General features: G+C 36.8%; 5 protein-coding genes across 5 annotated transcripts; all 5 read left to right on the top strand.

Moving 5' to 3' along the window:
- The first annotated feature begins 2,752 nt into the window (after positions 1-2,752).
- LOC129903811 (acylsugar acyltransferase 3-like) lies at positions 2,753-3,274 on the top strand. The gene has a single exon (XM_055979328.1). It carries the CDS (start codon positions 2,753-2,755, stop codon positions 3,272-3,274), a length of 522 nt encoding a protein of 173 aa, XP_055835303.1.
- Positions 3,275-8,421: 5,147 nt separating this feature from the next.
- On the top strand, positions 8,422-9,885 carry LOC129903810 (zeatin O-xylosyltransferase-like). The gene has a single exon (XM_055979327.1). The coding sequence runs from the start codon at positions 8,422-8,424 to the stop codon at positions 9,883-9,885; it is 1,464 nt and encodes a 487-aa protein (XP_055835302.1).
- A 14,390-nt stretch (positions 9,886-24,275) lies between these two features.
- On the top strand, positions 24,276-25,370 carry LOC129903809 (acylsugar acyltransferase 3-like). Its single transcript, XM_055979326.1, has one exon. It carries the CDS (start codon positions 24,276-24,278, stop codon positions 25,368-25,370), a length of 1,095 nt encoding a protein of 364 aa, XP_055835301.1.
- A 5,142-nt stretch (positions 25,371-30,512) lies between these two features.
- LOC129903808 (zeatin O-xylosyltransferase-like) lies at positions 30,513-31,865 on the top strand. The gene has a single exon (XM_055979325.1). The coding sequence runs from the start codon at positions 30,513-30,515 to the stop codon at positions 31,863-31,865; it is 1,353 nt and encodes a 450-aa protein (XP_055835300.1).
- A 2,326-nt stretch (positions 31,866-34,191) lies between these two features.
- LOC129903807 (acylsugar acyltransferase 3-like) lies at positions 34,192-36,619 on the top strand. Its single transcript, XM_055979324.1, has 4 exons — positions 34,192-35,184; positions 36,168-36,256; positions 36,340-36,401; positions 36,489-36,619. The coding sequence occupies exons 1-4, from the start codon at positions 34,192-34,194 to the stop codon at positions 36,617-36,619; spliced, it is 1,275 nt and encodes a 424-aa protein (XP_055835299.1).
- The last annotated feature ends 25,237 nt before the right edge of the window (positions 36,620-61,856 follow it).

Genomic DNA, 61,856 nt, shown 5'->3' with positions numbered 1-61,856 from the left:
CACACAAGATTGCTAATTGATACAGTGTCGGTCAATTCTTTAAAGATTGGGCTTTCACAGCTCGAGATGATTAGTTAGATTTCAAACCATCTCCTTGGTTTGGTGCAAATTCTCTATTCCCACCAAAATTAGATGACCCTCTAATTGTAAAGGAAATATCACGCCCCGGGAGGGTACCCTAGACGTGGCCGGCACTTAAAAATCATTAATGGCTTCCAAGCGAACCACTTGGTCTGATCACACATCAGTTCATTCATTCAATCTGCGGAAGACTTAAAATAAAGAGATAATTAGGTGGGCAATTCCAATCAACAATCTAGCTCAAGGAAGAAAGGTCATGGGCTAACAAATCAAACTTCAATCTATGTCATTAAATAGTTTGACAAAAACAATTCTAGAAAATAAAATTCTCAATCGACCCATCACTATCTAGTCTATGAAGCCTTTATCACTATTATCTAATTGGTGCCAATAACAGGTTCATGGCTACCTCAAATCAGAATGAAAAGACTAAACTCAACGCAAGAATAACATAAGTGGTATCCTCCGAATATAGGGGAGGACTCACCAACAAGCTGAGTGTGAACAGATCCTCAACGGTATGCCTATTGATGATCTCTTAACATATCTCTACATCATAAAATGATGCAGGTCTAAATGGATGTTAGTACGTAAAATGTACCAGTATGTAATATGCAAATCATATCATATAATCACATTAGATTCCAATTCATTACATTTCAAAACATCATCAACAACATTACCTCTTCATCAACTATTTTATTTTTTAAAAATGAACATCATTTACATCATCATCAAACATCTTGCTCCAAAATCCTTATTTAATTCTATGATCAATTTCATCAAACTCATTAAAATATACATCATCTTATTTTGAGAGCAATACCTTATTTATACATGGAAACCATCAATCTCAACCTCAAGATAAATTATAACAAAAATGAAATCTCATCTTGGGTTCATGCGAATGAATACATGAATCTATACCTGAAATACTCAACTCAAAAACATCATCAATACATATGAATTTATATACAAAACCTCAATAGAGATTTTAAAAAATCGTTTATGACAATATTCATAAATATCCATTTGTCAATACTATCATTACTGTCATCACACTCACTTTCCAATCGCAATCGTACATCCACAATTCAAGGCTCTAGACTCAATCTTAAGATGTGTGCAACTCAATATCAATCAACGTACTTCGAAGGTTTAAGTAAAACAAGTAGTTCAATTCATGTATTGAGGAGTTAATTTGTAGAAATACAATATTCCATAAATAATCAATACAACATGTATAATTTAAGACAAGAACTTCTCAAGGAGTACAATCATGGAGACTCAATCAGTACACCTTCAATCTAACACAATCATGGGCACATGGAGGAACAAAATCCATGTTTTAGTTTGCCTTACATACCTGACTTGAAGAACAAATCAAGGATTTGGAAGATGGGAGTGAACCTTGAACCCTAGCTTCTTTCTCTTCTCTAATCCTTGCCCTCAAATAATCTAAGTATTAAATGAGGGTACATTCATATATGGTACTGATAAAAGACTCAAAATGGTCCCAAAACGTCGAGGTTTTAATCTGAAAAGGATAAAAAAAGACCAAACTATCCTTCATAAAAATATGACCGGAAGTCCCTATGAATCACTCTTCCGGGTCTTCAAAATGTATACGGGTCGTAGACCCCTTTCGTCCTGTCAAAACCATGAAAAAAAGTTGAAGAAGGAGCCACTGATCTTTGTTTACGACCAATGTTTATGACCCGTAAACATTTCTACGGTTCATAACTTGTTCCTACGGGTTGTAAGTCCATGTTGTAATATTTCCTACGGGTCGTTTCTCCAGGTCCTAATATTTCCTACAGGTCATTTCTGATGGTTTCACAGCCTCTAGTAAAATGGTCATAATTTTCTACTTCGAACTCAGAATGAGTCATACTTGGTGGTGTTGGAAAGAAGACTCAAAAAACTTTAATTTGATAGATCGTGAACCACCTAAATCATTAAATTCTAGGAGATATGGTCGTTGAAGTTGACCCAAGTAAAATCTTTCACCAAAACTCAATCGGTAAGGAAGATTTCAACTCGACTTTGTGCTAGGAGATTCTTGTGACCTTAAAACATCTTCAAATTTATTCCCACACTTAGTAATTGGTCTTAACATCTATACACAATTAAGAACCACCCTTCACGACACTACAGATGGCTTCTACGACTCGTCATTTGGTCTACGCGTCGTCGATATGAGTCACAAAATAGTGCTCCAAAATCATAGGCTATTGGAATAAAATTTGGTCCCTACGACTCATCCTTACGACTCGTCGACTCTCCTACGAGTCGTACAAATGACTCATAAATTTCACAAAATTAAAAATCAACTCTACGGCTCACTCTATGAGTCGTCACCATTCCTACGAGTCGTCTACTTGATCGTAAACTCAGTTCCAAACTTAGTCGATAGAAATTTTTTGGCCTTGGCTTGGTGTTAGAGATCCCTTATGACCCTAAACCACATATAATATACTTTAAATACTTAGGAATTGATCCTAACTCATGTATATAATTAGAATTTATTGATTTCGAGTCTATACGCATATGAAGAATGGTTCGAGTCTTGGCGAAAAATCTTGGGGTGTTAAAGGAAATGACTCGTAAACCTTAATGATTATCAAAAGCGTACCATTTCTCATCCTCTAATTTGGGTAGGCTCAAACATATGGTTGTTGCAACAAATTCAGGAGTAGTACATAATCCAACTAGCATTGAAGTTGCCATAACACTTGTTCATAAATGCGGAGTAGTATCATCATCAACATTATTATCAATTGATGAAAATCATCCTCCTCCTACTACTAGCATGTTTAAGCCATCTCTATTGTGGCAAGTAATGAACTTACGTCCACCATTGCCCCTAAACGCCATTGGAAATGTTACTTATTACTTTACCGTAATAGCAACAAGTGAAGATGAGATACAATTGCCAAACTTTGTTGATCAACTAGGAAAGGCTAAACAACATGTTAAGGACAAGTTGAAGGAAATAAATGTAAATGAGTTAGGCTCGCACGCACTTGAAGAATTCAAAGTGGCTAAAAACATAATGGCGGATGATGATAATTATTTGTGCTCAAGCTTGCGCAATTTCAGGTTATACACGATTGATTTTGGATGGGGTAGGCCCATAAAGAGTGGCTCCAGCATCACATCCAAGGAAGAAGACACTTCATTTCTTGGATGACCCAAATGGAGATGGGATAAATGTACACATCACTTTAACTCAACATCATATGTTACTATTTCAGAATAACAAAGACGTCTTGGAATTTGCTTCTCCAATTGGAATAAGTCAAAATATTATATAATGTGTGATTTCTTTTTGCTACATCAAATGTTCTATTTTTTTGTACTTTGCTTTACATGTTGTTTGTTGTTTTTACTTATTATATTGTATTGTGTTTTTTTAAATATAATATTATTTTGAATTATTAAAATTTATTGTATTATTAAATTTCTCATTCCGTAATGATTAGAATGCATGTTTTAGTAGTATTTCTAACCTATTTTATGCTTTTATGCTTTTACTGTGCTGAGAGTGTTTTGAAAACAGTCGTCCTACTTGGTAGGGGTCAAGTCTGCGAACACTTTATCCTCTCCAGACCCACGTTGTGGATTTTGCTGGATTGTTGTTGTTGTAATTATATTAGTATTACTTATTATTTTCTCTATTTTTAAAAAATTAAATAAATAAAGAGGTTACTTTTCATAATTAGCAACTTCTTATTTCCAAGTTAAAAAAAGTCTCCTCTTTTTTTTTGTAATTTCATATACAGTTAAACTAAGACATGTAAAATAAACAGACAGAGTACTTAATAATCCTATTTTATGTGAAGAGAATAATGAGCTAACTCTCATCCTCCTATCTTCTCTACTCAAGGAGATTGTATAATGTAGCTGAAGATTTGTGCGATATCTTCTTAATACGTTCAATATCAGTAACTTTATGAGTTGAGATATTTTCTTATACTTTTGCTTATGTCACATTTATGAGTTGATGAATGGGATTTCAAACAAAAACAAAAAATTAATTTGCGTGGCTTGATTTTTAGGTTCTTATTACTAAATTTATTAATTAAACTATTAAAATTATATATTCAATTTTTTTATCTATTCAAATAGTAATATATATATATATATTGTTTGATATTGCAATTGGTTGAGCCATTGACTGTATTTTTTTTATCAAGGGAATTTATATATATTAATATTAAAATATTAAATTAATTAAGCATAGTATTGCTGCATCCATCTCAATGGAGTGCTCAGTGGTAATAGTAATTGTCTGGGTCACATTCCAACCCTGAAAAGTATTAACATATAATATAATTGTTTGTTATCCTATCATAACTAGTTTTTAGGGTGTCTACTTCTATTTCCTTTTGAACAAACACTATAGGAACTATCAAAATGATGCATTCATTAAAAACTACCTTCTTTATCCCTTCTAATTTGGCCAATGCATCCGCTACTTCATTCTGTTCTCTATATACATATAGGACAACTTTGTGGTTTTCAGCTTCATCATTAAGTATCTGCACTTAACAATCAAATTATCATAGAGCAAATTGTTATTATTTATTATACGAATAACTTTAGTGAAGTCAGTATTAATCTTAAGAGTGTGAGCTTATGCTCTACTGCGAGTAGTAGGCCTCTTCGTAGTGCTTGTAGTTCTACCTTGACTGGGTTAATGAGCGAGGTATATTCAGTGAAACATAGTACCCAATGCCCCCATGTGATTTCTAAAAACTCCTCCTAAGCTATCTAGCCCAGAGTTTTCTTTAACAGATCCATCTAAATTAAGCTTGAAAGTGTCAGTATCTGATGGTTCCCATCTGACATGGTTGATTGTTTTAGGAGTTTTGGTCCCATTCTCATTGACAATGAACAATTGGTACTTATTTGCTTGTTTCAGAGTGTGACGGATGTTGATTGGGTCTTTTTAATTGGCGAAGACGTTGTTGCTTCACGTGAGCCATATGTTCCAGAGATAAGAAGGATTGAGGGTGCCCCAATTCAACCAAGTATTGTAATGATTGTTTTTAATTTTACTCCACATGTTGGCCCAATTCCCCTCGTTTATGGTATTTGTATCTATAGTTTTAGGGTCGGGGTTTCTATTAAGTACAAAATTCCAAAAAGTCGATGAATTTGCACATTAGAAGAAGTGGTGGTCTATTATCTTCCTTAGGTGAGTCACATAAATGACATTTAGGGTTGACATTTAGGTCTTTATTATGAGGGGAATGATTTATTGGTAGCCTACAGTGGTAGAGGACCCAAATGAATGTTTTGATCTTATTAGGTGCATTGGTCGAACTGATCCATTTGAACCTTTCATTGGGTTCCAATTTTTTCTTTTGGATGTTGTTGTTGATGTGGCTGTAGGCCATACTTAGTTGAGAAGAGCCCATTATTAGTTAACCCCTAAATCATGGTACCTCTTTTGTTTTGCCGAGAGGAAAGGAGTAACTTTTGATGATGTTCTTGAGATCATCAAGAAGGGGAAAATAAAGCTTCTCAAAGTCCCACTCTCCATTTTGGTGAACGGCTAATGGTGATGACGATTAATTTTGGTGATTTGGCGGTAGTATTGGTTGTGGTTGGATTGGGGATGATGGTTGTGGATGGTAGGTGGTGGTGTGGTGCTGATTGACGGTGATGGTAGTTGTAATTTTGATGGTTGTGGATGGTGGATGAAAGTAGATAGAGTAGCGGTGAACTGTCATGATTTTTATACAAATTCTTTAATAGACATCTTAATGATATTAAGACGTTGTCATAAGTTTTAATCATTCAGACACATTATGAGGTTGTATATAAGAAAAACAAATATACTTAATTATTAAGATTCAAACAATGAAAACAAACAGACTTAATGGCTGAAATTTGAATGATTTAGATTAATACCTTCATTAAGTGCAAATAAATAAAGTACACTCAATCATCATCGTATATACAACACTACAATATATAATCTCAAAAGAAAAATATGAATTCACATAAATCTGAAAACCGCTGTAGATAAGCACCCCCTTTCCCCGTGTGTAATTGAGCATTGTTGCTATTATTTGCAAAAGTAGTCATCCGCATGATCCCTTTTTTCTTTCTTTCTTTTTTTCCTGTGAATGACAGCAAATCGAAGGACGTGGGAGCACAGCTCTACTCTTCTTGCACATGGATCATAATTGCTACTCCTTTCCATTAATTTTGTGACATTTTGTTTTCGCTTTCTTGAGATTTAAATTATGTGAATTTTAAATATTATTTTAAATGTATTATTTTAATAAATTAACATGAGAAGAATTATAACTTGTAATATTTTATTTTAGTGTCTTTGAATATTTAATTTTTAATATTGAAATATCAAATTAATCTAATTCAATTTAAATTTAAAGATGACTTTCAAGAAGCAAAACACGTCACATAAATTAATACGAAAGAAGTAAAAAAATCCAATGCACGTAATGATACTATCGTGCAACTAAGATTGTCAATCAACCTGTCTCGTCTAATCAAAGGGATAACATATATGTCCATGTTTTCTTGTTGCTTCTCACGAGATATTCAAAGTCCGCATTAAAACTTCGATTAAATTTGGATTGCGGACTATAGGGTCTATTCAGGGGTGACACTCCTAATAGTATTTCTCCATATCGAAGGCTTGAACTCGAGATTTTTGGTTAAGGGTGAAGCAATATCATCACTGCACGATAACTCATATTGATAGTTATGTCCATGTTATAGTGTTATATCAGTATATATTGTATTTATATACTTCTTTCGTTTCAATTTGTTTATCTTATTTATTTTATAATCCATTTTAAAAAAGTAATTATTGACAACTTTTATTTATAATTTTTCACGTGAGATGTTAGAAAACACGTGATTCAACTTTTTTTTGGTAGCTTCTTAAAATTCCTCCATATTATTACCTATTGCAATGAGTGACTAATAAAATTATATTTTAATATTAAAATAAAATCCAACTGTATTATTAAAGACATGCAACGAGATTTTAGGATCCTATTTAAGATTTTAATTTTATGATCCAATTAAATTAAAATCCAACAACGTGGAGAAGATGACCTGCCTGTTCCAACCCAACTTTTCTATATTTTAGTATTTAATTATTAAAAACAAATAAGTTATGAAAACTTAGCACAAGATTATGAAAGTTATGAAAGGGCTCATTAATAATGATCCATGTGTAAGATGATCAAAAAAGGGAGATAAAAGAAAAATAAGGCTTTAGAGACATGCTAACCAAGTAAATATGATATATTGTATTTATGTAATTGTAATTATTAGGGGAGAAAAATTCGTATGAGGAAAGCACTTCTTATGAACTAGTAATTAATTAAGGGCAAATTACATTCAGCGGCCATTCGGCCAAAATACAACAACAACAACCCAGTGAAATCCCACAACGTGGGGTCTGGGGAGGGTAGAGTGTACGCAGACCTTACTCCTACCAAGGTAGAACGGCTGTTTCCGAGAGACCCTCGGCTCAAAATAATTATTAAAAAAATAGTCATTCATTATATAGACATATGTAGTCAGTGTATATTTTATATATAGTCAAGTTATATTCAGTTTTTGAGTATATCATAATGTATATTTAATGTATAGCTCATGTATAAGTAATATATATTATATAGTCAGTGTATATATAGTCACTGTATATTTTTTATGATTTTGATTATTTTTAAAATAAATAAAACATGGCTATATTTATTCTAAACTAATTAGTTTATTATAAATATTTGAAACTGTCTCATTAATTCATTATTCAACAAGCACACATCTAATCATGATTTTCTTTTGTGTTTCTCATTCGATATTCAAATTTGAGGGTTTTGAAGTAAGCTTACGTGTAATATTCTTTGAGCGACTTAATAGTGTACTAAAAAATCTTATATTAACAGTAAACTCGGGTTTAGTTTATCATTTAAATGATAGCTATAACTAATCTTTTTATTTTATTACAACCTATCAAAAATATATTCATTGACTATTGAAAATGCAAACTAAACAGGTTGGCCAATCCCGGAAATATTGTTACATATAATCTGATATTATTCCATCACAACATACAATTGTTTATTTTGTATATAATATTAGAATCCCAAAATTGTGCCATATATACTATTAACATTTTGAAGTATACCTTAAAATTTATATTCACTTAATTGTTTACATGAACTCTTGTTAATCAACTAGTACTATTTATAGGGGCTGAATTCCGTATGTTTTCTCCACAAATTAAAACAGGCAGCCAGCCACATCAAGAATTAATACTCTATATTACCAAAGTTTGTTGAAGAAATGACTTCTTCTTTAAACCCTAGCCAAAATAATGGAATTAAAGAAGATGTTGTTGTGGTGATGGTACCTTTTTTATTACAAGGACATCTCAATCCACTCCTACATATCTCTCGACTCATCTCTTCCTACAATTTACCAATTCATTATATTTGCTACACTGACAAAATTAAACAAGTGAAAAATCGCGTTCATGGTTGGGACCCTCTTACTACTTCTAACATCCATTTCCATGAATTCCCAAATCCACCATCTCGCGGTCAATATTCTTCAGATAAATCTGAATTCGAGTCACAAAAAATCGTGATACCCCTCCTTGAAGAGTCCCTTATGTTGCGCGAGCCTGTGGGTGCATTCTTACTAGAGGTTTCAAAAAACACTCGTAGGGTAGTAGTCATTTATGACTCTCTCATGGCTAGTGTTGTTCAAGACGTTGTTTCTCTACCAAATGCAGAGGCTTATTGTTTCAATGTCGTCCCTGCTTTTATGATAAGTTCCATGTATTTGGAAGATGAACTGATACGACTCCACCTCCCCTCCTTTATTGGCAAATTTGTCGTGAGATTTCTACTCCCTCGTGGATTTGAATTTCCCAATAATCTCCCGTCCTATAAAAGTAGTTTCATACCCGAATTCATGGACTTCATTATAATGCAACACGTGCAAAACAATTTTTGCTCTGGAAACCTCTACAACACATGCAAGGAGATTGAGGGACCTTATCTCGATGTTCTTGCAAGGTTCGATAGGTTACTAGGAAGAGGCACCAAGCAATGGGCTATTGATCCATTACTTCCAATCGTGACCATTAATAATGATGATGATCAAAACAACATGATCCATCGTCACGAGTGTTTGAAATGGCTAGACAAACAAGAACCAAACTCGGTATTATTAGTGTCATTTGGCACAACAACATCCTTATCCACAGAGCAAATCAAAGAGCTTGCTATCGGGTTGGAAAAGAGTCAACAGAAGTTCATTTGGATAGTGAGTGATGTGCTGTTAAAAGAAGGTGAACAAGTCCAAATTCCCAAGGGTTACGAAGAGAGAGTACAAGGAAGAGGATTTGTGGTGAAGGATTGGGCACCCCAATTGGAAATCTTAGGGCACTCAGCAACAGGAGGATTCTTGACTCATTGTGGGTGGAATTCTATTTTGGAGTCTGTTACCATGGGAATTCCATTAGCCACATGGCCTATGGTTTTTGACCAACCAAGGAATGCAGTGCTCATCACAAATGTGCTCAAAATTGGCATCGAGGTGAAGGATTGGGAACGACGTGATGAGTTAATTACATCCACAACTATTGAGACCACGATAAGAAAATTGATGGCTTCACCGGAAGGAAATGAGGTGAGGAAGAATATGGTAGAATTGGGTAAAAAAGTTAGACAATCCAACAGTGTTGGTGGCAATTCTAAGAAAGCAATGGATTCTTTCATTGCTCACATTACTAGATCCTAGTTTTTTGATTTGTTTTTGCTTCACCAAATGTTCTATTTTTTGTACTTTACTTTACATGTTGTTTGTTGTTTTACCTATTATATTGTATTGTATGTTTTTTGTTTTTAAATATAATATTATTTTTAATGTTATTAAAATTTATTGTGTTGTTAAATTTCTCATTTTGTACTGATTAGAATGCATGTTTTATGTGATAATTGATTTGATAGGACATCCTTCTTTCTTCTCCACTCAAGGAGATTGTACAAAATATCTTCTTACTACGTTCAATATCAATAACTTTATGAGTTGAGATATCTTCTTATACTTTTTCTTATGTCACATTTATGAGTTGATGGATTGGATTTCAAACAAAAACAGAAGATTAATTTGCTTGGATTAATCTTAATGTTCTTATTACTAAAATTATTACTTCGTGCGGTATTGCAGTCGGTTGAACCATTGACTGTATTTTTTTTTAATCAAAGGGATTTATATATATTAATATCGAAACATTTAGTTAATTAAGCATAGTACCAATGGATACTCATCAATAATTGTCTGGGTCACAGTCTGACCCTGAAAAATATCAACATATAACATGATTGTTTGTAATCCTAACATAACTAGTTCTCTGCTTCCATTTCCTTCTGTACAAACACCGGAGGAACTATCAAAATGACGGATTCATCAAAAACTACCTTCTTCATCCCTTCTTTGGCGAATGTTACCACCACTTTATTTTGTTCTCTGTTTACATGGGACAACTTTGTATCTTTCAACTTCATCATTAAGCATCTGCACTCAACAATCAAATTATCATATGGCAAATTGTTATTATTTATTATATGAATAACTTCGGTCGAGTCAGTATTAATCTTAAGGGGTTTGAGCTTATGCTCTACTATGAATAGTAGGTCTCTCCGCAATGTTTGTAGTTCTTCCCTGACTGGGTTAGTGAGGGAGGTATATTCAGTAAAATCTAGTACCCAATCTCTCATGTGAATCTAAAAACTCCTCCTAAGCCACTGCTCCAAGGTTTTCTTTAATAGAGTGTCAGTATTTGGTGGTTCCCATTTGACATGGTTGCTTGTTTTAGGAGTTTTGGCCCTTTTTCATTGGCAATTAACAATTGGTACCCAGATGCTTGTGCCAAAGTGTGACGGATGCTAATTGGGTCTTTTTTATTGGCGAAGGTATTGTTGTTTTTTGTGAGCCAAATGTTCGAGATACAAAAATAAATGAGGGTTCCCCAATTCAGCCAAGCATTATAATTATTATCTTTAATTTTATTCCATAGGTTGGCCCAATTCTCCTTATTTTTTATGTTTGTATCTACGGTTCTAGGGTCGAGGCTTCTATTAAGTAAAATATTTCAGAAAGTTGATGAATTTGCACATTGAAAGAAGAAGTGGTCTATATCTTCCTTGGGTGAGTCGTAGAAATGGTATTTAGGCTTGACATTTAGGCTCTTGTTATGGAGGGAATGATTTGTCGGTAGCCTATAGTGGTAGAGGAGTCAAAATAATGTTTTGATCTTGCTAGGAGCATTGGTTGACCATATCCTCTTTTGTTTTGCATGGAGGAAATGAGTAACTTTTGGTGATGTTCTTGAGATCATCAGGAGGGGATAGAAAAGTTTCTCAAAGTCCCGCTCTCCATTTTGGTTAATGTATTTGATCTTAAGGTGATCTTCCTCCCTCAAGATAGGCCCATGGATGCTATTGTGAACTATATATCCATCAAGTTGCATTTGCACAATTTGCCTAGCCATTTTGGATGTTGTGCCAGGTTCTGGACACAGTTCTTTTAGGTCCATAGTTCATGTTGGACTTGTGATATTTGCTAATTAAGATCTTACTCCAGAGTTTATTGGGGTTTTGGGAAGCTCTCCATGCTAGATTTGCTAGGATTTCCCTATTCTTGACTTCACCTTTTTGGAGGCCAATCCTCCAATAGTTTTCTTGCTGGTGAGAATCATTGATGGTATGTTATATCATTTGATACTACTAGTTCTATTATACACATTTGATTTAGTTATATAAAAAAATTATAGTGGTAAATTCTTTTAGAAAATTCCAATGTGACACACTTGAAATTTTATTAAATAAAATATTAATGAAAATGTCAAAAGAGCTAACAATAATCATTCACTTAGAAATGTGTTACCTCACTTGTTTTCATTAAGATCATGACGAGATTATGTAGGATTATACACAAAAGATTCTTTTTGGCTCTCTCTTTAGCCCTATGTCTCTTATCCCTAGGAGGTGCATTAAGATTTAAATGTCTGAATCTAAATACACATCTGAATATTAAGATGTTGCATTAAGAATTGAATATTAAATAGTTAAGACGGTTTTTTTCCAAACTTCTGAATGTATAGAATTTGTCTTTGTTTAAAATATAATAAATATAAAATTCAAATAAAATACTAAATTGATAAAATATTATATCAATAAAATATTTTAAAAATTTTATATGACAATTGGTGATGGTGATTGTGTGTGTCGATTTTGAATGATGTTGACTGATGATGGTTGTAACACCCCTCAAAAAAAATTCCTAAGATTCGGGCCTTCTTTGTACACGTGTGGGGGCCATCGTATTTATTTCGAAGTATGAGCTTGAGTTAAGATGAGTCCTTGAGAAATTTAAGAGCGTTGGAGTTGATATGGGGTCATTGAGGACCCTTAAGACCGAGCTAAGTCCAATAGATCCGTCGTGGCTAAGTTTAGGACGAGTTCATGTAAGGGTCGACTTTTAACGACCCTATCTTTTGAAAGACGTCAATCTGGGTGGACCACGACCTATCAAATTAAAGGTCGTCGAGTCTCCTTTACAACGCCACCGAGAACGTGAATTTTGGAGTTCGGAGTCAAAAAATATGACGATCCGAAGATGAACTAGCACGATAGGAATTTCATTTTTTGGCCTAAATTGCAACTGTTGGGGAAATGGCCTTGGCGCTGTAAGGGCGCGAGGCGCCACTATCGCGCCAGAAACATGCCTCAGTAGTTTGGTCCCTGGCGTGATGCGCCACTAAAAGTTGTGCAGGGTTTTTCAGTTCAAATTCCCAGAATTCAGAACAATGGGCTTGGCGCTGTAAGGGCGCGACGCGCCACTATCGCGCCATAAATATGCCTCAGTAGTTTGGTCCCTGGCGCGACGCGCCACTAAAAGTTATGCAGGTTTTAGGCGTAATTGGCCTTGGCGCTGTAAGGGCGCGATGCGCCACTATCGCGCCAAGGGCGTTTTAGCCTATTTTCGGAACTTTTGAGGAAGGGCAATTTGGGAACTTACCCAAATTATATATATGTAACCCTTGGTCTTTTGGGAACCCATTTGGCAGCCCTCACTCTCTCTCTAAAAAGCCCTAGAAGCTTCTCTCTCTCTCTCTCTTCTTCATCTTCTCCATTTCCAACAAAAAGAGTCCAGGAGCTTCAAGATTTGAGTCCCCCCATTGAAGACCCAACATCAAGGTTTCTTCAAAGTCTTTAAACAAGGTATGTAAGGCTATCCAAAACATGGGCTAAGTTCACCCATGTGCCCTATTCTTGCTTGAGGTTAGATATTCATGAAAAATAGAGTTCTTGGTATGGTGTATGTCTATATGAACTTTGTCTCCTATTTATATAATGCTATATGTGTTGATGTTGTTGAGCCAAGAAGTCCTTAAATTCCTTCATGATTAGTATGAAGTGATAGAGATGAATTGTTGTTATGTTTTGTTGACCTCTTTAGCCATGTGAATATGTTGTTTAAGTCAATTTCCTTAAATGCGCTATTCTATTTGAATGGTTGAGTTGAAGTCATAGAGTTGTGTTAAATCTTGAGGAGATGTCATAAATATTCATATAGAAGAGGCTTGATTGAGTTGATATGAGGAAGGAATTGGCAAGTGAACAAGGTCCTAAAGGAGACTTGTCATTGTGCCTCAATTGAATTGCAAATAAGAACCTAGTTGATGAGGTGGCATTGTACCATATAAAACTAGTCGTGAGGGCTTGTTTGAGATGATTCGAGGAGTCTTATGAGCATAGAGTCATGGGAGGAGTATCGAGCACCGAAGTGGGTGAGAGTATAGTCCATATTCGAACCCCAGAAACTACGCCGCCAACGTAGGTAGGGATGGAACCATTAAAGTCGGATGCTTCCTGAGGGATTGGAACCGTTAAAGTCAGATGCTTCCCGTGGAATTGAACCGTTAAAGTCGGATGTTTCCCATTTGTATTGTCCTGAAATGATAGGACTTGACTATTCGATGGTGCTCATGATTAGAGAGGCGTTCATACCCTGGCAAGGTATGGACGGATGTGGCAACAACGTTGGATTTTTGTACTATCACCGGCTCATAGGTGATGGTTGTCGGTTAAGAGAAACTCCCATTTAGGCCTTGTTAGTGCTCCGAGTCAGTTGAGTTAAGTGGCTTATGAGTTAGTCCTGTTTAAACTATTCTTGTTGGACTTAGGACATTGAGTGAGTTGTGATGTATACATGTATGAGTTGAGGTCCTGAGTTGATATTGATGTTTTCTTAATGTGGTTTCATCCGGCCATTTTACATACTCGTACATTCAATGTGCTGATGCCATTTGGCCTACATCATTTCATGATGCAGAGACAGGTACTAGAGATCATCAACCGGCGCTCCGTTGAAGATCCACATACACTTCCAGCCAGTCGGTGAGTCCTCCTAGCTTTCGGAGGATATTTGGGCCTTCTTGTACAGTTTTGTTGTCCTTCCTTTTATTTAGATTGTTGGTAGCCATGGTCTTGTCATTGGCACCTTTTAGATTTGAATAGAGGCTTCATAGACTAGAGTGTGGGGAGGTCAGATTGATATCTTGAGGAGTCCTATTTTATTGTCTTCTCTTGGGATTGTGAATGTTTGGCCTTCGGCCTTTATATTATGAAACGTATTTCTTTAATTGAGTTTTTCCGCTAAGAGAATGTGCTTGCATGAATGACTCACTGGACCAGGTGGTTCGCTCGGAGGTCAGAAATGGCCTTCGGATACCGGTCACGTCTAGGGTACCCTTCCGGGGCATGACAAACATGGTATCAGAGCCCAGAGTTCAAGTGTCCTAGGGAGTCTATGAAGCCGTGTCTAGTAGATTCTTGCTTATAGGTATGTTGTGCACCACACTTATGAGCAGGAGGCTATAGGACATTAGGAATTGTTTCACTTTTTTCATACTCTGAATTCGTGCGATAGAGTTAAACTCAATGAAAACTTCCTTTCTAATTCGTGCGTTTATACGTTACAGATAATGCCTCTTAAACGTATCACTAGCTAGAGGAATGTTGATAATGCGGGTATGCCATAGTCAGAGGCACGCCCAGCAAGGGCTAGAGGCCAACCCGCGAGGTTTGCGGAGGCACCTCAAGTGCCATCTACCCCACATGAACCCACATCAGAAGCTGAATTTTGAGAGGCAATTGCAATGCTCACTCAACTAATGGATGCCAGAAATGGTAATAAGAGTTCGCCGACTCTCAGCTCTAGTTCCCAGGAGCCATCTGCTGCCATTAGAATTAGAGACTTTCTGAGGATGAATCCACCGGCATTTACGGGTTTTAAGGTTGATGAAGATCCCCAGAACTTTATTGATGAAATGTGGAAGATTCTAAAAGCTATGTATGCTACAGAATTGAGGGAGTCGAGTTGGTGTCTTATCAACTCAAAGATGTGGCAAACATTTGGTATAATCAATGGAAACAAAGTAGGGGTGAGAATGATGAACCTGCTAGGTGGGATGAATTTAAGGGAGCTTTTCTTGACCACTTCTTTCCCTGAGAATTGAGAGAAGCGAAGGTGGAGGAATTTGTTAATCTGAAACATGAAGGTATGTCGGTTAAGGAGTATGGCCTAAAGTTCATCCATCTATCCAGGTATGCTCCAGAAATGATTCCTGATGTGAGAACAAAGATGAGAAAGTTTGTCTCCGGATTATGGAGGCATGTGAAAAAGGAGTGCAAGGCAGCATTGTTGATCTCAGATATGGATCTTTCCAGATTAATGGTGCATGCTCAACAGGTAGAGAAGGAGAAAAGAAAGGACATAGAAGAGCACCTGAGCAAAAAGGCAAGGTCATCTGGGCATGAGAATGAGCAGAGGCAAAGCAAAGGTAGCAGGTCCTTCTTCCAGAAGAGGCCTTCCAACTATGCCTCATCTATCGCCAGTGCACCGATGCCGCAGAACAGGTATGATAGGCAGGGACAGAGTCATCAGAATTTCAGACCCCAGGGTTCTCAATCCCAGGTCAGTGCAAGTCAAGATACGAGGGAGAAGCCATCATGCAGTAAGTGTGGTAGGCTCCACTTTGGAGAATGCCGAGCGGGAAGGGTTGGTTGTTATAAATATGGCTAAATGGGCCATTTTCAGAGGGAGTGTCCAACAGGGGGAACTAGAGTCCATTATTCTGCCACCGCACCACCGGCTAGAGGTAATCATAGGGGAACTACTTCAGGCACCAGCGGAGGTACCAACCGCCTATATGCCATGGGTAGTCGCCAAGATCAGGAGAACTCTCCAAACGTCATGACGGGTATGATTCGAGTCTCTTCTTTTGATTGTTATGTATTGGTGGATCCAGGTACCACCCTATCCTTTGTGACTCCTTATGTGGCTAGTAAATTCAATAAAATCCTTGAATGTCTTCTTGAGACTTTTAGTGTGGCCACTCCTGTCGGTGATTCTGTCTTAGCTGAGAGAGTCTATAGAGATTGCACTGTGTCAATTCATCACAGGGATACCTTGGCTGACTTGGTTGAGTTAGACATGGTTGATTTCGACGTGATCCTTGGCATGGACTGGCTTTATGTCTGTTATGCCTCTATTGATTATAGGACTCAAATTGTCACATTCAAATTTCCGAATGAGGCTGTCATAGAGTGGATGGGTAGTCCTATTGCGCCTAAGGGTAAGTTTATTTCATACCTTAGGGCCAAGAAGCTAATCTCAAAAGAGTGTATTTATTACATTGTCCGAGTGAGAGATGACAGCATTGAGTCTCCATCCCTTGAGTCGGTGCCGATTGTCAACGAGTTTCCAGATGTCTTTCCTGAAGATCTGCCTGGAGTCCCTCCTGACAGGGAGATCAACTTTGGGATTGATGTCCTTCCTGATATCCAACCTATCTCAATTCCTCCATATAGAATGGCTCCGGCGGAGTTGAAGGAGTTGAAGGGGCAGATGAAAGACTTGTTAGATAAGGGATTCATTAGGCCGAGTGTCTCACCATGGGGTGCTCTGGTCCTATTTAAGCGGAAGAAGGATGGGTCCCTTAGAATGTGCATCGACTACAGGCAGTTGAATAGAGTCACTGTAAAGAACAAATACCCTCTTCCCAGAATAGATGACTTATTCGATCAACTTCAAGGTGCCACTTGTTTCTCAAAGATAGACTTGAGATCCGGCTACCACCAGTTGAAGGTGAGAGAATGCGATGTTCCGAAGACTGCTTTCCGGACTCGTTATGGCCACTTTGAATTTTTGGTCATGTCTTTTGGGTTGACTAATACCCCCGCCGCTTTTATGGATCTCATGAACCGAGTATTCAAACTGTATCTTGATATGTTCGTGATTGTATTCATAGATGATATTCTGGTTTACTCTAAGAACGAGGAGGAGCATGTCCATCATCTTAGAGTAGTCTTGCAAACTTTGAGGGACCAGGTATTGTATGCAAAGTTCTCTAAATGTGAGTTTTGGCTTGCATCAGTGGCCTTCTTAGGCCACATTATATCTGGAGATGGTATTCAGGTTGATGCTCAGAAAATTGAGGCTGTGAAGAATTGGCCTAGACCCACATCCCCAACAGAGATAAGGAGCTTCTTGGGTTTGGCTGGCTATTATCGAAGGTTTGTAGAGGGATTCTCATCCATATCATCACCACTGACTAAGCTGACTCAAAAGAAGGCTAAGTTCCAATGGTCTGATGCTTGTGAGGAGAGTTTTCAGAAATTGAAGACTAAGCTAACTATTGCTCCTATTCTAACCTTGCCCGATGGTACAGAGGGTTTTGTGATTTATTGTGATGCCTCCAGAATTGGTTTGGGTTATGTGTTGATGCAAAGGGGGAAGGTGATAGCCTATGCTTCAAGACAGCTTAAGCTTCATGAGAGGAATTACCCAACTCATGACCTTGAGCTGGCTGTTGTGGTGTTTGCACTTAAAATCTGGCGCCACTACCTGTATGGAGTGCACATCGATGTATTCACCGATCACAAGAGCTTGCAATACATCTTTAGCCAGAAGGAACTCAACCTGAGGCAAAGGAGATAGCTTGAGCTACTTAAGGACTATGATATGAACATCCTCTACCATCTAGGTAAAGCTAATATTGTTGTTGATGCTCTTAGCAGGTTGTCTATGGGTAGCACTATCCACGTGGAGGAAGGAAGGAGAGAATTGGCGAAAGAGGTACACAGATTAGCCCGATTAGGAGTTCATCTGGAAGAGAACAATGAAGGTGGAGTAAATGTTCGAGATGGGGCTACGTCCTCACTTGTAGCAGAGGTAAAGGAGAAACAAGATCAGGACCCCGTCCTCCTTCGGTTGAAGGAAGTGGTTCACAAACAAGGGGTGATGGTTTTTACCAAAAGGGGAGATGATGTATTACGGTACCAAAATAGATTATGTGTGCCGGATGTCAATGATGTTCGAGAGAGGATTATGGCCGAAGCGCATAGTTCTAGATACTCCATTCATCCGGGTTCCACAAAAATATACCATGACTTGAGGGAGATCTATTGGTGGAGTGGGATGAAGAGAGATATTGCGGAATTCATTTCCAAATGCCCGAATTGTCAACAAGTGAAGGTTGAGTATCAAAGACCATGTGGTCTAGCCCAAAATATAGAAATTCCAGAATGGAAGTGGGAGATGATCAACATGGACTTTATTACAGGCTTGCCGAAGTCCCGAAAGCAACATAATTCCATTTGGGTGATTGTGGATAGAATGACGAAGTTAGTTCACTTCTTGGCGGTTAAGACTACTGACACCGCAGAATATTATGCAAAGTTGTACATACAGGAGATCGTCAGATTGCATGGGGTCCTCTTGTCTATTATCTCAGACAGAGGAGCTCAATTCACTTCCTAATTTTGGAAATCCTTTCAGAAGGGATTAGGCTCGAGGGTGAACTTGAGTACAGCCTTCCATCCCCAGACAGATGGCCAAGTAGAGCGTACAATTCAGACATTGGAAGATATGTTGAGGGCGTGTGTGCTTGACTTCAAGGGAAATTGGGATGATCACTTGCCTCTCATATAGTTTGCATATAATAATAGCTATCATGCAAGCATCCAAATGGCTCCTTATGAAGACCTGTATGGGAGGAGGTGTAGATCGCCCATTGGATGGTTTGAAGCTGGTGAAGCCGAGTTAATTGGGCCTGACCTTGTTCACCAAGCCATGGAGAAGGTATGAGTTATCTGAGAGAGGCTAAAGACAGCCCAAAGTCGCCAAATATCTTACACCGATGTGAGAAGGAGAGACTTAGAGTTTGAGGTGGATGATTGGGTGTATTTAAAAGTGTCGCCCATGAAGGGGGTCATGAGGTTTGGAAAGAAGGGGAAACTTAGTCCGCGATATATTGGTCCGTACCAAATTTTGAGGCGGATCGGGAGTGTTGCTTATGAGTTGGACTTACCCTCAGAGCTAGCTTCTATTCATCCGGTGTTCCACGTTTCAATGTTGAAAAAGTGTTTGGGCGATCCCTCGTTGGTAGTCCCCATTGATAGCGTTGGAACTAAGGATAGCTTGTCTTATGAAGAGGTCCCAGTCCAAATTCTTGATCGCCAGATTCGCAAATTGAGGAACAAAGAAGTCGCCTCAGTCAAGGTCCTGTGGAGGAATCAACTTGTTGAAGAATCCACATGGGAAGCGGAGGAAGCCATGAAATCTAAATATCCACATCTATTTGTGCCTACCGAGGAGAATGTCGAAGGTAATGTCCCTTTTCTTGACATCGAATTCATTTGTGCATTTTGAGTCTTGATTAATAATTGATTGAGGATTTGATTGATTGGATGACTGAGTTTCGATTATGATTTGTACCCCGAGTCCATTCTTGGTTGCCCATCATTTGAGGAAGAATGATCCCAAAGAGGAGATAATGTAACACCCCTCAAAAAAAATTCCTAAGATTCGGGCCTCCTTTGTACATGTGTGGGGGCCATCGTATTTATTTCGAAGTATGAACTTGAGTTAAGATGAGTCCCTGAGAAATTTAAGAGCGTTGGAGGTGCTATGGGGTCATTGAGGACCCCTAAGACCGAGCTAAGTCCAATAGATCCATCGTGGCTAAGTTTAGGACGAGTTCATGTAAGGGTCGACTTTTAACGACCCTATCTTTTGAAAGACGTCAATCTGGGTGGACCACGACCTATCAAATTAAAGGTCGTCGAGTCTCCTTTCCAACTCCACCGAGAACGTGAATTTTGGAGTTCAGAGTCAAAAGATATGACGATCCGAAGATGAACTAGCACGATAGGAATTTCATTTTTTGGCCTAAATTGCAATTGCTGGGGAAATGGCCTTGGCGCTGTAAGGGTGCGACGCGCCACTATCGCGCCAGAAATATGCCTCAGTAGTTTAGTCCCTGGCGCGACGCGCCACTAAAAGTTGTGCAGGGTTTTTCAGGCCAAATTCCCAGAATTCAGAACAATGGGCTTGGCGCTGTAAGGGCGCGACGCGCCACTATCGCACCATAAACATGACTCAGTAGTTTGGTCACTGGCGCTATGCGGCACTAAAAGTTGTGCAGGTTTTAGGCGTAATTGGCCTTGGCGCTGTAAAGGCGCGACGCGCCACTATCGCGCCAAGGGCGTTTTAGCCTATTTTCGGAACTTTTGAGGAGGTGCAATTTGGGAACTTACCCAAATTATATATATGTAACCCTTGGTATTTTAGGAACCCATTTGGAAGCCCTCACTCTCTCTCTAAAAAGCCATAGGAGCTTCTCTCTCTCTCTCTCTTCTTCATTTTTTCCATTTCCAACAAAAAGAGTCCAAGAGCTTCAAGATTTGAGTCCCCCAATTGAAGACCCAACATCAAGGTTTCTTCAAAGTCTTCAAACAAGGTATGTAAGGCTATCCAAAACATGGGCTAAGTTCACCCATGTGCCCTATTCTTGCTTGAGGTTAGATATTCATGAAAAATAGAGTTCTTGGTATGGTGTATGTCTATATGAACTTTGTCTCCTATTTATATAATGCTATATGTGTTGATGTTGTTGATCCAAGAAGTCCTTAAATTCCTTCATGATTAGTATGAAGTGATGGAGATGAATTGTTGTTATGTTTTGTTGACCTCTTTAACCATGTGAATATGTTGTTTAAGTCAATTTCCTTAAATGCGCTATTCTGTTTGAATGGTTGAGTTGAAGTCATAGAGTTGTGTTAAATCTTGAGGAGATGTCATAAATGTTCATATAGAGGAGGCTTGATTGAGTTGATATGAGGAAGGAATTGGCAAGTGGACAAGGTCCTAAATGAGACTTGTCATTGTGCCTCAATTGAATTGCAAATGAGAACCGAGTTGATGAGGTGGCATTGTACCACATGAAACTAGTCGTGAGGGCTTGTTTGAGATGATTTGAGGAGTCTTATGAGTATAGAGTCATGGGAGGAGTATCGAGCACCGAAGTGGGTTAGAGTATAGTCCATACTCGAACCCCAGAAACTACGCCGCCAACGTAGGTAGGGATGGAACCGTTAAAGTCGGATGCTTCCCGAGGGATTGGAACCGTTAAAGTCGGATGCTTTCTGCGGGATCGAACCGTTAAAGTCGGATGTTTCCCATTTGTATTATCCTGAAATGATAGGACTTGACTATTCGATGGTGCTCATGATTAGAGAGGCGTTCATACCCTAGCAAGGTATGGACGGACGTGGCAACAACGTCGGATTGTTGTACTATCACCGGCTCATAGATGATGGTTGTCGGTTAAGAGAAACTCCCATTTAGGCCTTGTTAGTGCTCCGAGTCAGTTGAGTTAAGTGGCTTATGAGTTAGTCCTGTTTAAACTATTCTTGTTGGAATTAGGACATTGAGTGAGTTGTGATGTATACATGTATGAGTTGAGGTCCTGAGTTGATATTGATGTTTTCTTAATGTGGTTTCATCCGGCCATTTTACATACTCGTACATTCCATGTACTGACGCCATTTAGCCTACATCATTTCATGATGCAGAGACAGGTACTAGAGATCATCAACCGGCGCTCCGTTGAAGATCCACATACACTTCCAGCCAGTCGGTGAGTCCCCCTAGCTTCTGGAGGATATTTGGGCCTTCTTGTACAGTTTTGTTGTCCTTCCTTTTATTTAGATTGTTGGTAGCCATGGGCTTGTCATTGGCACCTTTTAGATTTGAATAGAGGCTTCATAGACTGGAGTGTGGGGAGGTAGGATTGATATCTTGAGGAGTCCTATTTTATTGTCTTCTCTTGGGATTGTGAATGTTTGGCCTCCGGCCTTTATATTATGAAAAGTATTTCTTTAATTGAGTTTTTCCGCTAAGAGAATGTGCTTGCATGAATGAATGACTGGACCAGGTGGTTCGCTCGGAGGTCAGAAATGGCCTTCGAGTATCTGTCACATCTAGGGTACCCTCCCGGGGCGTGACAACGGTGGTTATGGATAGTATCCTATGATATAGTGGTAGACAGTACGTAGTGATTAACCGTAGTTGTTGGTGGCAACAGCTGGCAATTAGTATAGTTAAATGATATTGATAGCTAATGAAAATGGTGAATAATGATGCTGAATAGCGGTATATAATGTCGACTAATTATGGTAATTATCGATAGTGATAAGTGAATGTAATAATTATTGGTGACGATGATTGCAAATGATGGTTAATGGTGATGACGATTGATTTTGGTGATTTGGCGGTAGTGGTGGTTGGGTTGAGGATGATGGTTGTGGATAGTAGGTGGTGGCGTGGTGCTGATTGATGGTGGTGGTAGTTGTAGCTGAAATGGTGGTTGTGGATGGTGGGTGAAAGTAGATGGATTAGCGGTGAATTGTCATCTTTATACAAATTCTTTAATAGACATCTTAATGATATTAAGACTTAGTCATCGATCTTAATCATTCAGACACAATAAGTGGTTGTAAATAAGAAAAACAAACACACTTAATGATTAAGATTCAGACCTTGAAAACAAACAGACTTAATGACTTATCGAGATCTAAATGATTTAGATTAATACCTTCAGTAAGTGCAATTAATAAATGAGGTGTACCCAATCATCATAGTATTATATGTAACATCTTAATTTTTAAATATGTTTTCAGATTTATGCCTCTAAGTCTTAATATACATCTTAATATTTTTAGGTTTTAATCTTAATAAAAACAAACAAGACCAAGCGTGAATGACATCTCATCCTAAAACTTGTCTTGCGGATTGAATCATATTGGGTAACATTTGTAGTCAATGCCATGTGGCAAAAATCATTAATCTTATATTTGCAGAAGTAGTGGTCCGCATGATCTCCTTTCTTTTTCTTTTCTTTTGTGAATGACAACAAATGATTTTAATGATGAAATTTAAAATCTTGTTTAAGAATTGTTTTAAAATCTCTAAACCAAAATCACACAAAATCAAAGGGCGTGGGAGAACAGCTCTACTCTTCTTCCACATGGATCATAATTAATACTTATCATCATTTATGTGACATTTTTTTGATTTAAATCAAGTAAACTTTGATTAATATCTTAAATTTATTATTTCATTATATTGGCGTGAAAAGAATTACAATTTATTATAATAATTTTTCTATAATTTGAAATATTTAAATTTAAATTTTAAAATATCCAGTTGATCTAATCTAGTTTAGATTTGAAGATGAGTCAAATTGAATAAAACATATCGCATTGTTAAGGAGGGAGTAAAAAAATCCAATGCAAATAATGATACTATCGTGCAATTAATATTCAAATTTAGATTACTTAATTGATACCACGTTTCTTACTTATACCAATATCTTTTTATCTTCTCCGAATAAATTGGGATTCACTTAGATTTTCTTTACTTCCTTACAAAAAAAAAAAAAAAAAACCCTCTATGGGTTTCTATATAACTGTGGAAAAATGTTAAGGTCTCTCTCAAACAAATTAAATTGGTATTTTTGAAGCATATCATTAAAGGGGAAAAATATGGAGGAATCAACAATTATTTCCAAAAAGATGATTAAGCCATCTTCCCCTACCTCTTCTTCCCTTAGACGTCACAATTTTTCTTTCCTTGATCAAATTAATTTTTTTGAATATATCCCAATGGCCTCCTTTTACTCCAAACCTCAAAATTATAACATAAACCAAATCTCAGACATTCTTGAAAAATCCCTTTCCAAAGTATTATCCTCTTATTATCCCTTTGCGGGGAAAATCATGGATAATAAGTACCTTGATTGCAATGACCAAGGTGTTGAGTATTTAAATGTCCAAATCAATTGTCCAATGTCTCAAGTTCTCAACAATCCCTATGTTGAAGCTCTAGATGTAGTCTTCCCACAAGATTTGCCTTGGAATACTACTTCCTTGGACCGAAGTCCACTTGTGGTCCAATTAAGCCACTTTAATTGTGGTGGACTGGCAGTCAGCGTATGCATATCACACAAGATTGCTGATGGATACAGTGTCGGTCAATTCCTTAAAGATTGGGCTTCCACAACTCGAGATGATCAGTTGGATTTCAAATCATCTCCTTGGTTTGGTGCAAATTCTCTATTCCCACCAAAATTAGATGACCCTCCAATTGTAAACGGAATAACTCATGAACCTCAACGATTATCAAAAGCGTACCATTTCTCATCCTCTAATTTGGGTAGGCTCAAAGCTATGGTTGTTGCAACGAATTCAGGAGTAGTACATAATCCAACTAGCATTGAAGTTGTCACAGCACTTGTTCATAAATGCGGAGTAGTATCATCATCAACATTATTATCAACTGATGAAAATCATACTCCTACTACTACTAGCATGTTTAAACCATCTCTATTGTGGCAAGTAATGAACTTACGTCCACCATTGCCCCTAAACGCCATTGGAAATGGTACTTATTACTTTACCGCAATAGCAACAAGTGAAGATGAGATACAAGTGCCAAACTTTGTTGATCAACTAGTAAAGGCTAAACAACATGTTAAGGACAAGTTGAAGGAAATAAATGTAAATGAGCTAGGCTCGCGCGCGCTTGAAGAATCCAAAGTGGCTAAAAACATAATGGCGGATGATGATTATTATTTGTGCTCAAGCTTTCGCAATTTCGGGTTATACACGATTGATTTTGGATGGGGTAGGCCCATAAGAGTGGTTCCAGCATCACATCCAAGGAAGAAGACACTTCATTTCTTGGATGACCCAAATGGAGATGGGATAAATGTACACATCACTTTAACTCAACATCATATGTTACTATTTCAGAATAACAAAGACCTCTTGGAATTTGCTTCTCCAATTGGAATAAGTCAAAATATTATATAATGTGTGATTTCTTTTTGCTACATCAAATGTTCTATTTTTTTGTACTTTGCTTTACATGTTGTTTGTTGTTTTTACCTATTATATTGTATTGTAGTTTTTTGTTTTTAAATATAATATTATTTTGAATTATTAAAATTTATTGTATTGTTAAATTTCTCGTTCCGTAATGATTAGAATGCATGTTTTATGTGATAATTGATTTGATGGGATCTCGTCCTTATCTTTTTTTCTCTTCCAATTATATTAGTATTACTTGTTAGTTTCTCTGTTTCAATTTTTGTCTTACTTTTATACTTAGTCTATTTTTTTTAAAATAAAATAAAAAGAGGTTACTTTTCATAATTAGCAACTTCTTATTTCCAAATTAAAAAGTCTCTTCTTTTTTTTAATTTCATATACAGTTAAACTAAGACATATAAAATAAACAAAGAGTACTTAATAATCCTATTTTATGTAAAGAGAATAATGAGCTAACTCTCATCCTCCTATCTTCTCTACTCAAGGAGATTGTATAATGTAGCTGAAGATTTGTGCGATATCTTCTTAATACGTTCAATATCAGTAACTTTATGAGTTGGGATATCTTCTTATACTTTTTATTATATCACATTTATGAGTTGATGAATGAGATTTCGAACAAAAACAAAAAATTAATTTGCCTGGTTTGATTTTTAGGTTCTTATTACTAAATTTATTAATTAAACTATTAAAATTATATATCAATTTTTTTTATCTATTCAAATAGTAATATATATATTTCGTGTTGTATTGCAATCGGTTGAACCATTGACTGTATTTCTTTTATCAAAGGGATTTTTATATATTAATATCAAAATATTAAATTAATTAAGCATAGTATTGCTGCATCCATCTCAATGGAGTGCTCAATAGTAATTGTCTGGGTCACATTCCGACCCTGAAAAGTATTAACATATAATATAATTATTTGTTATCCTAACATAACTAGTTCTTAGGGTATCTACTTCTATTTCCTTCTGAACAAATATTATAGGAACTATCAAAATGATGGATTCATCAAAAACTACCTTCTTTATCCCTTCTAATTTGGCCAATGCATCCGCTACTTCATTTTGTTCTCTATATACATATAGGACAACTTTGTGGTTTTCAACTTCATCATTAAGTATCTGTACTCAACAATCAAATTATCATAGAGCAAATTGTTATTATTTATTATATGAATAACTTCAGTGGAGTCAGTATTAATCTTAAGGGTGTGAGCTTATGCTCTACTGCTTGTAGTAGGCCTCTTTGCAGTGCTTGTAGTTCTACCTTGACTGGGTTAATGAGGGAGGTATATTAAGTGAAACATAGTACCCAATGCCCCATGGGATTTCTAAAAACTCCTCCTAAGCCATCTAACCCAGAGTTTTCTTTAACAAATCCATCTAAATTAAGCTTGAAAGTGTCAGTATCTGGTGGTTCCCATCTGACATGGTTGATTGTTTTAGGAGTTTTGGTCCCATTTTCATTGACAATGAACAATTGATACTCAGTTGCTTGTTTTAGAGTGTGACAGATGTTGATTGGGTTTTTTTATTGGCGAAGACGTTGTTGCTTCATGTGAGCCAAATGTTCCAGAGATAAGAAGGACTGAGGGTTCCCCAATTCATCCAAGTATTGTAATGATTGTTTTTAATTTTACTCCACATGTTGTCCCAATTCCCCTCATTTATGGTCTTTGTATCTATGGTTTAAGGGTCGGGGTTTCTGTTAAGTACAACATTCCAAAAAGTCGATGAATTTGCACATTAGAAGAAGAGGTGGTCTATATCTTCCTTAGGTGAGTCACAGAAATGACATTTAGGGTTGACATTTAGGCCTTTATAATAGGGGGAATTATTTATTGGTAGCCTACAGTGGTAGAGGAGCCAAATGAATGTTTTGATCTTATTAGGTGCATTGGTCGAACATATTTACTTGAACCTTTCATTGGGTTCCAATTTTTTCTTTTGGATGTTGTTGTTGATGTGGCTCTAAGCCGTACTTAGTTGAGAAGAGCCCATTATTAGTTAACCCCTAAATCATGGTATCCTCTTTTGTTTTGCCGAGAGAAAAGGAGTAACTTTTGATGATGTTCTTGAGATCATCAAGAAGGGAAAAAGAAAGTTTCTCAAAGTCCCACTCTTCATTTTGGTGAATGGCTAATGGTTATGACGATTAATTTTGGTGATTTGACTGTAGTAATGGTTGTGGTTGGATTGGGGATGATGGTTGTGGATGGTAGGTGGTGGTGTGGTGTTGATTGACAGTGGTGGTAGTTGTAGTTTTGATAGTTGTGGATGGCGGATGACAGTAGATGGAGTAGAAGTAAACTGTCATGATTTTTATACAAATTCTTTAATAGACAACTTAATGATATTAAGACGTTGTCATAAATCTTAATCATTAGACACATTACGTGGTTGTATATAAGAAAAACAAATACACTTAATTATTAAGATTCAAACCTTGAAAACAAACAGACTTAATGATTGAGATCTGAATGATTTAGATTAATACCTTCATTAAGTGCAAATAAATAAAGTGTACTCAATCATCATCGTATATATAACACTACAATATATAATCTCGAAAGAGAAACATGAATTCACATAAATCTGAAAACCGCCCTAGATAAGCACCCCCCTCCCCCGTGTGTAATTGAGCATTGTTGCTATTATTTGCAAAAGTAATCATCCGCATGATCTCTTTTTTTTCTTTCTTTTTTTCCTGTGAATGACAGCAAATCGAAGGACGTGGGAGCACAGCTCTACTCTTCTTCCACATGGATCATAATTGCTACTCCTTTCCATTAATTTTATTTTTGCTTTCTTGACATTTAAATTATGTGAATTTTAAATAATATTTTAAATTTATTATTTTATTAAATTATCATGAGAAGAATTATAAATTATAATATTTTGTTTTAATGTCTTTGAATATCTAATTTTTAATATTGAAATATTAAGTTAATTTAATTCAATTTAAATTTTAAGTTAACTTTTGAAAAGCGAAAGATGTCACATAAATTAATATGAAAGGAGTAAAAATACTATCGTGCAATTAAGATTGTCAATCAACCTGTCTCGTCTAATCAAAGGGATAACATATTATTGTGCAACTTAATTGTACCACGTCGCTTACTAACTTTAATATATAACATCTTCTTCGAATTCTAATTGTCTATATAGTAATGTGGAAATGTTAAGGTCTCTCACAAAACCTATTAAATTGGTATTTTATTTTGAAGCATAAAATTAAAGAGAGAAAACAACTAGAGGATTCCTTCTCTTTAACATAGACAATTTTAGTATCTAATTATTTTAGGATTCGTTCTCCTTATTATACAGCTATATAATTAAATGTATTAAAAATAAGTAATAATAATAATAATGAAAGATAAGAAAAGACGATTTTGTCTAAAGCGTAATCTTTTAATGAAAGGCAAAAAGTTCAAACAACATTATTAAGACCTTCCAACTTTTAATATAGTATAGATTAGTTAGTTATGTGCCTGTTGTTATATATAGTGTTTGTCAGTTTATAATTTATTATATTACTTAGTTATGTCCATGTTTTCTTATTGCTTCCCACGAGATGTTCAGAGTCCGCATTAAAGCTTCGATTGAATTTGAATTGCGGTTTGTAGGATCTATTAAGAGGTGACACTCCTAACAGTATTTCTCCATGCCCAAGACTTGAACTCGAGACATTTAGTTAAGAGTGAAGCAATCTCGCCACTATACGATAACCCATATTGATAGTTATGTTCATGTTATAGTGTTATATCAATATATATTGTATTTATACACTTCTTTTTTTGGTAGCTTCTTAAAATTCCTGCATATTATTACCTATTGCAATGAGTGACTAATAAAATTATATTTTAATATTAAAATAAAATCTAACTGTATTATTAAAGGCATGCAACGAGATTTTAGGATCCTATTTAAGATTTTAATTTTATGATCCAATTAAATTAAAATCCTACAACGTGGAGAAGATGACCTGCCTGTTCCAACCCAACTTTTCTATATTTTAGTATTTAATTATTAAAAATAAATAAGTTATGAAAACTTAGAACTAGATTATGAAAGTTATGAAAGGGCTCATTAATAATGATCCATGTGTAAGATGATCAAAAAATGGAGATAAAAGAAAAATAATTTTACTGACTTTAGAGACATGCTAACGAAGTAAATATGATATATTGTATTTATGTAATTGTAATTATTAGGGGGGGAATTATTCGTATGAGGAAAGCACTTCTTATGAACTAGTAATTAATTAAGGGAAAATTACATTCAGTGGTCATTCGGTCAAAATAATTATCAAAAAAATAGTTATTTATTGTATAGATATGTGTAGTCAGTGTATATTTTATGTATTGTCAAGTTATATTCAGTTTATGAGTGTATCATAATGTATATTTAATATATAGCTCATGTATAAGTAATCTATATTGTATAGTCAGTGTATAGTCACTGTTTATTTCCTACGATTTTGACTATTTTTAATGTAAATAAAACATGACTATATTTGTTGTAAACTAATTAGTTTATTATATATATTTGAAACTGTCTCATTAATTAATTCAACAACAAGCACACATCCAATCATGATTTTCTTTTGTGTTTCTCATTCGATATTCAAATTTGAGGGTTTTGAAGTAAGCTTAAGTGTAATATTCTTTGAGCGACTTAATAGTGTACAAAAAATTCTTATATTAACAGTGTATATAGCTTAAACTCGGGTTTAGTTTATCATTTAAATGGTAGCTATAACTAATCTTTTTATTTTATTACAACCTATCAAAAATACATTCATTGACTATTGAAAATGCAAACTAAAACAGGTTGGCCAATCCCGGAAATATTGCTGCGTATCTGATATTATTCCATCACAGCATACAATTGTTTATTTTGTATATAATATTAGAGTCCCAAAATTGTGCCATATATACTATTAACATTTTGAAGTATACCTTAAAATTTATATTCACTTGATTGGACATGAACTCTTGTTAATCAAATAGTACTATTTATAGGGGCTGAATTCCATATGTTTTCTCAACAAATTAAAACAGGCAGCCAGCCGCATCAAAAATTAATACTCTATATACCAAAGTTTGTTGAAGAAATGACTTCTTCTTTAAACCCTAGCCAAAATAATGGAATTAAAGAAGATGTTGTTGTGGTGATGGTACCTTTTTTATTACAAGGACATCTCAATCCACTCCTACATATCTCTCGACTCATCTCTTCATACAATTTACCAATCCATTATATTTGCTATACTGATAAAATTAAGCAAGTTAAAAATCGCGTTCATGGTTGGGACCCTCTTACCACTTCTAACATTCATTTCCATGAGTTCCCAAATCCACCATCTCGCGGTCAATATTCTTCAGATAAATCTTTATCTGAATTCGAGTCACAAAAATTCATGATACCCCTCCTTGAAGAATCCCTTATGTTGCGCGAGCCTGTGGGTGCATTCTTACTAGAGGTTTCCAAAAAAACTCGTAGGGTAGTAGTCATTTATGACTCTCTCATGGCTAGTGTTGTTCAAGACGTTGTTTCTCTACCAAATGCAGAGGCCTATTGTTTCAATACCTCCTCTGCTTTTATGATAAGCTCCATGTATTTGGAAGATGAATTGATACGACTCCACCTCCCCTCCTTTATTGGCAAATTTGTCGTGAGATTTCTACTCCCTCGTGGATTTGAATTTCCCAATAATCTCCCATCCTATAAAAGTAGTTTCATACCCGAATTCATGGACTTCATTATAATGCAACACGTGCATAACAATTTTTGCTCTGGAAACCTCTACTACACATGCAAGGAGATTGAGGGACCTTATCTCGATGTTCTTGCAAGGTTCGATAGGTTACTAGGAAGAGGCACCAAGCAATGGGCTATTGGTCCATCACTTCCAATCGCTACCATTAATGATGATGATGATCAAAACAACATGATCCATCGTCACGAGTGTTTGAAATGGCTAGACAAACAAGAACCAAACTCGGTAATATTAGTGTCATTTGGAACAACAACATCCTTATCCACAGACCAAATCAAAGAGCTTGCTATCGGGTTGGAAAAGAGTCAACAAAAGTTCATTTGGATAGTGAGTGACGTGTTGTTAAAAGAAGGTGAACAAGTCCAAATTCCCAAAGGTTACGAAGATAGAGTACAAGGAAGAGGAGTCGTGGTGAAGGATTGGGCACCCCAATTGGAAATCTTGAGGCACTCAGCAACGGGAGGATTCTTGAGTCATTGCGGGTGGAATTCTATCTTGGAGTGTGTTACCATGGGAGTTCCATTAGCCACATGGCCTATGGTTTTTGACCATCCGAGGATTGCAGTGCTCGTCACAAATGTTCTCAAAATTGGCATCCAGGTGAAGGATTGGGAACGACGTGATGAGTTAATTACATCCACAACTATTGAGACCGCAATAAGAAAATTGATGGCTTCACCGCAATAAGACGGTTTTTTTCCAAACTTTTGAATGTATAGAATTTATCTTTGTTTAAAATATAATAAACATAAAATTCAAATAAAACACTAAATTGATCAAATATTATATCAATAAAATATTTTAAAATTTTTATATGACAATTGGTGATGGTGATTGTGTGTGTCGATTTTGAATGAAGTTGACTGATGATGGTGGTTATGGATAGTATCCTATGATATAGTTGTAGACAGTACGTAGTGATTAACCGTAGTTGTTGGTGGCGACAGCTGGCAATTAGTATAGTGAAATGGTATTGACAGCTAATGGAGGTGGTGAATAGCGGTATATAATATCGACTAATTATGGTAATTATCGATAGTGATATGTGAATGTAATAATTATTGGCGACGATGATTACAAATGATAGTTAATGGTGATAACGATTGATTTTGGTTATTTGGCGGTAGTGATGGTTGGGTTGAGGATGATGGTTGTGGATAGTAGGTGGTGGCGTGGTGGCGTGGTGCTGATTGATGGTGGTGGTAGTTGTAGCTGAAATGGTGGTTGTGGATGGTGGGTGAAAGTAGATGGAGTAGCTGTGAATTGTCATCTTTATACAAATTCTTTAATAGACATCTTAATGATATAAAGACTTAGTCATCTATCTTAATCATTCAGACACAATAAGTGGTTGTAAATAAGAAAAACAAACACACTTAGTGCCCATTTGGATGGGCTTTAAGTTGGTCAAAAACCAACTTAAAGCCCCTTTTTTGCTTTTGGACGTGTTTGCCTAATGCTAACTTTAAGCCATAAAGTTCTTAAAGTCAGTCAAAAATGAAAAGTTAGAATTTCTAACTTTTTTTTTCTAAGTGTTTAAAGTCATTTTTTTTACCATGAAAATTACTTTTATATCCCTTATATTTTAACTAAATTCCCAAACTATCCTTTTTATTCTTTTAACCCTAAAATTCACATCATAAGCACTTTTATCCAAACACTCAACTGTTTAATTATAAAAATAACTTTCAGCACTTCAAAGTTCTAAAATTACTTCATACATAAAAGTTGCTTTTTTAAGCTCATCCAAACGGGCTCTTAATGATTAAGATTCTGACCTTGAAAACAAACAGACTTAATGACTTATCGAGATCTAAATGATTTAGATAAATACCTTCAGTAAGTGCAATTAATAAATGAGGTGTACCCAATCATCATTGTATTATATGTAACATCTTAATCTTTAAATATTTTTTCAGATTCAGACCTCTAAATCTTAATATACATCTTAATATTTTTAGATTTTAATCTTAATAAAAACAAACGAGACCGAGCGTCAATGACTTCTCATCTTAAAACTTGTCTTGCAGATTGAATCATATTGGGTAACATTTGTAGTCAATGCCATGTGGAAAAATCATTAATCTTATATTTGCAGAAGTAGTGATCCGCATGATCTCCTTTCTTTTTCTTTTCTTTTGTGAATGACAACAAATGATTTTAATGATGAAATTTAAAATCTTGTTTCAGAATTGTTTTAAAATCTCTAAACCAAAATCACACAAAATCAAAGGGCGTGGGAGAACAGCTCTACTCTTCTTCCACATGGATCATAATTAATACTTATCATCATTTATGTGACATTTTTTTGATTCAAATCAAGTAAACTTTGATTAATATCTTAAATTTATTATTTCAATATATTGATGTGAAAAAAATTATAAATTATTATAATAATTTTTCTATAATTTAGAATATTTAAATTAAAATTTTAAAATATCTAATTGATCTAATCTAGTTTAGATTTGAAGATGAGTCAAATTGAATAAAACATATCACATTGTTAAGGAAGGAGTAAAAAAATCCAATGCAAATAATGATACTGTCGTGCAACTAATATTCAAATTTAGATTACTTAATTGATACCACGTTTCTTTCTTATACCAATATCTTTTTATCTTCTCCGAATAAATTGGGATTCACTTAGATTTTCTTTACTTCCTTGCAAAAAAAAAAAAAAAAACTCTATGGGTTTCTATATAACTGTGGAAAAATGTTAAGGTCTCTCTCAAACAAATTAAATTGGTATTTTTGAAGCATATCATTAAAGGGGAAAAATATGGAGGAATCAACAATTATTTCCAAAAAGATGATTAAGCCATCTTCCCCTACCTCTTCTTCCCTTAGACGTCACAATTTTTCTTTCCTTGATCAAGTTAATTGTTTTGAATATATCCCAATGGCCTCCTTTTACTCCAAACCTCAAAATTATAACATAAACCAAATCTCAGACATTCTTGAAAAATCCCTTTCCAAAGTATTATCCTTTTATTATCCCTTTGCGGGAAAAATCATGGATAATAAATACGTTGATTGCAATGACCAAGGTGTTGAGTATTTAAATGTCCAAATCAATTGTCCAATGTCTCAAGTTCTCAACAATCCCTATGTTGAAGCTCTAGATGTAGTCTTCCCACAAGATTTGCCTTGGAATACTACTTCCTTGGACCGAAGTGCACTTGTGGTCCAATTAACCCACTTTAATTGTGGTGGACTGGCAGTCAGCGTATGCATATCACACAAGATTGCTGATGGATATAGTATAGGTCAATTCCTTAAAGATTGGGCTTCCACAACTCGAGATGATCAGTTGGATTTCAAACCATCTCCTTGGTTTGGTGCAAATTCTCTATTCCCATCAAAATTAGATGACCCTCCAATTGTAAACGGAATAACTCGTGAACCTCAACGATTATCAAAAGCGTACCATTTCTCATCCTCTAATTTGGGTAGGCTCAAAGATATGGTTGTTGCAACGAATTCAGGAGTAGTACATAATCCAACTAGCATTGAAGTTGCCACAGCACTTGTTCATAAATGCGCAGTAGTATCATCATCAACATTATTATCAACCGATGAAAATCATCCTCCTACTACTACTAGCATGTTTAAACCATCTCTATTGTGGCAAGTAATGAACTTACGTCCACCATTGCCCCTAAACGCCATTGGAAATGGTACTTATTACTTTACCGCAATAGCAACAAGTGAAGATGAGATACAAGTGCCAAACTTTGTTGATCAACTAGGAAAGGCTAAACAACATGTTAAGGACAAGTTGAAGGAAATAAATGTAAATGAGCTAGGCTCGCGCGCACTTGAAGAATCCAAAGTGGCTAAAAACATAATGGCGGATGATGATTATTATCTGTGCTCAAGCTTTCGCAATTTCGGGTTATACACGATTGATTTTGGATGGGGTAGGCCCATAAGAGTGGTTCCAGCATCACATCCAAGGAAGAAGACACTTCATTTCTTGGATGACCCAAATGGAGATGGGATAAATGTACACATCACTTTAACTCAACATCATATGTTACTATTTCAGAATAACAAAGACCTCTTGGAATTTGCTTCTCCAATTGGAATAAGTCAAAATATTATATAATGTGTGATTTCTTTTTGCTACATCAAATGTTCTATTATTTTTACTTTGCTTTACATGTTGTTTGTTGTTTTTACCTATTATATTGTATTGTATTTTTTTGTTTTTAAATATAATATTATTTTAAATTTTTAAAATTTATTGTATTGTTAAATTTCTCGTTCCGTAATGATTAGAATGCATATTTTATGTGATAATTGATTTGATGGGATCTCGTCCTTACCTTTTTTCTCTTCCAGTTATATTAGTATTACTTATTATTTTGGAGAAATTCATCGGTGGTCTCCTAAAGTTGGCACCAACTTTCACTTAGACACCTCAACTAGGCTTTGTTCATTTTAGACACCTCAAGTAAGGCTCCCATGTGTTATTTTGACACTTTGTGCTGACTTGACACATTGCGTGTGTTGCACCCATTTTAAGCGCGTGAAAAACATTTTTTTCTGTAAAAAAAAAAATTTTGGTTTTTCTTCTTCATTTCATTCATTTGGCTCATGTTGTTTTCCATTTTAACTTTCTTTTTCCTTACGGACACAATTTTTGGTAACTCTACGGCGACTCACTTTGGCGGATGGCATACTTTATTTGGAAGATTCAGTTCATGATGAGTTACAAAAGTTGAAATCTATTTCACCATTAATGAAAAATGGCAGCTAAAAAATGTAGAAGAAGAAGAACAAAAAAAATATTTTTTAAGAAATTGGAGAATAGCCCATTTGTTTTTTAATTAGGCTTCGAATTTTGTTGTGGTTCTTTAAGGTTTGAATTCTTTCAAATCCGTACTGAAGAAAATGCAATCCTTCAAAATTGGTCGCGTAAATGGCAGCGCTGGTGTAGCAACACATCATCATTCTTCTGAAGAGGAAGACGATGCCTTTTCCTAGGAAAATCACTGCTTCGGCAAGAATTTGCACACAGTCTACGTCGGAAAATATCGTCGTCAGTACCTGGTGAGCTCCGAACTCCTGGAAAGGTCAGGGGAGTCTAAAGAATATATTACAGTTGGATGTGAAGTTGTTTTGTTTGAACATTTTCTATGGATGCTTGAAAATGCAGATCCTCAGTCAGAGTCATTAGAGGAATTGGTGGAGTTTTACTCTTGCTGATGTGGAGTAACTGTAAGTAACTCAATGGAAAAATAATTTTTTGACCCAATTTGATTTATATTTTTGTTTGCCATTATAGCTCCATTATTTTCTCTTTAGATGATGATATGAATAGTGTTGGATGGGTGTTGGAGGAGAAAAAGATCTGGTGGAGTGGGGGAGGGGTTGGGGTTGGGGTGGGTGGGGTTGGAGAAGATGACAGTGGCGTGGGTGGGATTAATAGTTGTTAATTTTTATTTTAAAAAAAATTATTATTTGGATAAAAAAATGTCATGTGTCATCAAATTATTGGTCATTTTTTTTATTCAAAAGTCATTATTTGATAATTATGTTTGATATATATGCCACGTGTCTTTATTTATTCGTTGTTTTTGACATGTTAGACGAGTGCATTTGTCATGCCCCGGGAGGGTACCCTAGACGTAACCGGCACTCAAAAACCATTTCTGGCTCCCAAGCGAACCACATAGCCTGATCACACATCCGTTCCTTTATTCAATCAGCGGAAGACAAAAACAATAAAGAGAATATTCGGTGGGCAACTCAAAACATCAATCTAACTCAAAGCATAAAGGTCATGGGACAACAAATCAACTCTAATATTTGTCATTTAAAAATAGTTTGACAAGAATAATTTAAGGAAAGAAATACTCAATCGACTCTTCACTATCTAGTCTATGAAGCCTCCATCACTACTATCTAATTGGTGTCAATGACATGTTCATGGCTACCTCAAATCAAATGAAAATGGCTAACTCAAAGTAAGAATAACATAAGCGGTGTCCTCCGAATGTAGGGGAGGACTCACCAATACGCTGAATGTGAATAGATACCCAATGATGCTCCTATTATCGATATCTTAAACCTGTCTCTGCATCATGAAACGATGCAGGTCCAAATGGACGTCAGTACATGGAATGTACGAGTATGTAATATGGCAGAATGAAACATACCTCAAGAAAGAATATCATCAGTCCAAATATCTCAAATCAGAAAGATAAGAGAGACTCAAATAAGGCGTCATAAGTCTAAAGTAAGAATACATTTTTAGACAAAGACCAATCACACATCATACAATCCCATCCAATCATACACAATACAGTTCAATCAAATAGTATATCATCCGATTCAATCCAATCGTATACAATCGGTTCAATCCGGTGATATACGCTCTGATCCAATCCAATCATATACCCTTCCATCGTACACTATCCAATCACATATCATATAATCCAATCCATCACACATCACCTAATCCGATCATATAAAATCAACTCAATAATCAACTCAACAATCAACTCAACAATCAACTCAAAGGACTCAACTCAATAACTATGCAAATTAGATTATGCAATGTTTTACAATTCAAGTCAACCATCTACAATCACATTCAAACCAATCATATCAAGCACAATCCATTCAATTGGGAGTTTCTCTAACCAACAACCATCACCATATGAGCGAGTGATAGTACAACAAGCCGATGTTGTTGCCACATCCGTTCATACTTTGCCAGGGTATGAACGAATCAACCAATCATGTATCCAATCCAACCAAGTCCTATAATGTCAGGACAATAAAATGGGAAACATCTGACTTTAATGGTTCGATCCCATGGTAAGCATCCGACTTTAATGGTTCCATCCCCTCCTACGTTTGGCGACGTAGTTTATTGGTTCGAGTATGAACTATACTTTTACCCAATTTGGTGCTCGATACTCCTCCCAAGACTCAATATGCTCATATCTATCAAGTGAGTAAGATACTCAAAATACTCATTTAGCCTCTTAGGACTTAGTTTCAAATCGACTCATTTAGTCTCATTGGACTCTTTTCAAATCGACTCATCTCAATCATCAAACTCTTCTCTTCAAATTTGATACCATCTCAACTCAATGGATGTAGAAAATATTATGTACTTTTGAAATATAATTTCAACTCCTCAACTCAAACTCAAAATAGATACTTTAATATAAAAATACTCAACTCATTTAAAGGCTCCTCATACTCAATTCATACTTAAACTACTTTCTAAATCAAAGATGAAACTAATAATTTTTTAGACTCAAAATAGTGTGTAAATAGTTTGTGCAAAAAGGTTCACAAATAATTTATTTAAAGCTCCTCCTCAAAAGATCATTTATTTTCAAAATATTCCTAAGACTCCAATTAACTCAAATTATGCACATCACATACCACAAAATCACATTAGACTCTAATCCACTTCATCACACAACATTCTCATCAATATAACATCTTCATTCACATCATCGTCAAATACCATTATTCACATCGTCATCAAATCACATCATCATCATCATCAAATATTATCATCTATCATTGTCAAATATCATCATCACATCAATCATCAAATATCTACTCCAAAATCCTTATTTTAGTCCTATGTTCACTTTATGGAAGCAAAAGGACATTCTTATCTATCCAATTCATTCTTTTTATTCCAATCAATACATATATACACAAAACCATCCACCTCAACCTCAAGACAATTATGACAAAGAAATCTCATCTCGGGTTCATGTGAATGGAACATGAATCCATACTCTCAACAAACTCAACTCAAGAATATCGTCAATACCTATAAATCTATATACCAAGGTCCATTTTTAGTCAATAATTATAAAAGATAACTATTTAGTAAAATAAGTCATTTAAAACATCAATCAACCAATAGTATCTAAAAACATTCTATAGTTTAGGAAAACTTTCAAGAAAACCTTCTTAGAAGGTTCAACTCGTTCACAACTCCTATTTAACACATTTATGGGCATATGGAAGAACTTAATCCATATTTTAGGTTAGCCTTACATACTTTGTTTGAAGACTTTGAAGAAACCTTGATGTTAGGTCTTCAATGGAAGGCTTGAATTCTTGAAGCATCTTAAAGGCAATCTTTGTTGGAGAAGGATTTGAAGAAGAAGAGAGGGAAATTTCTAGGGCTTTTTAGAGAGAGAGGGAGGACTGAAAAATGGTCCAAAAATGTCCAAGGATGGTGTATATATAATTTGGAGAAATACCCAAATTGTCCTTTCTCAAATATCTGGAAAATAGGCTAAAACGCTCCTGGCGCAATAGTGGTGCGTCGCGCCACTGCAGCGCCAAGTCGAATAGGCTTAAAAACCCTGCAGCCCAGTAGTGGTGCATCGCGCCAGGGACCAAACTACTAAGGCCATTTTGGGGCGCGATAGTGGCGCGTCGCGCCCTTATAGCGCCAAGCCTATATTTTTTGGGTTCTGGAAAATAGGCTTGAAAACCCTGCACACCTCGCAGTGGCGCGCCGCGCCAAGGACAAAACAACTGAGGCTTGTTCCTGGCGTGATAGTAGCGCATCGCGCCACTGCGGCGCCAAGCCCAGGCTTCTTGCAGTCACAACCCAGGCCTGAAATTCCGACAGTACTAGCCCGTCTTAGAATGGTCATAACTTTTTCCTCCGAACTCTAAAATTTACAATCTTAGCGGTGTTGGAAAGAAGACTCAAAGAACTTTAATTTGATACATCATGGGCCATCCAATTCATCCTATTTTAGGAGACATGGTCATTTGAAGTTGACCCTAATACTAACTCATCCGAAAACTTAATCGATTGGAGTTATTTGGACTCGACTTGGTGTTAGAGATCCCTCATGACCCCAAAACACATCTAACACTCTTTAATTACTTAGGAACTCACCTAACTCATGCACACGCTTCACAATAATTGGGCTCGACCCTACACGAATACAGAGGAGGTCCAAATCTTAGGGAAAAAATTTGGGGGTGTTACAGCATTACACACACTTAATATATTTTGGTGATTGTCAAAAAAGTATCAAAATGACACATTCGACCCTTAAATAAGGTGTCTAAAATAAACATCTCCTGGTTTAGGTGTCTAATGAAAGTTGGTGCCAACTCTAGGAGGCCACCGATGGATTTCGCCTATTATTTTCTCTATTTCAATTTTTGTCTTACTTTTATATTTAGTCTATTTTTTAAAATAAAAAAAAGAGGTTACTTTTCTTAATTAGCAACTTCTTATTTCCAAGTTAAAAAGTCTCTTCCCTTTTTTTTTTAATTTCATATACAGTTAAACTAAGAAATATAAAATAAACAGACAGAGTACTTAATAATCCTATTTTATGTAAAGAGAATAATGAGCTAACTCTCATCCTCCTATATTCTCTACTCAAGGAGATTGTATAATGTAGCTGAAGATTTGTGCGATATCTTCTTAATACGTTCAATATCAATAACTTTATGAGTTGATATATCTTCTTATACTTTTGCTTATGTCACATTTATGAGTTGATGAATGGGATTTCGAACAAAAACAAAAAAATAATTTGCCTAGTTTGATTTTTAGGTTCTTATTACTAAATTTATTAATTAAACTATTAAAATTATATATCCAAATTTTTTATCTATTCAAATAATAATATATATATTTCGTGTGGTATTGCAATCGATTGAACCATTGACTATATTTTTTTTATCAAAGGGATTTATATATTAATATCAAATCATTAAATTAATTAAGCATAGTATTGCTGCATCCATCTCAATGGAGTGCTCAGTTGTAATTGTCTGGATCACATTCCGACTCTGAAAAGTATTAACATATAATATAATTGTTTGTTATCCTAACATAACTAGTTCTTAGGGTGTTTGCTTCTATTTCCTTCTGAGCAAACACTATAGGAATTATCAAAATGATGGGTTCATCAAAAACTACCTTTTTTATCCCTTTTAATTTGGCCAATGCATCAACTATTTCATTCTGTTCTCTATATGCATATAGGACAACTTTGTGGTTTTCAGCTTCATCATTAAGTATCTGCACTCAACAATCAAATTATCATAGAGCAAATTGTTATTATTTATTATACGAATAACTTTAGTGGAGTCAGTATTAATCTTAAGAGTGTGAGCTTATGCTCTACTGCGAGTAGTAAGCCTCTTCGTAGTGCTTGTAGTTCTACCTTGACTGGGTTAATGAGCGAGGTATATTCAGTGAAACATAGTACCCAATGCCCCCATGTGATTACTAAAAACTCCTCCTAAGCTATCTAGCCCAGAGTTTTCTTTAACAAATCCATCTAAATTAAGCTTGAAAGTGTCAGTATCTGATGGTTCTCATCTGACATGGTTGATTGTTTTAGGAGTTTTGGTCCCATTCTCATTGACAATGAACAATTGGTACTTAGTTGCTTGTTTCAGAGTGTGACGGATGTTGATTGGGTCTTTTTAATTGGCGAAGACGTTGTTGCTTCATGTGAGCCATATGTTCCAGAGATAAGAAGGATTGAGGGTGCCCCAATTCAATCAAGTATTGTAATGATTGTTTTTAATTTTACTCCACATGTTGGCCCAATTCCCCTCATTTATGGTATTTGTATCTATAGTTTTAGGGTCGGGGTTTCTGTTAAGTACAACATTCCAAAAAGTCGATGAATTTGCACATTAGAAGAAAAGATGGTCTATATCTTCCTTAGGTGAGTCACAGAAATGACATTAAGGGTTGACATTTAGGCCTTTATAATAGGGGGAATGATTTGTTGGTAGCCTAGAGTGGTAGAGGAGCCAAATAAATGTTTTGATCTTATTAGGTGCATTGGTCGAATAGATCCACTTGAACATTTCATTGGGTTCCAATTTTTTCTTTTGGATGTTGTTGTTGATGTGGCTGTAGGCCGTACTTAGTTGAGAAGAGCCCATTATTAGTTAACCCCTAAATCATGGTATCCTCTTTTGTTTTGCCGAGAGGAAAGGAGTAACTTCTGATGATGTTCTTGAGATCATCAAGAAGGGGAAAAGAAAGTTTCTCAAAGTCCCACTCTCCATTTTGGTGAATAGCTAATGGTGATGACGTTTAATTTTGGTGATTTGGCGTTAGTAGTGGTTGTGGTTGGATTGGGGATGATTGTTGTGGATGGTAGGTGGTGGTGTGGTACGGATTGACTGTGGTGGTAATAGGGGTTTTGATGGTTGTGGATGGTGGATGAAAGTAGATGGAGTAGTGGTGAACTGTCATGATTTTTATACAAATTCTTTAATAGAAATCTTAATGATATTAAGACGTTGTCATAAATCTTAATCATTCAGACACATTACGTGGTTGTATATAAGAAAAACAAATATACTTAATGTAACAACCCCTAAAATGTTGTATGTCGGTATTTCAATTCTCGACAAAAATAATACAGCCTCTGTATTTTGGGCATAACTTTTCATAGGTTGGTCCAAATTAGGTGATTCAAATTTCTGGGTAATCACAACATCCTTACCTACAACTTTCATGAGAACATAACTTCAAATTCGGAGTATAAGTAGGTCAAATAAATTAATCTTTTCAAGATATAGTGCTGTGACGGAATTGAGTGTTGATAGAAGAAAATTCATATCTCACTGTAGGTTGCTCCAAATTGGTTGATTCTTGAACGATATGAAACTAGACTTCCATATCTACAATTCTTATGAAGAAACCAAATCCTAATAAGGAATGTATCTTATTCAAACGTAGCTTCGAAAAAGAGTATTCTGTTAAAAAGAACTCATCTTACCTACCATGGAAACATCTAGATGCATTTGACATCATGCATGACATAAATTGTCCTCCATTTAACATCATCCATGACATCAATATATTTCATTAAATTTTCAGATTTTTCTTTATAATTATTTTATTTATTGTTAGGTCCCTCTTTCCCACCTATAAATACCCACCTTATTTCCTCATTTTATTCATCAAGCTTTCTTAAGCATTTCTTCTCTCTACATACTTCTTCTCAAATATAGTTTTAGTTTTAGTAGTATAAAAATACTACTCCAGTTATTCTTATACTCCGGATAGTACACAAAACGCTCCGGCGAGAAGAAAAGGCTAGGGGTCCAAGAGTGTTCAAATTCGGAGTAAACCTTCGGATTTAAGGTATGTAAAGCTTTCATAGCATTGGATTGAGTTCGTCCATGCGCCCAATATTTAAATTTATTATAATTGAGTTATTGTTGAGTTTTATCCAAATCTTGAATTCTAGATGAATTAATTCTTCTTCTATTGAGTTTGATATATTTATGAATTAATATTATTATTATTGTTATCTCTCATATTATTGGAATTATTGTTCATGGCTACTTTTCCATGAATCCTAATTGATTTGATGTTCATGAATATTTTTACATATGTTTTGAGTAAAGATGTTGGCTTTTTATTATTTTCATTGATAAAAAGAAAATTTTATGAATTAATACTATATATGTATTTTGTTGAGTTTTAAAAGAGCATAAGAGTTGAGTTTGAATGAATTTGAGCAAATGATATTTTGAGCAAGATGTTTTGATGAGATGTAAAGGATGTTTTTTGGAAGTATAATGATTGATGAACATGAAATGAGATGAGTTTGATGATTTAAATTAAAGTCCAATGAGACTAGATGATAAGTTTAATATGAGCACATATTTTGGGAGTAGTATTGAGCACCGAGTTGGGTAAGAGTTTAATTGACTCAAACCCCAGAACTACGTAGCCAGCGTAGGATGGAGGCTATGCCTCTTAAGTCCCAAAAAGAGGACTTTGATGAGTGGATCCAAGATGGTGATGTCCTTTACCCTGGAAAGGTATTGGATGGATGTGGCAACGACATCGCTTCGTGAGTGTGATGTTTCTTTTGAGGTAGCCATGGACATGTCATTGGCACCATCTAAGAGTATTAGAGGCTTCATAGACAGAGTCTAATGATGTAATCGGAGTAGTTCTCCTTAGAAACTACTACTTATAAAAATTATCTATTTTTCCTTTGATTATGACTAGCCCACATTAGTATTCTTAAGTCTTCCGCTGATGAATAAATAAGAAATGAGACCAAGTGGTTCTCTCGGAAGCCATAAATGGTTTCTGAGTGCCGGCCACGCCTAGGGTACCCTCTCGGGGCGTGACACTTAATTATTAAAATTCAAACCTTGAAAACAAACAGACTTAATGACTGAGATATGAATGATTTAGATTAATACCTTCATTAAGTGCAAATAAATAAAGTGCACTCAATCATCATCGTATATATAACACTACAATATATAATCTCGAAAAAGAAACATGAATTCACATAAATCTGAAAACCGCCGTAGATAAGCACCCCCTTCCCCCGTGTGTAATTGAGAATTGTTGCTATTATTTGCAAAAGTAGTCATCCGCATGATCCCTTTTTTCTTTCTTTCTTTTTTTCCTGTGAATGACAGCAAATCGAAGGACGTGGGAGCACAGCTCTACTCTTCTTGCACATGGATCATAATTGCTACTCCTTTCCATTAATTTTGTGACATTTTATTTTCGCTTTCTTGAGATTTAAATTATGTGATTTTTAAATAATATTTTAAATGTATTATTTAAATAAATTAACATGAGAAGAATTATAACTTGTAATATTTTATTTTAGTGTTTTTGAATATTTAATTTTTAATATTGAAATATCAAACTAATCTAATTCAATTTAAATTTAAAGATGATTTTCGAAAAGCAAAACACGTCATATAAATTAATATGAAAGGAGTATCCAATGCACGTAATGATACTATCGTGCAACTAAAATTGTCAATCAACCTTTCTCATCTAATCAAAGGGATAACATACTATCTGCAACTTAATTGTACCACGTTGCTTACTAATTTCAATATATAATATCTTCTTCGAATTAAAAAACAACAACAATTCTAATTGTCTATATATTAATGTGGAAATGTTAAGGTCTCTCACAAAACCTATTAAATTGGTATTTTGAAGCATAAATTTAAAGAGAGAAAACAACCAGAGGATTCTTCTCTTTAACATAGACAATTTTAGTATCTAATTATTTTAGGATTCGTTCTCCTTATTATATAGCTATATAATTAAATGTATTAAAAATAAGTAGTAATAATAATGCAGAGGCCTATTGTTTCAATGTCTCCTCTGCTTTTATGATAAGTTCCATGTATTTGGAAGATGAACTGATACGACTCCACCTCCCCTCCTTTATTGGCAAATTTGTTGTGAGATTTCTACTCCCTCGTGGATTTGAATTTCCCAATAATCTCCCATCCTATAAAAGTAGTTTCATACCTGAATTCATTGTCACGCCTCAGGAGGGTACCCTAGACGTGACCGGCACTCGAAAGCCATTTCTGACCTTCAAGCGAACCACCTGATTCAGTCACACTATCATTCAATCACATTCACTCAAAAGAGGGTTCAATCATAACATACTATTCACAATATGGGGCCGAAGGCCAAACACCATCAACTCAACAAAACAAATATAATAAGACTCCTCAAAATAACAGTCCAACCTCCCCACACTCTAGTCTATGACGCCTCTATCAAAGTCTAGGAGGTGCCAATGAAAAGCCCATGGCTATCAACAATCAAAATAAGAAGACAAAACGAAACTATACAGGGAGCTCAAGATCCTCCGGAAACTAGGAGGACTCACCAAGTAGCTGAAAGTGTGTGGATAATCAAAGGTGCGCCGGTTGATGATCTCTAGTACCTGTCTCTACATTATGAAATGATGCAGGCCAAATGGAGTCAGTACGTAGAATGTACGAGTATGTAAAATGGTCGGAAGAAACAAACATCAAAAAAATATCAATATCAACTCAGGATATCAACTCATATATATATACATAACAACTCACTCAAGTGTCCTAAGTCTAACAAGAAATGGTTTAGACGGGACCAATCACAAGCCACTCGACTCAATTGACTCGGAGTACTATCAAGACCTAAATGGGAGTTTCTCTTATCTGACAACCATCACATATGAGCCAGTGATAGTACAATAATCAGACGTTGTTGCCACGTCCGTCCATACCTTGCTAGGGCATGAACGCCTCCCTAATCATGGATACCATCGATTAGTCAAGTCCTATCATTTTAGGAAAATAAAATAGAAAATATCCGACTTTAACGGTTCGATCCCACGGGAAGCATCCAATTTTAACGGTTCCATCCCTACCTACGTTGGAGGCATAGTTTCTGGGGTTCGAGTATGGACTATACTCTTACCCGCTTCGATGCTCGATACTCCTCCCATGACTTCATGCTCATAAGAATCCCTCCAATCATCTCAAACAAGCCCTCACGGCTAGTTTCATGTGGGACATTGCCAACTCATTAACTCTATTCTCATTTCAACTCAATTAAGTCATAATGGCAAGCCCCATTTAGGACCTCGTCTACTTGTCAATTCTATCCTCCAATCAAGCCTCATTTAGATAAACATTTATAACCTCTCCTTAGAACTCATCACAACTCTAAGGCTTTAAACCAATAATTCAAGTAGAATAGCACATTCAAGAAAATTGACTTATGCAACATAATCACATGGTAAAAGAGATCAACAAAACATAATAACAAGCCATCTCTATCAACTCATACTAACATGAAGGTTTTAGGAACTTCTTAGCTCAACAACATCAACACCAATAAAGTCAAATTAATAGGAGACAAAACTCATTCAAACATAAACCATACCAAGAAACTCCATTCTCATGGACCTCTAACCTCAAAGCAAGAGTAGGGCACATGGGTGGACTCAACCCATGTTTTGGATAGCCTTACATACCTTAGTGAAGACTAGGAGAAAACCTTGATGTCGGGTCTTCAATGGAAACTCGAATCTTGAAGCTCTTGGAACAAATCTTTGTTAGAAATGGAGAAGAAGAAGAAGAAGAAGAGAGAGAGAGAGAGAGAGAGACTCCTAAGGCTTTTAGATAGAGAGAGAGGCTGAAAGTTATGTTCCCAAATGCTCAAGGATGATACATATATCATTTGGGACAAATTCCCAAATTGCCCCTTCTTAAAAGTTCTAAAAAATAGGCTAAAACGCTCCTAGCGCGATAGTGGCGCATCGCACCATTGCAGCGCTGAGTCGATTAGGCGTAAAAACCTTGCAACCTAATAGTGGCGCGTCGCGCCAAGGACCAAACTACTAAGGTTGTTTTGTGGCGCAATAGTGGCGCGTCGCGCCCTTACAGCGCCCACCCAATTTTCTGGGTTCTGGGAAAATTGGCTTGAAAAACCCTGCACACCTCGTAGTGACGTGCCGCGCCAGGGACCAAACTACTGAGGCTTTTTTGTGGAGCGATAGTGGCGCATCGCGCAACTGCGGTGCCAAGCCCAGATTCCCAGCAGTTGCGACCCAGGCCTAAAATTCTTGCCGTGCTAGTTCGTCTTAGGATCGTCATATCTTTTGACTCTAAACTCTAAAATTTACATTCTTGGTGGCGTTGGAAAGAAGACTCGATGACCTTTAATTTAATAGGTTGTGGGCCACCCAGATTGTCGTCCTTCAAAAGATAGGGCCATTAAAAGTCAACCTTTATGTGAACTCCTTCTCAAACTTAGCCACGATGGATCTTTTGGATTTGATTTGGTCCTAGGGGTCCTTCATGACCCCACATCACCTCTAACATTGCTAAATTTCTTAAAGACTCGTCTTAACTCATGAAAATTCTCCACAATACTCGAGTTCGACCCTACCCGAATACAAGAAGGGTCCGAATCTTAGAGAAAACTTTTGAGGGATGTTACATTATCTCTCCCTTGGGATCATTCGTCTTCGAATGACGAGTGACCAAGAATGGACTCGGGGTACAAATCACAATCAGAATTTAGTCAATCAAGCAATCAATTTCTCAAACAAATTACCAATCAAACTCATAATGCGCAAACAAATTCAAGTCAAGGAAATGGACATTACCTTCAACATTCTCATCGGTAGGCACGAATAGATATGGATATTTAGATTTCATGGCTTCCTCCGCTTCCCATGTGGCTTCCTCAACAAATTGGTTTCTCCACAGGACTTTGACTGAGGCGATCTCTTTGTTCCTCAACTTACGAATTTGGCGATCAAGAATTTGGACCGGAACTTCTTCATAGGATAAGCTACCTTAACTCCAATACTATCAATGGGGACTACCAATGAGGGATCGCCTAAGCACTTCTTCAACATCAAAATATGGAATACCGGATGAATAGAGTCTAGCTCTGAAGGTAACTCCAACTCATAAGCAACACTCCCAATCCGCCTCAAAATCTGGTAAGGACCAATATATCGAGGACTAAGTTTCCCCTTCTTTCTAAACCTCATGATGGACTTCATGGGTGACACTTTTAAGTATACCCAATCACCCACCTCAAACTCCAAGTCTCTTCTCCTCACATCAGTGTAAGATTTTTGGCGGCTTTGGGCTGTCTTTAGCCTATCTTGAATAACTCTCACCTTCTCCATGGCTTGGTGAATCAGGCCCAATAAACTCGACTTCACCAACCTCAAACTATCCAATTGGTGATCTACACCTCCTCCTATACAAAGCTTTATAAGGAGCCATTTGAATGTTTGCGTGATAGCTATTATTATATGCAAACTCTATGAGAGGTAAGTGATCGTCCCAATTTCCTTTGAAGTCAAGTACACAAGCTCTCAATATATCCTCCAACGTCTGAATGGTGCGCTCCGCTTGGCCATCTGTCTGGGATGAAAGGTCGTACTAAGGTTCACCTTTGAACCTAGTCCTTTCTGAAAAGATCTCTAGAATTGGGAAGTGAATTGAGCCCCTCTGTCCGAGATGATGGACAAGGGGACTCTATGCAATTTGACAATCTCTTGAATGTATAACTTCGTATAATCTTTTGCGGTGTCAGTAGTCTTAACTGCCAAGAAGTGAGCTGATTTCGTCATTCTATCCACAATCACCCAAATGGAATCATGTTGCTTTCGGGACTTCGACAACTCTGTAATAAAGTCCATATTGATCATCTCCTACTTCCATTCTGGAATCTCTATGTTTTGGGCTAAACCACCTGGCCTTTGATGCTCGACTTTCACCTGTTGGCAATTCGGGCACTTGGAAACAAATTCCGCAATATTTCTCTTCATCCCACTCCACCAATAGACTTCCCTCAAGTCGTGATATATTTTTGTAGAGCCGAGATGAATAGAGTATCTGGAACTATGCGCTTCAGCCATAGTCTTTCCTCGAATACCATCGATATCCGGCACACACAATCTATTTTGGTACCTCAACACACCATCTCCCCCTTTGGTGAAAACCATCACCCCTTGTTTGTGAACAACTTCCTTCAATCGAAGAAGAATGGGATCCTGATCTTGTTTCTCCTTTACCTCTGCCACGAGTGAGGACGTAGACCCATCCCGAACGTTTACTCCGCCTTCATTGTTCTCTTCTAATCAAACTCCTAATCGGTCTAATCTATGTACCTCATTTGCCAACTCCCTCATTCCCTCCTCCACATGGGCAGTGCTACCCATAAACAACCTGCTAAGAGCATCAGCAACAATATTAGCTTTACCTAAATGGTAGAGGATGCTCATGTTGTAGTCCTTGAGTAGCTCGAGCCATATCCTTTGCATCAGGTTGAGCTCCTTCTGGATGAAAACATATAGTAAGCTCTTGTGATCGGTGAATACATCAACATACACTCCATACAAGTAGTGGAGCCAGATTTTAAGTGCAAATACCACAGCTGCCAGCTCAAGGTCATGGGTTGGGTAATTCCTCTCATGAACCTTAAGTTGTCTTAAAGCATAGGCTATCACCTTCCCCCTTTGCATCAACACACAACCCAAACCAATTCTGGATGCATCACAGTAGACCACAAAGCCCTTTATTCCATCGAGCAAGGTCAAGACAGGAGCAGTGGTTAGCTTGGCCTTTAGTTTCTGGAAACTCTCCTCACAAGCATCGGACCATTGGAACTTAGCCTTCTTTTGGGTCAGCTTAGTCAATAGTGATGATATGGATGATAATCCCTCTACAAACCTTCGATAATAGCCGGCCAAACCCAAGAAGCTCCTTATCTCTGTCGGAGATGTGGGTCTGGGCCAATTCTTCATAGCTTTAATCTTCTGAGCGTCAACCTAAATATCATCTCCAGATACGATGTGGCCTAAGAAAGCCACTGATGCAAGCCAAAATTCACATTTGAAGAACTTTGCATACAATACTTGCTCTCTCAAAGTTTATAATAAAACTCTAAGATGATGGGCGTGCTCCTCTTCATTCTTGGAGTAGACTAGAATATCATCTATGAATACAATCACAAACATATCAAGATATAGTTTAAACACTCGGTTCATGAGATCCATAAAAGTTGTGGGGGCATTAGTCAACCCAAAGGACATGACCAAAAATTCAAAGTGGCCATAATGAGTCTGAAAAGCGGTCTTCGAAATATCACACTCCCTCACCTTCAACTAATCGTAGCCGGATCTCAGGTCTATCTTTGAAAAATAAGTGGCACCCTGAAGTTGGTCGAATAAGTCATCTATTCTGGGGAGATGGTACTTATTCTTTATGGTGACCTTGTTTAGGTGCCTGTAATCAATGCATATTCTAAGGAACCCATCTTTCTTTCGCACAAATAGGACGGTAGCACCCCATGGTGAGACACTCGGCCGAATAAATCCCTTATCTAACAAGTCCTTCAACTGCTCCTTCAACTCTTTCAACTCAGCCAGATCCATCCTTTATGGAGGGATTGAGATAGGCTGGGTATCAGGGAGAACATCAATCCCAAAGTTGATCTTCCTATCAGGAGGGACTCTAGGAAGATCTTTAGGAAAGACGTTGGGAAACTCATTAACAATCGGTACCGACTCAATAGATAGGGGCTCAATGTTGTCATCTTTCACTCGGACAATGTGATAGATACACCCTTTTGAGATTAGCTTCCTGGCCCTAAGGTAAGAAATAAATTTACCCTTAGGCATAACAGGGCTACCCTTCCATTCCATGACAGCTTCGTTCGGGAATTTGAACTTAACAATTCGAGTCCTACAATCAATAGAGACATAACAGACATAAAGCCAATCCATGCCAAAGATCACATCAAAATCGACCATGTCCAACTCAATTAAGTCGGACAAGGTATCCCTGTGATGGATTGACACAGTGCAATCTCTATAGATTTGCTCAGCTAAGACAGGATCACCGACAGGAGTAGCTACGCAAAAAGTCTCATGAAGATATTTAGGAACTTTATTGAATTTACTAGCCACATAAGGAGTCATAAAAGACAGGGTGGCACCCGTATCCATCAATACATAACAATCAAGAGAAGAGACTCGTATCATACCCGTTACGACGTTTGGAGAGTTCTCCTGATCTTGATGACTACTCATGGCATATAGGCGGTTTGTACCTCCACTCATACCTAAAGTAGTGCCCCTCTGATTACCTCTAGCTGGTGGTGCGGTGGCAGAATGCTGGACTCTATTTCCCCCTATTGGACACTCCCTCTGGAAATGGTCCATTTGGCCGTATTTATAACAACCAACCCTTCCCGCTCTGTATTCTCCCAAGTGGAGCCTACCACACTTGTCGCATGGTGGCTTCCCTCTCGAGCCTTGACTTACGCTGGCCTAGGATTGAAAACCCTGGGTTCTGAGATTTTGGCGACTCTGTCCCTGTCGATCATACCTGTTCTGCGGCATAGGTGCATTGGCGGTGGATGAGGCATAGTTGGAAGGCCTCTTCTGGAAGAAGGACTTGTTGCCCCTGTTTTGCCTCTGGTCATTCTCATGGCGCGCTGATTTTACCTTCTTGCTCAGATGCTCCTTTCTATCTTTTCTCTTCTCGTCCTCCACCTGTTGAGCATACACCATTAATATGGAAATATCTATATCCGAGATCAATAATGCTACTTTGCATTCCCTCTTCACATGCCTCCCTAATCCGGAAACGAACTTCCTCATCTTTGACCTCATATCTGGGATCATTTCTGGAGCATACCTAGACAGCTGGATGAACTTCAGGCCATACTCATTAACCGTCATACCCTTCTATTTTAGATTCACAAATTCCTCCACTTTCGCTTCCCTCAATTCTCGGGGAAAGAAGTGGTCAAGAAAGGCTCCCTCAAATTTATCCCACCTAGCAGTTTCAGCATCCTCACCCCTAACTTACTCCCATTGGTTATACCAGATGTTTGCCACATCCTTGAGTTGATAAGACACCAACTCAACCCTCTCAATTTCCGTAGCATACATAGCTTTCAGAATTTTCCACATCTCATCAATAAAGTTTTGGGGGTCTTCATCAACTTTAGAACCCATGAATGCTAGCGGATTCATCCTCAGAAAGTCTCTAATTCTAGTGGCAGTTGACTGCTCTTGGGAACTAGAGCTAAGAGTCGGCGAACTCTGGTTACCATTCCGGGCAGCCATTAATTACGTGAGCATTGCAATCGCCCCACGAAATTCTGCCTCTGATGTGGGTACAGGTGGGGTAGCAGGCACTTGAGGCGCCTCCGCATACCTCGCAGGTCGGCCTCTAGCCCTTGCCGGGTGCACCTCAGACTGGGGCATCCCTGTATTATCAGCATTCCTCTGGCTAGCGGTACATTTTGGAGGTATTATCTTTAATGTATAAATGCACAAATTATAAGGAAAGTTTTATAGAGTTTAACTCCATCGCACGAATTTAGAGTATGAAAGAAGGGAATTAATTCCTAATGTCCTATAGCCTCCTGCTTATAAGTGTGGTGCACAACACACCCATAAACAAGACTCTATTAGACACGGTTTCATAGACTCACTAGGACTCTTGAACTCTGTGCTCTGATACCATGTTTGTCACACCCCAGGAGGGTACCCCAAGACGTGACCGACACTCGAAAACCATTTCTAACCTGAAAGCCATTTCTGACCTTCAAGCGAACCACCTGATTCAGTCACACTATCATTCAATCGCATTCACTCAAAAGGGGGTTCAATCATAACATATTATCCACAATATGGGGCCGAAGTCCAAACACCATCAACTCAACAAAACAAATATAATAAGACTCCTCAAAATAATAGTCCAACCTCCCCACACTCTAGTCTATGAAGTCTCTATCAAAGTCTAGGAGGTGCCAATGGAAAGCCCATGGATATCAACAATCAAAATAAGGAGACAAAACGAAACTATATAGGGAGCTCAAGATCCTCTAGAAACTAGGAGGACTCACCAAGTAGCTGGAAGTGTATGGGTAATCAATGGTGCACCGGTTGATGATCTCTGGTACCTGTCTCTGCATCATAAAATGATTCAGGCCAAATGGCGTCAGTACGTAGAATGTACGAGTATGTAAAATGGCCGGAAGAAACAAATATCAAGAAAATATCAATATCAACTCAGGATCTCAATTCATATATATATATATATATATATACATAACAACTCACTCAAGTGTCCTAAGTCTAACAAGAAATGGTTTAGACGGGACCAATCACAAGCCACTCGACTCAATTGACTCGGAGTACTATCAAGACCTAAATGGGAGTTTCTCTTATCTGACAACCATCACATATGAGCCAGTGATAGTACAATAATCAGACGTTATTGCCACGTCCGTCCATACCTTGCTAGGGCATGAACGCCTCCCTAATCATGGATACCATCGATTAGTCAAGTCCTATCATTTTAGGAAAATAAAATAGGAAACATCCGACTTTAACGGTTCGATCCCACGGGAAGCATCCAATTTTAACGGTTCCATCCCTACCTACGTTGGAGGCATAGTTTCTGGGGTTCGAGTATGGACTATACTCTTACCCGCTTCGATGCTCGATACTCCTCCCATGACTTCATGCTCATAAGACTCCCTCCAATCATCTCAAACAAGCCCTCACGGCTAGTTTCATGTGGAACATTGCCAACTCATTAACTCTATTCTCATTTCAACTCAATTAAGTCATAATGGCAAGCCCCATTTAGGACCTCGTCTACTTGTCAATTCTATCCTCCAATCAAGCCTCATTTAGATAAACATTTATAACCTCTCCTTAGAACTCATCACAACTCTAAGGCTTTAAACCAATAATTCAAGTAGAATAGCACATTCAAGAAAATTGACTTATGCAACATAATCACATGGTAAAAGAGATCAACAAAACATAATAACAAGCCATCTCTATCAACTCATACTAACATGAAGGTTTTAGGAACTTCTTAGCTCAACAACATCAACACCAATAAAGTCAAATTAATAGGAGACAAAACTCATTCAAATATAAACCATACCAAAAAACTCCATTCTCATGGACCTCTAACCTCAAAGTAAGAATAGGGCACATGGGTGGACTCAACCCATGTTTTAGATAGCCTTACATACCTTAGTGAAGACTAGGAGCAAACCTTGATGTCGGGTCTTCAATGGAAACTCGAATCTTGAAGCTCTTGGAACAAATCTTTGTTAGAAATGGAGAAGAAGAAGAAGAAGAGAGAGAGAGAGAGAGAGAGAGGCTGAAAGTTATGTTCCTAAATGTTCAAGGATGATACATATATAATTTGGGACAAATTCCCAAATTTCCCCTTCTCAAAAGTTCTGAAAAATAGGCTAAAACGCTCATGGCGTGATAGTGGCGCGTCGCGCCATTGAAGCGCCGAGTCGATTAAGCGTAAAACTCCTGCAACCCAATAGTGGCGCATCGCGCCAGGGACCAAACTACTAAGGCTGTTTTGTGGTGCGATAGTGGCGCATCGCGCCACTGCAGCACCAAGCCTAGATTCCCAACAGTTGCGACCAAGCCTAAAATTCTTGCCGTGCTAGTTCGTCTTAGGATCGTCATATCTTTTGACTCCAAACTCCAAAATTTACATTCTTAGTGGTGTTGGAAAGAAGACTCAATGACCTTTAATTTAATAGGTCGTGGGCCACCCAGATTGTCTTTCTTCAAAAGATAGGGTCGTTAAAAGTCAACCCCTTATGCGAACTCCTCCTCAAACTTAGCCACGACGGATCTTTTAGATTTGATTTGGTCCTAGGGGTCCTTCATGACCCCACATCACCTCTAACGCTGCTAAATTTCTCAAAGACTCATCTTAACTCATGCAAATGCTCCACAATACTCGAGTTCGACCCTACCCGAATATAAGAAGGGTCCGAATCTTAGGGAAAAATTTTGAGGGGTGTTACATTCATGGACTTCATTATAATGCAACACGTGCATAATAATTTTTGCTCTGGAAACCTCCACTAAACATGCAAGGAGATTGAGGGACCTTATCTCGATGTTCTTGCAAGGTTTGATAGGTTACTAGAAAGAGGCACCAAGCAATGGGCTATTGGTCCATTACTTCCAATCACGACAATTAATGATGATGATGATAAAAAAACATGATCCATCATCATGAGTGTTTGAAATGGCTAGAAAAACAAGAACCAAACTTGGTATTATTAGTGTCATTTGGCACAACAACATCCTTATCCACAAAGCAAATCAAAGAGCTTGCTATCGGGTTGGAAAAGAGTCAACAAAAGTTTATTTGGATAGTGAGTGACGTGTTTTTAAAAGAAGGTGACCAAGTCCAAATTACCAAAGGTTACAAAGAGAGAGTACAAGGAAGAGGAGTCGTGGTGAAGGATTGGGCACCCCAATTGGAAATCTTGGGGCACTCAGCAACAGGAGGATTCTTGACTAATTGCGGGTGAAATTCTATTTTGGAGTTTGTTACCATGGGAATTCCATTAGCCACATGGCCTATGGTTTTTCACCATCCGAGGATTGTAGTGCTCGTCACAAATGTGCTCAAAATTGGCATTGAGGTGAAGGATTGGGAACGACGTGATGAGTTAATTACATCCACAACTATTGAGACCGCGATAAGAAAATTGATGGCTTCACCGGAAGGAAATGAGGTGAGGAAGAATATGGTAGAATTGGGTAAAAAAGTTAGAAAATCCATCATTGTTGGTGGAGATTCTAAGAAAGCAATGGATTCTTTCATTGCTCACTTTACTAGATCCTAGCTTTTTTATTTGGTTTTGCTACACCAAATGTTCTATTTTTTGTACTTTGCTTTACATGTTGTTTGTTGTTTTTACCTATTATATTGTATTGTATTTTTTGTTTTTAAATATAATATTATTTTTAATGTTATTAAAATTTATTGTGTTGTTAAATTTCTCGTTCCGTAATGATTAGAATGCATGTTTTATGTGATAATTGATTTGATAGGACATTCTCCTTTCTTCTCTACTCAAGGAGATTGTATAAAATATCTTCTTATTACGTTCAATATCAGTAACTTTATGAGTTGAGATATCTTCCTATACTTTTGCTTATGTCACATTTATGAGTTGATGAATTGGATTTGAAACAAAAACTGAAGATTAATTTGCTTGGTTTAATCATAAGGTTCTTATTACTAAAATTATTACTTCGTGCGATATTGCAGTCGATTGAACCATTGACTGTATTTTTTTTAATCAAAGGAATTTATATATATATATATATTAATATCAAAAATTAAGTTAATTAAGCATAGTACCAATGGATACTCATCAATAATTGTCTGGATCACATTCCGACCCTGAAAAATATTAATATATAACATAATTGTTTGTTATCCTAACATAACTAGTTCTCTGCTTCCATTTCCTTCTGAACACCGGAAGAACTATCAAAATGATGGATTCATGATAAAGTACCTTCTTTGGCCAATACATTCTCTACTTTATTTTATTCTCTGAATACATGAGACAACTTTATAGTTTTCAGCTTCATCATTTGATGAGGGTGCATGCCCCAATTCAACCAAGCAGTAATGATTATCTTTAATTTTATTCCACAGGTTGGCCTCATTTATGGTCTTTGTATCTATGGTTCTAGGGTCAAGGTTTCTGTTAAGTATAACATTTCAGAAAGTTGATGAATTTGCACATTAATTGGTGATGCAGCAGTGAAATACTATGAGAAACAGTTTACCATGCAAGCAATAAGTGGTGATTTTGAGCTACTTAACGAACTTCTGGAGGTAATCACTGGAGACATGAATGAGGAACTAGAAGCAATACCAACTATTGAAGAAGTGAAAAAGGCAGTAATGGGATTAAATGGAAATAGTGCAGGGGGTCCAGATGGAATGACAGGGGCTTTTTTCCAAAGCACATGGGAAATAGTTGGAGAGGATATATATAATATGGTCAAGGCCTTTGTGGGTGGAGCAGAGCTACCCAGATATGTCACTCATACGAATTTAGTCCTAATTCCTAAGAAAGTGTCTGTTAATACATTTTCAGATTTTCGACCAATATCCTTGAGTAACTTTGTCAATAAGATTTTCTCAAGAGTCATACATGAAAGAATTAAGAAGGTCCTTCCATAAATCATCTCACCGGAGTAGGCTGGCTTTGTACAAGGGAGAAGTATAGCTGAAAATATTCTTTTTGTGAAGGAAATAATCTCTGAAATAAGGAAAAGAGGAAAGCCTTCTAATATTGTAATAAAGCTAGATATGATGAAAGCATATGATAGATTGGAATGGCTATTCCTAACCAAGGTACTAAGGAAACTAGGGTTTGGAGAAGTTATCATTGACATAGTGTATAGACTGATTAGCTACAATTGGTACTCAATACTGTTGAATGGACAACCTAAAGGTTTCTTTAAATCTACAAGAGGTGTAAAGCAGGGAGATCCACTATCTCCTACTTTATTCATTATAGCTGCTGAAGTTATGTCCAGATCATTAAATGCTCTCATGAGAAGGAAGGAATTTAAAAGATTTGGCATGCCAAGGGGAAGCTTGAAACTAAATCACTTGGCTTTTGCAGATGACATGATTATATTATGTAAGGCTGAAGTTGGTACAATGCAAATGATTACAGAAACTCTTGGAAAGTATGAAGATATATCGGGGCAAAAGGTAAACAAGGACAAAAGTGCTATCTATATACACCATAGTGTGTTGGGGGGAGAAGCAATAGTTGCAGAAGTGGCTACAGGTATTCTTAGAAAGGAATTCCCCTTTACTTATTGGGTTGTCCTATTTTCTATAAAAGAAAGCAGAAAGCTTATTATCATCAAGTAATTTAGAGGATTGCTGCAAAACTACAAGGATGGAAAGGAAAGTTACTTTCGTATGGAGGTAGGGCAATTTTGATCAAACATGTGCTACAAAGCACCCCTATACATTGTTTATTATAATGAACCCTCCAAGGAATGTGTTAAATCAAGTACAAAGTATGATGGCCCAATTTTTCTGGAGTAGTTGTATAGGGGGAAGAGGAAAACACTGGAGTAAATGGATTAACTTATGTCTGCCATAGAAGGAAGGAGGATTAGGCTTCAGATTAATGCATGATGTATCTATGGCCCTATTTTGTAAACTATGGTGGAACTTTAGAACTAAAAAGACTTTATGGAGTGAATACATGCATAACAAATATTGTAGAAATAATAGTCCTAATTTGATCATGTGGAAAATTGGGAGTGGGGGATCACAAGTATGGAAAAAGATGCTACAAGCTAGAGACTTAATTGAACACCAGATTCTATGGATTCCAAAAAAGGGATCAGTTTCCCTATGGCATGATAATTGGACTGGGCTGGGAGATATCTACACCATAACAGGGGGTGAAGTTGAATGGGATTACAGATATGAGAATGTTGAAGACATTACTATACAAGGAGAATGGGATACTGCATTAATGAGAAATATTTTCCCTCTAGAGTTGGTTGAACATATAGTAAATCATATAAAACCACCAAGAGGGAATATAGAAAAAGATCAATCACTATGGATGCTGGAAACAAAAGGGAATTTTACAGTTAAATCAGCATGGGACTACATAAGACACAAGGAGGATCAGAACAGAATTTATAAAAGGATGTGGACTAAGGGAATACCTTTCAAAATGGCATTCTTGAGTTGGAGGATGTGGAAATTTAAAATTCCTGTGGATGATAGGTTGAGGAGATGGGGTTTAGAAGGGCCATCTAGATGTTGGTGTTGTGAACAACCAGATCAGGAAACAATGGCACATGTATTCCGAAAATATGACTTTGCTAACAGGACATGGTCTTATGTTTGTTCTTTTGCAGGCTTTAATATTGAAGGACTACCTCTAAGGGAAGTTATAATGATATGGTGGGGAGCAAAAATCATATCAAGCATGAAACCTTATTATAGAGCAAATCCAGGCTTTGTAATTTGGGAATTATGGAAAAGGAGAAATAAAAGAAAACATGAAGGGAAAAATACCTCTCTAGCAAAGGTTATTCACAATATTACCAAAAGTATGTACATGTTTATTAATATCAGAAGACCAACAATGCAGATACCAAGCAGTTGGGCAGGGATATTACAAGAACTACAGAAAGAGACCATACAAATAAAGGTGATTAAGGTGAAATGGGAACCTCCACCAGAGGGATGGATAAAATACAACACAGATGGTGCTTCTAAGGGAAAGCCAGGGGGAAGCTCGTATGCTTTTTGCGTAAGAGATAATAAGGGGGACATTATCTATGCAGAGGGTAATAATATTGAAGATACTACTAGCACTGTATCAGAAGCCAAAGCAATACTAGCAGCAAGTATTCATTGCAAACAATCACAATTTCAGCAAGTAATTATCCAAACAGACTCAATGCTAATGCACAGGATACTACAAGGGGAATGGAAAAGTCCTTGGATAATAAATGACATTGTAGAAGAAATCAAAGCATGCTTACAAGGAAGACATTGTCAGTTTCAGCATATCATGAGAGAGGGAAATCAGCTGGCAGACTACCTAGCTAACATTGCTTTAGAAAAGGGAAATTGCAAATATGGAGATTTCAGCAGCCTAGAGATAAAAGGAAGGGGAATAATAAATAGTGAATTAGTGATAAGTTAAACATCCCATATTTAAGAGTTGCTCCATTGAGGAGATAAGGGGGCAGCACTACTTCAGGGCCATTTACTGTAGATAGAATGGTTGAGTTATTTGAGTCTTTGAAAGAGAATCCACATGATCATAATGAAAATGCTACTGTTGTCCACATAGTTACTGTGGAGGTTGATGATGATGAGGAATTGGAGGAGCAGCAACACCACAATTGTAGCAAGTTGTTCAAAGACAGATCCCACAAGAGACTTAATTTTATTCAAGTCCCAACTGATTGTGCGTACTTAGGGGAAACAGTAGTTGAATTGGGAAAATAAGTAGCACAACTACTTCAGAATTCTGGATTTTCATTTTTGAATTGTGCTATTAATGGCACAGGAAAAATATGGCTACACAGAGCATGAGCAGGCTATATGTACTTCAACTAATAGGTTGCAGCATACATGTAATTGGAATTGCAGGAAAATGCAGCACATCCAAAGCTGCAGGTTCCTGGACAACAACACAAATGCTTCAACATGCAAATTCCAATACCAAAACAAGAGGAGGAGCAACAATCACAGCAGCTGATTCACAGCACCTTTACAAAGAAGAAGCAAAGATATAACATATCCAACAACAACAACTTCAGAAATGCAGTCTAAGCTTCAAGGCTGATCTGCATCTCTGCATCCATTGGGACAACATGTGGAATGGCCTTTAGTTGTTTCTCTGTGCAGATGCCAAGAACAACAACAAGAGGAGCTGTTTTTACCAACAAGTTAACCAAACTGAAGCTGCAGCTAGGTACAAGAAGCTGCAGGGTAACAACAACAAGCTGCAACACCAACAAAAACACCTTCATCCATCTTATGCAGATTCCATGAACCCTACAAAAACAATAACAAGAATCCAGACCAGCAACACAATATCCAATACTTGGAGCCACACACAACAGCCATCAAAAATGAAACTAGTTTTCTATTTTTGGTCACTGTTGTGTGTCTCTTGGTACAGGTGTCCTGCTACCTTGAGCCTTGTATTGGAGTTACAGCTGATCTTGGATTTCTTGAACCAGCATCTGCAAAACCCAAGAAGTTGCAGCTCGAACGGATACTTGGAAACATTAGTCGAGAGACCCTGAAAAATTTAGCCGACTTAAGTTTCATTAATGAGGTATACTGTCTATGTCACGCCCCGAGAGGGTACCGTAGGCGTGGCCGGCACTCAGAAACCATTTCTGGCTTCCGAGAGAACCACTTGGTCTCATTTCGTATTTATTCATCAGCGGAAGACTTAAGAATACTAATGTGGGCTAGTCATAATCAAAGGGAAAATAGATAATTTTTATAAGAAGTAGTTTCTAAGGAGAACTACTCCGATTACATCATTAGACTCTGTCTATGAAGCCTCTAATACTCTTAGATGGTGCCAATGACATGTCCATGGCTACCTCAAAAGAAATATCACACTCAACAATAATAAAAGGATAAGGAGTTCCTTCGAATACAAGAAGGACTCACCAAATAGCTGAAAAGAAATGATCTTCAATGATGCGCCTGTTGAGGATCTCTAACACCTGTATCTGCATCATCAAATGATGCAGGTCGAATGACGTTAGTACGTGGAATGTACGAGTATGTAAAATGGCAGGAAGGTAAGGACAGATATCAAGAAACTTCTCTCAAGAAAACTCAGCTCAGAACTCAACATCATCTCAATATGAATATATAATGCAAGTTTAAAATATAATAATAAAAATAATAGTAATAAGCAATGCTTACTCAGTTGGGAGTTTCTCTAACCGACAACCATCACTTATGAGCTAGCGA

Source organism: Solanum dulcamara, chromosome 9 (assembly GCF_947179165.1).
Source record: "Solanum dulcamara chromosome 9, daSolDulc1.2, whole genome shotgun sequence".
NCBI classification, from domain to species: Eukaryota; Viridiplantae; Streptophyta; class Magnoliopsida; order Solanales; family Solanaceae; genus Solanum; species Solanum dulcamara.
The sequence above is the reverse complement of the archived record's forward strand: the minus strand, read 5'-3'. Positions and strand labels throughout refer to the sequence as shown.

Coding starts and splice junctions, on each gene's coding strand:
- LOC129903810 (XM_055979327.1), top strand. CDS start 8,422: ATGACTTCTTCTTTAAACCCTAGCCAAAATAATGGAATTAAAGAAGAT.
- LOC129903811 (XM_055979328.1), top strand. CDS start 2,753: ATGGTTGTTGCAACAAATTCAGGAGTAGTACATAATCCAACTAGCATT.
- LOC129903809 (XM_055979326.1), top strand. CDS start 24,276: ATGGATAATAAGTACCTTGATTGCAATGACCAAGGTGTTGAGTATTTA.
- LOC129903808 (XM_055979325.1), top strand. CDS start 30,513: ATGACTTCTTCTTTAAACCCTAGCCAAAATAATGGAATTAAAGAAGAT.
- LOC129903807 (XM_055979324.1), top strand. CDS start 34,192: ATGGATAATAAATACGTTGATTGCAATGACCAAGGTGTTGAGTATTTA. Junction 35,185..36,167: donor CAAATGGAGATGGGATAAAT/GTACACATCACT, acceptor GCCTTTTCCTAG/GAAAATCACTGCTTCGGCAA. Junction 36,402..36,488: donor CTTGCTGATGTGGAGTAACT/GTAAGTAACTCA, acceptor TTTTCTCTTTAG/ATGATGATATGAATAGTGTT.